Source organism: Echiichthys vipera (genome assembly GCF_963691815.1).
Source record: "Echiichthys vipera genome assembly, chromosome: 10".
Classification (NCBI taxonomy): domain Eukaryota; kingdom Metazoa; phylum Chordata; class Actinopteri; order Perciformes; family Trachinidae; genus Echiichthys; species Echiichthys vipera.
This window is the reverse complement of record NC_139835.1, coordinates 851,182-905,700: the sequence shown is the minus strand read 5'-3', so window position 1 is coordinate 905,700 and position 54,519 is coordinate 851,182. Positions and strand designations below refer to the sequence as shown.

General features: G+C 42.9%; 1 protein-coding gene across 1 annotated transcript; it reads right to left on the bottom strand.

Annotated features, from left to right (window-relative positions):
* Window positions 1–1,430: 1,430 nt before the first annotated feature.
* tmprss3a (transmembrane serine protease 3a) lies at window positions 1,431–51,931 on the bottom strand (the record flags this gene model as incomplete). Its single annotated transcript, XM_083921960.1, has 14 exons — window positions 1,431–1,544; window positions 3,363–3,515; window positions 5,811–5,953; window positions 6,088–6,183; window positions 9,365–9,534; window positions 27,155–27,320; window positions 30,720–30,766; window positions 37,230–37,349; window positions 38,228–38,351; window positions 38,661–38,777; window positions 45,426–45,539; window positions 48,023–48,257; window positions 50,986–50,995; window positions 51,249–51,931. The coding sequence occupies 14 exons, from the start codon at window positions 51,929–51,931 to the stop codon at window positions 1,509–1,511; spliced, it is 2,214 nt and encodes a 737-aa protein (XP_083778086.1). The 3' UTR covers window positions 1,431–1,508.
* Between the last annotated feature and the right edge of the window lie 2,588 nt (window positions 51,932–54,519).

Here is a 54,519-nt window from a genome sequence, read left to right as displayed (position 1 = left end):
GAAGTGTTAAACACTCTAAGCAAGTTTGTATGCTCCGTTAATAAATGTTGACTGATTTATGATTGTTTTCTTGGCCCCTGTTCCCTGTCCGCAGTTGAATTCTCATTTTAGATGCCAACAATTTAAAGTTGTATCTGTAAGGGTTTGTCTTCACTTTTTGCATGCTTGTGTTTTGAGTAGATGTGCGCACTCTTGCGACCGACTCCACGGCTCTCACACGGGCCCCTGCAGGCCGAGCAGAGCCCGAGTGGAGAGATTGGGAGGGGGGAAAAGAGAGATGCTTATTTTTATATACAAACATATGGAACTATTGTTTTTTGTTTCATTTTTGTGTTCTCCTGTTTTGTAAGGAATATTTATGTACAGATTCATAATTAAAAGCTGGCAACCCTGTTTTCCAGGGTTCTTTGAAGTTTTCTAAAAAAACAGAAAAAGGAATTGAATGCTGATGAAAATTGCTATTTAAATTGGTTTTAAACTTACACTACTAACAAGGCCTTACATGTGTTCTTTTTAAAGAATTCTTGCCAAGAAGCACAAAAAGAAAGTCTGACCCTTGGTGAAATTGGTCAATAGGACACTAAAGTGCAGAACACTGGTGTGGTTCTGTAAAGCATCATTAATAATTCAACCTTGGGTACTGCAACATCCCAGTTATCTGAAGTTCTTTCACAGTAACTCGACTGCAGTGCTCAGGTTTCTTTGAATACAGCTCCAGTTTTACCCTCATTGTGTATACCATACATTGTCTTTTAATCATTTTACAGTAGTAGTGTACTTTCTTGAATGCACAATCCAGAACACTATGCTAATCACACAATCACAAGGGTCTGAGTAACCACATTGAGATATGAACTCTATCAACAAGAAGCAGCGGACTCTTTGCACGCATTAAAACTTTAATTTATGTACATGTACATGCTACTGTGCTGAAAACAAAGAGCAGTTGAAAAGTTGAGCTCCTTGTTCGTTGCCTGCTTGTAGGACTGGGACTAAGTGCCGCAGCCTCTGTTGGTCCTTCTGCCAGTTACACACATGCAGCGAAAGATTTGAAATCTCTTTATCAATATGTTGATATTACTTCACAAATCGGGTGCCTCTCATTTGAATATCTGTAATATTGTACTGTACAACGATTGTCAATAGTTGCAGAAAGGTTCATATCCGTCCTGTAAAGTTGAGACTTGAAATGGTGAATTTCATGTAGCCTGAGGGTGTAGTGACTCTGGGTGGGCCCTCACTGAGCTCTTGGTTCCTCACTTGCGTCTGTCTTGCTTTTTATGAAGCGTTTCACTTTTCTCTTGTCTGTTTTGCCTTAGAGCTTTCTATTTTGGAATAAACGATGCCTAACTCTCTGCTGTGTGCCTATCTTTGCTCCATCAGCTTTGCCCCCAAACAGAATTTGTGTGGATCAAAGGCTCTGCCATTATGCTGTCATAGTTTAGCTCTATAATTTTCTCTTTTTTGTCAAATGTGGAAACATCCAAACCGAATCCTGTGAGGAAAAACTAGGTGCTCCAGTTGTCCGTCTCGCTCTCTTCTCTCTGAAAGACAATGTAGAAATGGACAGTTTAAACACAGAGGCATAGAAACATGATCCAGGTCTAACAGCTGATTACATCTGGATCTTTTTAAACCACCTGTTGGGGCATCCATACAAACTTCTATGGCCAAGCATAGTTCTAACACTTTATTTCAAAAGTTTCTAAAACTGCCAATATGGAGAAATTTGTAAAATGTAATAAAATGAATATTTCCATGAAACGTAAAACCATTTTATATTGGTCTTGGATATGCACAACACACAAACACTATGTGATAGCCTGGAAAAGTAAAATATCCTGATGAACTTGGGACTTTCCAGGGGACTCAGGAGTGACATGGGTACATTTTAATGAGGAAATAAGTGCAAATTACATACAGAAAGTCATTCAACATGTTTGCTCACAAACTCCTCTTACAGTGACTCGAATCCAGGCCCAGTTTATGGTGTGTAGCATTTCAAAGCTTTTACTGTATAAAGACAGCTGACATTGGGCCAAGCCAGCTGCTGTACTCTGATTCCATTAAGGAGGAGAACCAGCTGTTGGTCAAACATCACACAACAGCTGTTACTATGCAGTGGACAATTAGTCATGGTTTAACGGAAGAAACTGCTTTTGTTCAAAGACTGTTTACAAGACACAGAATGAGTGCATTTGGCATGACGTGTAGAGCACTTTGAGTAGTCTGAGACTAGAAACGCTTAATACTACCACTTCATATTTCCTGCAGGGTTCTATTAAGTAAGATGGGATTCGGAGAAGAGTTTAACAATACAAAGCCAAATGTCTGCTCAGTGGAGAGCTGTAGCAGAGTGAGGTGACGGGGTCAGGCTCAGGATATTAAATGATGACTGACCCCATCCTCACTGCTTTGTACTCACAACAGATTGTTCATACCACGAAGAAGAACTATATACACGTTTTAAAAAACGTTCGGTCTCAAATGGATGGTGGAATCCACAACATCAAAATCCATCTGAATTTACAGTTAATTTGCGTTCAAACTCTAGTAAGGTGTCACAAAGAGTTCAAACTCTATATATTGATAAGGTTCAATAAAGAATTAAAACTCTAATACAATAAAGTGCAACAAAGAGTCAAACTACTTATTGAAATCTCTTTTTGTCTGAAAGATGCAAAGCAGTGGCTACTTTTCAACTGTGTTCTCATTTCCCTATCCTTACTAATAAGAATAATGAGAAATGGAATCAAATCAAGAGCTTTCTCACTGCTGTATCTGCCTCTTTATGGTAGCTATCTGATGCATCAGGGAAGCACTAATGCAGAAGATGAGACTTGTGGGGCTCAGACACAGCTGGAGTGTGCAGCAAGTTTGGTGCTGCTGATTACAGAGCGTTATCGTTCATCATTGTGGATGCTCACGTCCTCATCCTTATAGTTCTTGTGTGGACAGCCCTTTATAGAGGTGGTAAAGCCTTATTTCTGTGTCTAAATGTATTTGAGTGATTGGAGAGAAAAAAATTAAATCGCCAACACTACAGACCGGTCTGAGATACTGAAGCCCCAGGCCCAGGACCCTGAAACTGAAGCAGCTAAATGGAATTCAGCCATCGTTAACGTTAGTAATGACACCTGGGTTCTGTCGAGTTTACACTGGAACTACTTTAGTGTGTCATGCCTTTGGCTTTGTCTCAATATACCTGTGTGTAGTATCCCAAACTCAACTGTGTGTGCTGCAGAGACATGCTGACCATATGGTGAATCTGGTTCAGTACTAGTCTTAAGTTCTCCAAAGGCCAACCCTTTCGAGGTCTCGTCCTTCAAAAGTGGTAGGTCCACACTTTGTCATGCACTGACCTCCATCTGTTGGTGGATCCAGCTGAGTGACTGTGTGATGCGAGTGTAAACGCCTGGCTTGTTCCTCAAAGCGCAGCCAATTCCCCAGCTAGTCGCACCAACCAGCTTCCATACAGACGAGTCCTCACAGGCCAGAGGACCTCCGCTGTCCCCCTGAGGAAACACATACACATATTCTAACTTGTGGGAACATTTCACAGGTCCCATATGTAACCCAGGAGAATAAGGTAATAAACTGATGAACTTAAGATCAAACCTAAATGTAAGCAAACAAAATAATGATTGTGTTTAATGTAACAGAATGTCATACAAGCAGTTTACTGTTCAATGTATCGTTTATTTTGTGTGTCCTGCTCCTTTAAAAAGTGCAGCGGGAACAGTCAGTCAGGTGAGCGTGCTGGAGGGAGGGAGAATAATTACAGCAAGAGCAGAAGCTCCAGACGGCAGGCGGGAAAGACGAGAAGGAGAGGAACTAAACAGGAGGAAAAGTAGTGTTTTTGAGGTTTTACACCTTGGTCTTTCATTTTTGGGAGAATATTCTACTCAACTGCTGTTCACGTTGCTGTATTTTGTTTATTTCATTTTTGAACGAGGATTTGGTGAGTGGAAAAAGCTATTTTTTTCAGTGTGTGTGTTAGCAGGTATCCCTTTTGTCTTATGAGTTCAGTGTGCAGATGATATTACTCGGAGTCGCAGCTAAGCTAAAGCAGTCTGAATAACTGTCATGCTATGTATTTTGTGTTTTTTTTGTGCAATGTGTAGTTAAGAGCTGAAAAAACCCAGTGCATACACGGTCAAGTCTGCCTCACGGCGGAGTGGAAGCGAGCGCAGAGCCGCCATTTTAGGGTGCAGTCTGGATTTCAGTACTAGTACTTTATTTTCATTTAATTTCATGATTTATGTGAAGCTAAAATTCTACATGTGCATTGCCTTGTTGTATGGCAGGCCAGGTTTTTTAGTCGGGATAGCTGGTGTGTGAATACACCTAGAGCCTGGAGAGAAGATGGCGAGCCACCCATAGGAGAGAGGGAGTCCAGTGGATGATCACCTAATCTGCAAAACTCACCTGCACGTGTGGACAAAGATATGGATTCTAACACTGGGATCGCGGTAGGACAAGACTCACAGGTTTTGCAGCTGTACTAAGTGGATTTAATTTGAACTTATAAAGGACTTAACCGAAAGACTGGTCATATACCAAACAGAGGAGATCTGAGTTATTGGTTATACTAATCTGTGAAATTTGATTGAGTTGTATTTTGATAGGTTTTCTTGAACTGTTTTCTTTTATTTATTCAAAGGGAGATAAACCCTGAATAAAAAGGGTTAAGCAAACCAGAGAGAAAGTAGAAACATAGAACCAATCTCATAAATAGGACTAACTCAGATAAAATGAGAACTTAGACTGAGTAAACTCAAATTAGAACCAGTTAAACCAGGAACTAAAAAACCTCGGTATAAAAGTATATCTCACATAGGTTGGATTAAATCCAAGTAAGATAAATGGGGATACATAACCTTATTTTCCTGAGGATTTGGTTTCATTCTGAATGGTTGAGGGGAAATTGAATAATTCCTGTCTTGTATGTGTGTAAAAGTGGTTGGTACCAATTGTGTTTCTGACATTTGCTATATATAAAAAGCCTGCAGTAAAAATTCCCTCACTGGTCTGTGGTCTGTTATTCTTAACACTAGGAGCAACCACTCACATGATCCTAGACTCTGGTCCTATACTTAAAGTGCTACACATAGTTTCCTATTGATTTCCTAGAAAGGAACAGATGATTGGAAAAGACTATATGATCCGTTTCTAACTGTCAGTAATCAGCTGAACATAAAATGTCAAAATAGTTTTTCTGTAAAATTATAGATTATGTACAAGCATATGATTCAACACATTGAGAGTAACAGTTCTTGTTCACAAAGCTCAGCTTTTACTGAGGAACTGGGAGAAGTGTTCAGCTCAGAGAAAGGGCGGGGTTGACCCGTTGCTAGATAGAAACACTATCTGGCTGTTAAGTTGTGACGTAACACCCTTTCACAATGTGAAAGCCTCGTATTTCTACAACGCAGCGGTACCGTGTTCCCCTTGTTTGAACAGATCTGAGTTTTTAAAAAACAACCTAATTGTCATTTTACCTCTTTCTTATCAATGAAAAAGATGAGAAGAGATTTTGAAAGGGTGTTACGTCACACTGACTGAACAGCCGGATAGGAGGTATGTTTCGATACAAATAAAGAGTTTACAATCAAATGATTGAACATGAAACAAAGAGTCATATAGACTGCTGACTAGTCAAGTATATGTGCAGCCTGTTACATGTTTGACAGCTCGGTAACAGTTAGCAGCTATCCATGGAAGAAGCTTTGTAATGGTCACAACAATGTGTGCATAAGAGGAAGGACACTGTTAAAGCTCTGAAATCACAGTGAACCCTGGCACTGTACCTGGCAGGAGTCAGTTCCTCCATCCAGGTATCCTGCACAGATCATCCAGGAGGAGATGAGGCCCTGGTAAACCTCTGGCTGGTTGCACGTCTTAGTGGAGAGCAGAGGCACCGTGGCCGAGCGCAGAACCACACTGGTCTCTCCTGGAAGAAGCATGACTCATTTACAACACGAGTCAGACCGGACCACAAATGTTATTACATTACACTCAATTAAGAATGTAGCTGTGGATGAAATAATAGAGCAGAAATCATCCATTTTCCATGTTCAGAAGCACCTTCATCCTCAGTTGCTCCCCATCCAGAGATCCAGCACATGGTGCCCTCCTCAAACTCCTCCCCATAGTTTGGCAGGCAGATGGGCTCCACAAAGCCTACAGAGGAGAATATGAATTAACTACATCTCCCAGACACACAAGTGTCAAACACAAATAACTCCATTTAAAGGTTGAATATGTAAAATCTTTATTAAAAGCTATATTTAAAAAATAAAAAAAATACACCCACGGGCGTTTTAAGGGGGGACAGAATGAAAGTATTGCTTTACCATAAAAAAATATATATTTAGTTGGAATTAATATTTTTTAAATGTTTTGACAGGTTTGGCAATGACTTTCTGTCCCGTTCTGTTTCCATGGTACCAGCCAATAGCGTAGGGTGTTGCTGGTTGCCAGGGTTGTCTGTTGTTGGGTGCAGCTACTGTAGGCTGGCACTGGGTGAAATGTAGTTTGCCAATCCTGCAGCTGCTTCGGAGCCTCAGTGAAGGGGGCGTTATTTTTCCCAGCAGCTGAGTGAGCGGAGACGGGCAAAAACCAGAGTCAATATAGGCCAAGTATTCACTCCATGGACTGAGAGAAAAGAGAGAAACGCCATTAAAACACACGCCCAAATGGCTATGGTTCTCCTTGATCGCTAACATCACTTTCATCTGTACTTAGCTGGAACGGCTAACGCTAACTGTCAGTCAAACTCCTCTGCAATACTTGTTTTTATGGTGTGATTTGCTGGAGGGGATGGGTTCAAACGGGCTCAAACAGACTCTTGTCTCCTGTAGGCTATTGGGCCTGGTTTGACCAACCTGGCAACCAGCTGGAATTATTCTTTGTTGTTGCGACGATGATCTGGAGACACTAGATGACGCTGTTCTGCTCATTCTCTATATTCAACCTTTAAACTACAAGGTGAAGAAGTGAAAAAAGGTGAAGACTAAAGGGTGAGAGCTGTGACTAACCATGCATTCACACCAAAAGCGATGGAGGCGATGAAAGCGCCAAGCTGCCGTTCAAAATCAATGTAAATGACGCGATGACACGCAATGTCGCTTGGGGCGACGCGTTCTGAGAGATAAGAGCGACAAGATGCAGCGATGAAGCGTCTTTCGCCTCATGGCGTGTCGCTTGAAGTTGAAAAATTTGAACTTTTCAAGTGACATCGCATGAAGCTGTGCGGCGACAGCCAATCAGCGTTGAGATTGCATGTAAGCATCATCGAAGCTCTCCATTAAATATCCAGGGGCTCAACGGGCTCACCAAAGCCGCTATTGTTGCAGTCTTTGGGGGAAACCAGACTGTTTCTATTGATATAATATATTTGATATAACCATGAACTGTGGATGGCAGCGAAGTGCCTTTAGGCATCTAGTCTGCCGGAAATCCAGAAGAAGAAGAAATCCGTCAGTGCAGGTTAGCTTCAGTTAGCTAGCCGCCTCAGCTGCTACCTGCGATAGACGCGATGATCAAAAATGTGAAAAATATGAATAAGCGACGCAATACTCACGTTCCGGGCGATTTCATCGCCTCCATCGCTTTTGGTGTGAATGCGCGGTCAGACTACATGATGACAGCTGAGAGGGAGGGAGGCAGGGTGACCCGATCCCAACAAACCAAATGAGGGACTATGTGTGACATGTCCATCATATTCTGCCTAATTCTGCAAAGCTTGTGACTTTGTGGTGACTCAAACTTTTTTTCAGGTGTAGTATAACAAAGGCAGTGACAGGTTAACCTGCCCTTGACCCATGTGTGCACAGTTTTATTGAAATCTAACACTGAGATGATGGCCTTCCCTGCCTTTTTCATAGCCATTGGACAAAAGACAGATTTTATAAAAGTGTCTGTTTGTCAGTGGTTTGAAAACTAGAGCCAATCAAAATGTGGGACATCGTCACATTAGGTGGCACAGGGGACAAGAATGCTGTGCAGTACAGACTGACCCTGACTCTCTTGTTGCTGTAGTGCATCATCCGTCAACACACAATGCATCGGTCAAGACTAGGGATTCATGGAGCTTGGTGAAGCATTAGTTGTATTTTTTCAGTCCACTAGATGGAGCTCTTGGTTTAAAGAAAAGGGCTCAATGAACGGTAATTCAGTGTGTTTTCAACCCTTTGTTTAACAGAAAGCTCCATCTAGTGGGGTGCTTCATAAAGCTGAAGGCCAATCAGCCTCACTGGTGAAGACCCAGTGATTGACACATTCCTAGAAGATTATTTTGAAATGTCCGACATGTTGGATCAGTAAATGACAGGTGGTTTAGTTGGGACTCTCATTTTATTCCTGTCGCTTTTTTTGTTGTTGCAATTTTAACCTCTTTAGTTCTGTAGACAAAAGTAGTTTTATAGAATGATCCTATCTGAGAAGGTTGATCTCCTTAACAGCCGAAAAAATGGTTTCACTCATTATGTTTCATTATTCATTAAAATGATTGAGTGCATAAGAGATAATGATGATGATAATGATGATGAAGATGATCCATTTACTACAATGATCTTAGAACTGAACTTCCTGTGTTGTTTTAATAGACTGTATAAAAAATGGAGGTAGCTTCGTCAGTTCTCTCAACTTGATCCAATCAGCCTCCCCTAAGGGAGTCTCCATCTTGTCACAGTTTAACTCCGCCTCATTTCCTCTGACCAAAAAAGGGCATGTATATATGACGTCGGGGGGAGGGAGATGCGTCCATCTGGCTGACGTTTACCTCTGAGGAGAAGTGAGGGCCAGAGGCTAGCTGTCAATCAAGAGACCCCGCCCCTAATTATTCATAAACTTTAACCTCCATAAAAATAGAAAATAGCCTGTTACAAATATTCACCCCCCTCAGTGTTGTCATGGAGATATGAGCTAAACATACAGACTAGAATGTTTTTTTGTACCAGGCCTTACACGGGTTTAATGATGTATGAAAACGGCCTGTTAAACATGGGGTCAATGCTCTATGATGAAACCTGCAAACTGCCGTTTTTGGCACTTCCTTATTGGATCAACCAGGAAGTCGCTGTGGTGGGGGCATGGTTGTTTTTCATTTACTCAGTGATAACAACACAAGCCCTCGATCTGAACGCTGGGCTCACACTCATTCACACCTGGAGGCTGCCCACCATAGTTTGAACTGAACAGTTCCACAAGAACAGGCAGAGGTTATGTGTCCTGTTAAAGCTCACCTCAGATTCTGCCAGTCAGGGACTGAACCTTTCAGTCTCTACTGAGTGCTGTTGAAATTGATGCAATAAAATATGTGAACACGGAGCTGAATGTTACTTAGAATGAGTGAGGATACCGTTGAAAGTGAGTGATGCGGCCAGTTTCATCAGTGCAATGTCGTAGTCCAGTCCTTTGGGCCTGTAGCGAGCGTGGTATATGATCCGCTCCACAGCCAGAGACTGGGCCCCATGGAGTGGCTGCTCTGTTAGCCCTACATGCACCACCCAAATGGAGGGGTCTGCAAACCTGATGACAGACAGCAGAAGGTAACAAAATGTTCATGTCAGTCTGTGTGATGGACAAAAGCTAAAGTGTACTTTTCTTTCTTGGCATTTTGAGAATACCAGCCAATCACCACTTTAAACACAAGTCACATGTTCACTAAACAAGTATCTTGTTTATTGGGTTGTATATTATAAAAAGTATTTACACCTCCTAAATAGAGCTGAAGGTTCCCAGCTAAAAGATCCTCTTTAGACGTTTTCACAAATCTGATGACCCTTTTACTGAGAACATAAGGAAAGGGCTCACCAAGTTGTTTCAGATGAGATCATGTTTCATGAACAAACTTACTCAGCATTTCTACAGTGATTGGTTGGCAAGTGACCACTCTGTATCAGTGAATGTATTGGGTTTCTGCAGAGTTCACTACTGTAGTTGCTGTAGCTTTAGTACTAATGAGCTGTAGTTACTGTAGTTGTTGTAGCTTCAGTACTGATGAGCTGTAGTTACTGTAGCTTCAGTACTAATGAACTGTAGTTGCTGTAGTTAATGTATCTTCAGGACTGATGAGCTGTAGTTGCTGTAGTTACTTTAGCTTCAGTACTGATAAGCTGAAGTTGCTGTAGCTTTAGTACTGATGAGCTGTAGTTACTGTAGCTTCAGTACTGATGAGCTGTAGTTGCTGTAATTGCTGTAGCTTCAGTACTGATGAGCTGTAGTTACTGTAGCTTCAGTACTGATGAGCTGTAGTTGATGTAGCTTCAGTGCTGATGAGCTGTAGTTACTGTAGCTTCAGTACCGATGAGCTGTAGTCGCTGTAGTTACTTTAGCTTCAGTACTGATGAGCTGCAGTTGCTGTAGTTGCTGTAGCTTTAGTACTGATGAGCTGTAGTTGCTGTAGTTACTGTAGCTTCAGTACTGATGAGCTGTAGTTGCTGTAGTTGCTGTAGCTTTAGTGCTGATGAGCTGTAGTTACTGTAGTTACTGTAGCTTCAGTACCGATGGCGATGAGCTGTAGTTGCTGTAGTTACTTTAGCCTCAGTACTGATGAGCTGCAGTTGCTGTAGCTACTGTAGCTTCAGTACTGATGAGCTGTAGTTGCTGTAATTGCTGTAGCTTCAGTACTGATGAGCTGTAGTTGCTGTAGCTTCAGTACTGATGAGCTGTAGTTACTGTAGTTACTTTAGCCTCAGTACTGATGAGCTGTAGTTGCTGTAGTTACTGTAGCTTCAGTACTGATAAGCTGTAGTTGCTGTAATTGCTGTAGCTTCAGTACTGATGACCTGTAGTTGCTGTAGCTTCAGTACTGATGAGCTGTAGTTGCTGTAGCTTCAGTACTGCTGAGCTGTAGTTGCTGTAGTTACTGTAGCTTCAGTACTGATGAGCTGTAGTTGCTTTAGTTGCTGTAGCTTCTGTACTGATGAGCTGTAGTTGCTCTAGCTTCGGTACTGGTGAGCTGTAGTTACTGTAGCTTCAGTACTGATGAGCTGCAGTTGATGTAGCTTCAGTACTGATGAGCTGTAGTTGCTGTAGCTTCAGTACTGATGAGCTATAGTTGCTGTAGTTACTTTAGCTTCAGTACTGATGAGTTTTAGTTGCTGTAGTTTCAGTACTGATGAGCTGTAGTTGCAGTAGTTGCTGAAGCTTCAGTACTGATGAGCTGTAGTTGCTGTAGTTGCTGTAGCTTCAGTGCTGATGAGCTGTAGTTGCGGTAGTTGCTGTAGCTTCAGTGCGGATGAGTTGTAGTTGCTGTAGTTGCTGTAGTTTCAGTGCTGACTAGCTGTGTTTGCTGTAGCTTCAGTGCTGATGAGCTGTCGTTGCTGTAGTTACTTTAGCTTCAGTACTGATAAGCTGAAGTTGCTGTAGCTTTAGTACTAATGAGCTGTAGTTACTGTAGCTTCAGTACTGATGAGTTGTAGTTGCTGTAATTGCTGTAGCTTCAGTACTGATGAGCTGTAGTTACTGTAGCTTCAGTACTGATGAGCTGTAGTTGATGTAGCTTCAGTGCTGATGAGCTGTAGATACTGTAGTTGCTGTAGCTTCAGTACCGATGAGCTGTAGTTGCTGTAGTTACTTTAGCCTCATTACTGATGAGCTGCAGTTGCTGTAGTTGCTGTAGCTTTAGTACTGATGAGCTGTAGTTGCTGTAGTTACTGTAGCTTCAGTACTGATGAGCTGTAGTTGCTGTAGTTGCTGTAGCTTTAGTGCTGATAAGCTGTAGTTGCTGTAATTGCTGTAGCTTCAGCACAAAATAAATAAAAATAATAATTGAACACCGGCCCTCGCGGCCCAAAAGTCAGACCGGCCCACCGGGAATTGTCCCAGTCCTCCCGATTAGCCACTCCGGGCCTGCCGATGAGCTGTAGTTGCTGTAGTTACTTTAGCCTCAGTACTGATGAGCTGCAGTTGCTGTAGCTACTGTAGCTTCAGTACTGATGAGCTGCAGTGGCTGTAGTTGCTGTAGCTTTAGTACTGATGAGCTGTAGTTGCTGTAGTTACTGTAGCTTCAGTACTGATGAGCTGTAGTTGCTGTAGTTGCTGTAGCTTTAGTGCTGATGAGCTGTAGTTACTGTAGTTACTGTAGCTTCAGTACCGATGGCGATGAGCTGTAGTTGCTGTAGTTACTTTAGCCTCAGTACTGATGAGCTGCAGTTGCTGTAGCTACTGTAGCTTCAGTACTGATGAGCTGTAGTTGCTGTAATTGCTGTAGCTTCAGTACTGATGAGCTGTAGTTGCTGTAGCTTCAGTACTGATGAGCTGTAGTTACTGTAGTTACTTTAGCCTCAGTACTGATGAGCTGTAGTTGCTGTAGTTACTGTAGCTTCAGTACTGATAAGCTGTAGTTGCTGTAATTGCTGTAGCTTCAGTACTGATGACCTGTAGTTGCTGTAGCTTCAGTACTGATGAGCTGTAGTTGCTGTAGCTTCAGTACTGCTGAGCTGTAGTTGCTGTAGTTACTGTAGCTTCAGTACTGATGAGCTGTAGTTGCTGTAGTTGCTGTAGCTTCTGTACTGATGAGCTGTAGTTGCTCTAGCTTCGGTACTGGTGAGCTGTAGTTACTGTAGCTTCAGTACTGATGAGCTGCAGTTGATGTAGCTTCAGTACTGATGAGCTGTAGTTGCTGTAGCTTCAGTACTGATGAGCTATAGTTGCTGTAGTTACTTTAGCTTCAGTACTGATGAGTTTTAGTTGCTGTAGTTTCAGTACTGATGAGCTGTAGTTGCAGTAGTTGCTGAAGCTTCAGTACTGATGAGCTGTAGTTGCTGTAGTTGCTGTAGCTTCAGTGCTGATGAGCTGTAGTTGCGGTAGTTGCTGTAGCTTCAGTGCGGATAAGTTGTAGTTGCTGTAGTTGCTGTAGTTTCAGTGCTGACTAGCTGTGTTTGCTGTAGCTTCAGTGCTGATGAGCTGTCGTTGCTGTAGTTACTTTAGCTTCAGTACTGATAAGCTGAAGTTGCTGTAGCTTTAGTACTAATGAGCTGTAGTTACTGTAGCTTCAGTACTGATGAGTTGTAGTTGCTGTAATTGCTGTAGCTTCAGTACTGATGAGCTGTAGTTACTGTAGCTTCAGTACTGATGAGCTGTAGTTGATGTAGCTTCAGTGCTGATGAGCTGTAGATACTGTAGTTGCTGTAGCTTCAGTACCGATGAGCTGTAGTTGCTGTAGTTACTTTAGCCTCATTACTGATGAGCTGCAGTTGCTGTAGTTGCTGTAGCTTTAGTACTGATGAGCTGTAGTTGCTGTAGTTACTGTAGCTTCAGTACTGATGAGCTGTAGTTGCTGTAGTTGCTGTAGCTTTAGTGCTGATAAGCTGTAGTTGCTGTAATTGCTGTAGCTTCAGCACAAAATAAATAAAAATAATAATTGAACACCGGCCCTCGCGGCCCAAAAGTCAGACCGGCCCACCGGGAATTGTCCCGGTCCTCCCGATTAGCCACTCCGGGCCTGCCGATGAGCTGTAGTTGCTGTAGTTACTTTAGCCTCAGTACTGATGAGCTGCAGTTGCTGTAGCTACTGTAGCTTCAGTACTGATGAGCTGTAGTTGCTGTAATTGCTGTAGCTTCAGTACTGATGAGCTGTAGTTGCTGTAGCTTCAGTACTGATGAGCTGTAGTTACTGTAGTTACTTTCGCCTCAGTACTGATGAGCTGTAGTTGCTGTAGTTACTGTAGCTTCAGTACTGATAAGCTGTAGTTGCTGTAATTGCTGTAGCTTCAGTACTGATGACCTGTAGTTGCTGTAGCTTCAGTACTGATGAGCTGTAGTTGCTGTAGCTTCAGTACTGCTGAGCTGTAGTTGCTGTAGTTACTGTAGCTTCAGTACTGATGAGCTGTAGTTGCTGTAGTTGCTGTAGCTTCTGTACTGATGAGCTGTAGTTGCTCTAGCTTCGGTACTGGTGAGCTGTAGTTACTGTAGCTTCAGTACTGGTGAGCTGTAGTTGCTGTAGCTTCAGTACTGATGAGCTGTAGTTGCTGTAGCTTCAGTACTGATGAGCTATAGTTGCTGTAGTTACTTTAGCTTCAGTACTGATGAGTTTTAGTTGCTGTAGTTTCAGTACTGATGAGCTGTAGTTGCAGTAGTTGCTGATGCTTCAGTACTGATGAGCTGTAGTTGCTGTAGTTGCTGTAGCTTCAGTGCTGATGAGCTGTAGTTGCGGTAGTTGCTGTAGCTTCAGTGCGGATGAGTTGTAGTTGCTGTAGTTGCTGTAGTTTCAGTGCTGACTAGCTGTGTTTGCTGTAGCTTCAGTGCTGATGAGCTGTCGTTGCTGTAGTTACTTTAGCTTCAGTACTGATAAGCTGAAGTTGCTGTAGCTTTAGTACTAATGAGCTGTAGTTACTGTAGCTTCAGTACTGATGAGTTGTAGTTGCTGTAATTGCTGTAGCTTCAGTACTGATGAGCTGTAGTTACTGTAGCTTCAGTACTGATGAGCTGTAGTTGATGTAGCTTCAGTGCTGATGAGCTGTAGTTACTGTAGTTGCTGTAGCTTCAGTACCGATGAGCTGTAGTTGCTGTAGTTACTTTAGCCTCATTACTGATGAGCTGCAGTTGCTGTAGTTGCTGTAGCTTTAGTACTGATGAGCTGTAGTTGCTGTAGTTACTGTAGCTTCAGTACTGATGAGCTGTAGTTGCTGTAGTTGCTGTAGCTTTACTGCTGATGAGCTGTAGTTACTGTAGTTACTGTAGCTTCAGTACCGATGAGCTGTAGTTGCTGTAGTTACTTTAGCCTCAGTACTGATGAGCTGCAGTTGCTGTAGCTACTGTAGCTTCAGTACTGAGGAGCTGTAGTTGCTGTAGCTTCAGTACTGATGAGCTGTAGTTGCTGTAGTTACTGTAGCTTCAGTACTGATAAGCTGTAGTTGCTGTAATTGCTGTAGCTTCAGTACTGATGAGCTGTAGATGCAGTAGCTTCAGTACTGATGAGCTGTAGTTTCTGTAGCTTCAGAACTGATGAGCTGTAGTTGCTGTAGTTACTTTAGCCTCAGTACCGATGAGCTGTAGTTGCTGTAGCTGCTGTAGCTTCAGTGCTGATGAGCTGTAGTTGCTGTAGTTACTGTAGCTTCAGTACTGATGAGCTGTAGTTGCTGTAGTTGCTGTAGCTTCAGTGCTGATGAGTTTTAGTTGCTGTAGTTTCAGTACTGATGAGCTGTAGTTGCAGTAGTTGCTGAAGCTTCAGTACTGATGATCTGTAGTTGCTGTAGTTGCTGTAGCTTCAGTGCTGATGAGCTGTAGTTGCTGTAGTTACTGTAGCTTCAGTACTGATGAGCTGCAGTTGCTGTAGTTGCTGTAGCTTCAGTGCTGATGAGCTGTAGTTACTGTAGTTACTGTAGCTTCAGTGCCGATGAGCTGTAGTTGCTGTAGTTACTTTAGCTTCAGTACTGATGAGTTTTAGTTGCTGTAGTTTCAGTACTGATAAGCTGTAGTTGCAGTAGTTGCTGAAGCTTCAGTACTGATGAGCTGTAGTTGCTGTAGTTGCTGTAGCTTCAGTGCTGATGAGCTGTAGTTGCGGTAGTTGCTGTAGCTTCAGTGCTGATGAGTTGTAGTTGCTGTAGTTGCTGTAGTTTCAGTGCTGACTAGCTGTGTTTGCTGTAGCTTCAGTGCTGATGAGCTGTCGTTGCTGTAGTTACTTTAGCTTCAGTACTGATAAGCTGAAGTTGCTGTAGCTTTAGTACTAATGAGCTGTAGTTACTGTAGCTTCAGTACTGATGAGCTGTAGTTGCTGTAATTGCTGTAGCTTCAGTACTGATGAGCTGTAGTTACTGTAGCTTCAGTACTGATGAGCTGTAGTTGATGTAGCTTCAGTACCGATGAGCTGTAGTTGCTGTAGTTACTTTAGCCTCAATACTGATGAGCTGCAGTTGCTGTAGTTGCTGTAGCTTTAGTACTGATGAGCTGTAGTTGCTGTAGTTACTGTCGCTTCAGTACTGATGAGCTGTAGTTGCTGTAGCTTTGGTGCTGATTAGCTTTAGTTGCTGTAGTTGTTGTAGCTACAGTGCTGATGAGCTGTAGTTACTGTAGCTTCAGTGCCGATGAGCCGTAGTTGCTGTAGTTGCTGTAGCTTCAGTGCTGATGAGTTGTAGTTGCTGTAGTTGCTGTAGCTTCAGTACTGATGAGCTGTAGTTGCTGTAGCTTCAGTGCTGATGAGCTGTATTTGCTGTAGTTACTTTAGCTTCAGTAATGATGAGCTGTAGTTACTGTAGCTTCAGTGCTTATGAGCTGTAGTTGCTGTAGTTACTTTAGCTTCAGTACTGATGAGCTGTAGTTGCTGTACTTACTGTAGCGTCAGTAATGATGAGCTGTAGTTACTGTAGCTTCAGTGCTTATGAGCTGTAGTTGCTGTAGCTTCAGTGCTGATGAGCTGTAGTTGCGGTAGTTACTGTAGCTTCAGTGCTGATGAGTTGTAGTTTCTGTAGTTGCTGTAGTTTCAGTACTGATGAGCTGTAGTTGCTGTAGTTGCTGAAGCTACAGTGCTGACTAGCTGTGGTTGGTGTAGCTTCAGTGCTGATGAGCTGTAGTTGCTGTAGCTTCAGTACTGATGAGCTGTCGTTGCTGTAGTTACTGTATCTTCAGTACTGATGAGCTGTAGTTGCTGTAGCTTCAGTGCTGATGAGCTGTAGTTGCTGTAGCTTCAGTACTAATGAGCTGTAGTTGCTGTAGTTACTGTAGCTTCAGTACTGATGAGCTGTAGTTGCTGTAGTTGCTGTAGCTTCAGTGCTCATGAGCTGTAGTTGCTGTAGCTTCAGTACTGATAAAATGACGAGCTGTAGTTACTGTAGCTTCAGTACTGATGAGCTGTAGTTGCTGTAGCTTAAGTACTAATGAGCTGTAGTTGCTGTCGTTACTGTAGCTTCAGTACTGATGAGCTGTAGTTGCTGTAGTTGCTGTAGCTTCAGTGCTGATGAGCTGTAGTTGCTGTAGCTTCCGTACTGATGAGCTTTAGTTGCTGTAGCTTCAGTACTGGTGAGCTGTAGTTACTGTACCTTCAGTACTGATGAGCTGTAGTTGCTGTAGCTTCAGTGCTGATGAGCTGTAGAGGCTGTAGCTGTAGTACTGATGAGCTATATTTTCACTAGTTACTTTAGCTTCAATACTGATGAGCTGTAGTTGCTGTAGTTAGTTACTGTAGCTTCATTACTGATGAGTTGTATTTGCTGTGGTTACTGTAGCTTCAGTACCGAAGAGCTGTAGTTGCTGTAGCTTCAGTACTGATGAGTTGTAGTTGCTGTAGTTACTGTAGCTTCAGTACCGAAGAGATGTAGTTGCTGTAGCTTCAGTACTGATCAGCTGTAGTTGCTGTAGTTACTGTAGCTTCAGTACTGATTAGCTTTAGTTGCTGTAGTTGTTGTACCTACAGTGCTGATGAGCTGTAGTTATTGTAGCTTCAGTGCTGATGAGCCGTAGTTGCTGTAGTTGCTGTAGTTGCTGTAGCCTCAGTGCTGATGAGTTGTAGTTGCTGTAGTTACTTTAGCTTCAGTAATGATGAGCTGCAGTTACTGTAGCTTCAGTACTGATGAGCTGTAGTTGCTGTAGTTACTGTAGCGTCAGTAATGATGAGCTGTAGTTACTGTAGCTTCAGTGCTTATGAGCTGTAGTTGCTGTAGTTACTTTAGCTTCAGTACTGATGAGCTGTAGATGCTGTAGTTACTGTAGCGTCAGTAATGACGAGCTGTAGTTACTGTAGCTTCAGTACTGATGAGCTGTAGTTGCTGTAGCTTCAGTACTGATGAGCTATATTTTCACTAGTTACTTTAGCTTCAGTACTGATGAGTTGTAGTTGCTGTAGTTACTGTAGCTTCAGTACCGAAGAGCTGTAGTTGCTGTAGCTTCAGTACTGATTAGCTGTAGTGTCTGTAGTTACTGTAGCTTCAGTGCTTATGAGCTGTAGTTGTAGTTACTTTAGCTTCAGTACTGATGAGCTGTAGTTGCTGTAGTTACTGTAGCGTCAGTAATGATGAGCTGTAGTTACTGTAGCTTCAGTGATTAAGAGCTGTAGTTGCTGTAGTTACTTTAGCTTTAGTTCTGATGAGCTGTAGTTGCTTTAGCTTCAGTACTGATGAGCTGTAGTTGCTGTAGCTTCAGTACTGATGAGATGTCGTTGCTGTGGTTAATGTATCTTCAGTACTGATAAGCTGTAGTTGCTGTAATTGCTGTAGCTTCAGTGCTGATGAGTTGTAGTTGCTGTAGTTGCTGTAGTTTCAGTACTGATGAGCTGTAGTTGCTGTAGTTGCTGAAGCTTTAGTGCTGACTAGCTGTGTTTGCTGTAGCTTGAGTGCTGATGAGCTGTAGTTGCTGTAGTTACTGTATCTTCAGTACTGATGAGCTGAAGTTGCTGTAGTTTCAGTGCTGATGAGCTGTAGTTGCTGTAGCTTCAGTACTAATGAACTGTAGTTACTGTAGCTTCAGTACTGATAAGCTGTAGTTGCTTTAATTGCTGTAGCTTCAGTACTGATGAGCTGTAGTTGCTGTAGCTTCAGTACTAATGATCTGTAGTTGCTGTAGTTACTGTAGCGTCAGTACTGATGAGCTGTAGTTGCTGTAGTTGCTGTAGCTTCACTGCTGATGAGCTGTAGTTGCTGTAGCTTCAGTGCTGATGAGCTGTAGATGCTGTAGCTTCAGTACTGATGAGCTATATTTTCAGTTGTTACTTTAGCTTCAGTACTGATGAGTTGTAGTTGCTGTAGTTACTGTAGCTTCATTACTGATGAGTTGTAGTTGCTGTAGTTACTGTAGCTTCAGTACCGAAGAGCTGTAGTTGCTGTAGCTTCGGTAATGATTAGCTGTAGTTGCTGTAGTTACTGTAGCTTCAGTACTGATTAGCTTTAGTTGCTGTAGTTGTTGTAGCTACAGTGCTGATGAGCTGTAGTTACTGTAGCTTCAGTGCTGATGAGCCGTAGTTGCTGTAGTTGCTGTAGCTTCAGTGCTGATGAGTTGTAGTTGCTGTAGTTGCTGTAGCTTCAGTACTGATGAGCTGTAGTTGCTGTAGCTTCAGTACTGATGAGCTGTAGTTGCTGTAGTTACTGTAGCGTCAGTAATGATGAGCTGTAGTTACTGTAGCTTCAGTGCTTATGAGCTGTAGTTGCTGTAGTTACTTTAGCTTCAGTGCTGATGAGCTGTAGTTGCTTTAGCTTCAGTACTGATGAGCTGTAGTTGCTGTAGTTGCTGTCGCTTCAGTACTGTTGAGCTGTAGTTGCTTTAGCTTCAGTACTGATGAGCTGTCGTTGCTGTGGTTAATGTATCTTCAGTACTGATGAGCTGTAGTTGCTGTAATTGCTGTAGCTTCAGTACTAAAGAGCCGTAGTTGCTGTATTTACTATAGCTTCAGTACTGATGAGCTGTAGTTGCGGTAGTTGCTTTAGCTTCAGTGCTGATGAATTGTAGTTGCTGTAGTTGCTGTAGTTTCCATACTGATGAGCTGTAGTTGCTGAAGCTTCAGTGTTGACAAGCTGTATTTGCTGTAGCTTCAGTGCTTATAAGCTGTAGTTGCTGTAGCTTCAGTACTGATGAGCTATAGTTGCTGTAGTTACTTTAGCTTCAGTACTGATGAGCTGTAGTTACTGTAGCTTCAGTGCTGATGAGCTGTAGTTGCTGTAGTTGCTGTAGCTTCAGTGCTGATGAGTTTTAGTTGCTGTAGTTTCAGTACTGATGAGCTATAGTTGCTGTAGTTACTTTAGCTTCAGTACTGATGAGCTGTAGTTGCCGTAGATGCTGTAGCTTCAGTGCTGATGAGCTGTAGTTACTGTAGCTTCAGTGCTGATGAGCTGTAGTTGCGGTAGTTGTTGTAGCTTCAGTGCTGATGAGTTGTAGTCCCTGTAGTTGCTTTAGTTTCAGTACTGATGAGCTGTAGTTGCTGAAGCTTCAGTGCTGTATTTGCTGTAGCTTCAGTGCTGATGAGCTGTAGTTGCTGTAGCTTCAGTACTAATGAGCTGTCGTTGCTGTAGTTAATGTATCTTCAGTACTGATGAGCTGTAGTTGCTGTAGTTACTATAGCTTCAGTACTGATGAGCTGTAGTTGCGGTAGTTGCTTTAGCTTCAGTGCTGATGAGTTGTAGTTGCTGTAGTTGCCTTAGTTTCCATACTGATGAGCTGTAGTTGCTGTAGTTGCTGAAGCTTCAGTGGTGACAAGCTGTATTTGCTGTAGCTTTAGTGCTGATAAGCTGTAGTTGCTGTAGCCTCAGTACTGATGAGCTGTTGTTGCTGTTGTTACTGTATCTTCAGTGCTGATTAGCTGTAGGTGCTGTAGCTTCAGTACTGGTGAGCGGTAGTTACTGTAGTTAGTTTAGCTTCAGTACTGACGAGCTGTAGTTGTGGTAGCTAAAGTACTGATGAACTGTAGTTGCTGTAGTTACTGTAGCTTCAGTACTGATGTGCTGTTGTTGCTGTAGTTACTGTTGCTTCAGTGCTGATGAGCTGTAGGTGCTGTAGTTGTTGTAGCTTTAGTGCTGATGAGCTGTAGTTGCGGTAGTTGCTGTAGCTTCAGTGCTGATGAGTTGTAGTTCCTGTAGTTGTTTAGTTTCAGTACTGATGAGCTGTAGTTGCTGAAGCTTCATTGCTGACGTGCTGTATTTGCTGTAGCTTTAGTGCTGATGAGCTGTAGTTGCTGTAGCTTCAGTACTGATGAGCTGTCGTTGCTGTGGTTAATGTATCTTCAGTACTGATGAGCTGTAGTTGCTGTTATTGCTGTAGCTTCAGTACTGAAGAGCTGTAGTTGCTGTAGTTACTGTAGCTTCAGTACTGATGAGCTGTAGTTGCGGTAGTTGATGTAGCTTCAGTGCTGATGAATTGTAGCTCCTGTAGTTGTTTAGTTTCAGTACTGATGAGCTGTAGTAGCTGAAGCTTCATTGCTGACGTCCTGTATTTGCTGTAGCTTCTGTACTGAAGAGCTGTAGTTGCTGTAGTTACTGTACCTTCAGTACTGATGAGCTGTAGTTACTGTAGCTTCAGTACTGATGAGCTGTAGTTGCGGTAGATGATTTAGCTTCAGTGCTGATGAGCTGTAGTTGCTGTAATTGCTGTAGCTTCAGTACTGGAGAGCTGTAGTTGCTGTAGTTACTTTAGCTTCAGTACTGCTGAGCTGTAGTTACTGTAGCTTCAGTACTGATGAGCTGTAGTTGCGGTAGTTGCTTTAGCTTCAGTGCTGATGAGCTGTAGTTGCTGTATTTGCTGAAGCTTCAGTGCTGACAAGCTGTATTTGCTGTAGCTTCAGTGCTGATGAGCTGTAGTTGCTGTAGCTTCAGTACTGATGCGCTGTCGTTGCTGTAGTCACTGTATCTTCAGTGCTGATGAGCTGTAGCTGTGGTAGCTAAAGAACTGATGAACTCTAGTTGCTGTAGTTATAGTAGCTTCAGTTCTGATGAGCTGTTGTTGCTGTAGTTACTGTAGCTTCAGTGCTGATGAGCTGTAGGTGCTGTAGTTGCTGTAGCTTTAGTGCTGATGAGCTGTAGTTGCTGTAGTTGCTGAAGCTTCAGTGCTGACTAGCTGTGTTTGCTGCAGCTTCAGTGCTGATGAGCTATAGGTGCTGTATCTTCAGTACTGATGATCTGTAGTTGCTGTAGTTACTGTAGCTTCAGTACTGATGAGCTGTAGTTACTGTAGCTTCAGTACTGATGAGCTGTAGATGCTGTAGTTGCTGTAGTTGCTGTAGCTTCAGTGCTGATTAGCTGTAGTTGCTGTAGCTTCAGCACTGATGAGCTGTAGTTGCTGTAGCTTCAGTACTGATGAGCTTTAGTTGCTTTAGTTGCTGTAGCTTCAGAACTGATGAGCTGTATTTGCTGTAGTTGCTGTAGCTTGAGTACTGATGAGCTGTAGTTGCTGTAGTTGCTGTAGCTTCAGTACTGCCACTGCCACACATTTTAATGGGGTCATCCCTATGTTCCACAAGTCCTATGTTCCATAGGACATAGTTGCCCATTAAAAAATCTCTTGTTCTTTCCAGATTGAGTGATTTCGACAGAGATGACAGATGTACGTATGTTTCCCTCTTACCCAGGTTGTACGTCAACCCAGAAGAATTTTTCCAAATATTGATGGTGTTAATATTTCAACCTGTATCGATCATATCTTTACTAATATACATGAGCGGTGTTTACAGGCTGTCCCAGTGGCAGGAGGATGCAGTTTTGTTGCATTAACTAGAAAGACTAAAATGCCTAAGTCTAGGGTCAGGATTTTCTTCGGTGATCATATAAAACATTTGATGCTGACCTATTTGTTAATAATGTTAAAGACTTAAATTGGTGTGATGTATGTTAGGAAAATGATTCAACCATTGCTTTTAAGATCTTCATGGACAAGTTTGTCAGGTTAGTAGATGAGCATGCTCCACTCAGAAAAAGGTCTGATGAGTTAAGATCTTTAATGCATGACAGGGACAAAGCTATGGTGGCGGCTAACAAATGAGGAAGCTCCTTTGATAGAAGGCTCTATTGTATGTTGAGAAATCAGGTTACCAAATTAAATTATATAAAAAGAAAACATATTTTAAACACGGTGGTGTGGTGGTTAGCACTGTCGCCTCACAGCGAGAAGGTCTCTGGTTCAAATCCTGGCTGGGGCCTTTCTGTGTGGAGTTTGCATGTTCTCCCCGTGTCTGCATGGGTTTTCTCCGGGTTCTCTGGTTTCCTCCCACAATCCAAAAGACATGCACATGTAAGGTTAATTGATGACTCTAAAATTGCCCGTAGGTGTGAATGGTTGTCCGTCTCTGTTTGTTTCTATGTGCCCTGCGATAGACTGGCGTCCTGTCTAGGGTGTACCCCGCCTCACGCCCGATGTCAGCTGGGATCGGCTCCAGCCCCCCGCGACCCCGACAGGGACAAGCGGTTGATGAATGAATGAATGAATGTAATGATAGTAAAAAAATATGGAAGACTTTGAATGAAATTATGTGCTAGAAGTCACTAGATGTTTTTAATCAACAAGGTAAATAGTTTAAGATCTGGCATGCAATCACATGATGTCAACGTATCAGACATCATTAGTATTATGAAGGATAAAACTTGTTGTTTTACTTTTGACAAGGTTAACCAAGCGAGGGTTGAGGACATGTTGCTCTCTCTTTCAGATGACACATCTTCTGGTAGATAACTTCGACAGAAAAATGTTTAAGTTTGCAGCTAGTCTAGTATCCAAACCAATTTGTCGCATTTTTATTATATGTCTTCTTAGTGGAACCTGTCCGGGGCCATGGAAAGACTCTAAAATCTTGCCCTTACTTAAAGAGGCTTAAGCAGATTTCACTGGCTCCAATTGCAGACCTATTAGTATTCTACCTGTGCTAAGTAAGATATTAGAAAAAAATCATTTTTAATCAGATGTTTAATTATTTTAGTAGAAATGGACTTCTTACTAAAGCACAGCATGTTTATAGACCAGGACACTCTACTAGCACAGCATTAGTACACATTTCACATCAATGGTTAAAACATATGGATAACAGGAAACTAGTTGGGACGGTGCCCTTGGATTTTACCGCTGCTTTTGATGTCATTGACCACAACATTTTGATTCATTCTCTCACTCATCTTCAACCGCTTATCTGGAATCGGGTCGCGGGGGCATCAACAACTTGAGCTGAGCTAAGTGAGAATCTTCAGGTGGAGTTGTATAACATTTCCAAATCGGTGAAAGCGAACAGATTAGTACTAATCATCGTCAAAACTAATTCTATTATATTTGGTAGTAGGAATGTTCTTGCTAATGTCACTGCACTTAATTTATCTATAGATGGGATATTAGTTGAGCAGGTCAATAAAACCAAGCTACTGGGTGTTAAGTTAGATAATGTGTTTTCTTGGTCTGACCAGATCGATCACATTGTTTCCAAGATGGACAAAGGCATTGCAATGTCAAGGAAGTGCTGTGCATATGTCCCAACTTCTGTAATGAGTCATGTCAAGTGCTACTGAGAAACATCTGAAAAAACTTTAGATTACACAGAACAGAGCAGCCAGATTAATTCTTCATTGTCCTTTCCGTGCTAATGTGAGTGTGATGCCTAAAACGATTATCATGGCTGTCAGTGGAGGATAAATTACATTTATGTGTTCTGTTATTTATGCATAATGTTAGTTGGAACAATTCACCACAATACCTTTGTGAAGAGCTTGTTTATACAGGTTTTTGTCATTGACATATTTCTCGTCAAGTGAGTACTGGTCACCTCGAGGTTCCAAGTCCACCAACAATTTTAACGATGAGAACTGTTCTTTATAGGGCGTCTTCTGCATGGAATAAGCTCCCAGTCAGCATTAGACACACGAAAAGCAGACCTTATTTTAAAAAGTTACTAAAACAAGCCTGTGAATGTTCTCATTTGTCCAGGTCACTGTTATCCCCAAAGAAATTTCAGTCAAAAGCAACTGGACTTGGTTATTTGCCTAGGAAGACGTTTCACCTCTCAGCCAAGAGGCTTCATCAGTTTATGTACGCATCTGACCAGGCTGGGACTGGTCCAACTAACTGGTGTGGAGATCCAAGTATTTAACCTTTCACAAGGCTGATAATGTCACTGGAAAACACTGGAGATAAGTGGTGTCTCAGACCTCCCCCTCTGTCTAAACGTGCTTGTGCTCGTACACATGCGCATACTCGTGCTCGTAAATGTGCCAACCTCTCCCAAACGGGCCGTGGCTGGCAAGCGTACCTGCACTCACACTGGTCAAACGAACTAGATTTAAGCCGTGAAACGTGCTTGGGCACGGTACGGCACTCACACTGTGTGAGTGCCCCCTAAGACTCAATAGAGCACGAACAAAGTCGAAACCTACTTCCCACCAACGATTGCCACTCTAATGACGGTCATTGGCACTCAGAGCACAAAGGGTTCCAGTGACATCATCGGCCTTGTGAAAAGTTAAATACCGGGATCTCCACACCAGTTAGTTGGAATAGTCCCAGCCTGGGGCCCGTTTCACAAAGCAGGTTTAGTGAAAACTCTGAGTCTGTTAACCCTGAAATGAGGGAAACTCTGTGTTTTCTGTTTCACAAAGGGAGGTAACTCAAACCAGAGACAGAGGGGTAACTCTAGCCTGTTTCACAAAGAGAGGTAACTTAACCTCTCGGTCAGTTACCATGGTAACATGCTTTCTGAAACTAACCTGGTCGGTACTAGGTTTTTCTCAGAAAACCTTGAGTTTCTCTCTGTCTCCGCCCTCTTTCAGCCACACACGGTGTTTGATTTCCTCATTCATTCAGTCAGCACGCGAGTTTTGGCGTAGTATAGTTCCGTCTGTTTTTTCAGGAAATCATTGCAAAAATCAGACATTAGAAGTTATATTAGGTGGCGACTATTTCACTACCATGGCATGTCCTTTTGATAACGATCCCTTGGATGAAGGTGCAGAATTACTGCGCAGAGAATTAAATATTCGTCGGGAGATGATTATCAGACTATTGATTATAGATGTGCTTGCATTTCCAGGCAATTCTCTTTTTGAGCGGTACCGTTTCATATCACAGCAGATATTGTGTGTTGCGCTGCGTTTTTTGCAAAAGGGAGTTTTTTTATACAATGTATAAAAATCTTTCAGTAGGCCTATATAGAAGTTATATTAAGTGGTGACTATTTCCACTACCATGGCATGTCCTTTTGATAACGATCCCGTGGATGAAGGTGACGCATTACCGCAAAGAGAATTAAATATTCGTCGGGAGATGATTATCAGACCGCGCATTGACGTCTATATAATAGATAATATACTGCAGCCATAATTACAAAATGAATGAAATGGATCTTTTGAGCAAGTTGAATGTATTTGACTTAGCGTTTCCTAAATATTATCCCAGCTTTTCTTACAATTCATAGGTTCAAAAGTGTGTGCTTTTAATGTGGTTACCGGTATATAAACTACTCCTATAGGTGGAAACAACAGCCTTCTAATCCAGAATATCACCTATAATGCAAGGGGGTCCATTTCGTGGCAGGGAAACACCGTTTCATGTCATAGTCCATCTCATCCCTTCTTACATTTCCAACATTAACAACCAGTAATGCTCTTATATCACAGCAGATATTGTGTGTTGCACTGCGTTTTTTTGCAAATGGGAGTTTTTTATACAACATATAAAACAGCCACTTACGGTAAAATTTACTTTACCATGTAAAACATGCTCAAAATGAGGCATCACCATGAGATTGTGTCGATGTTTTACCTGTTTGAACAATGTTTTTATTTTTCATCTTAAGCTGCTGCCAAGTGCGCTTCTCCCCCGCGGGGTTGCACTTAAATGAAATAAACTAATAGGCTCCCACTCAAGCAGTTCCCCCTGTGATATTACTGTGATTGCAACAGGACTACATTTAAGCTTATGCACTGACCCGAGCCGCAATGTTCTCCTGCACCGTCTCCCTCTCTTTTGCTGCAGCAGCGGTGTAAACCTGCTCAAACTCACCGTATGAGCGCATTAATATTTCCAATTCCAGTTGTAACGTAGCCCTTCGCTTCCCCGTTGCCACGGTGACTCGTCGAATCAGGGCTCCATTGATGCTGTCTTTTTTTACTTGTGGTGCACGCGCTTAACTCCAGGTCAAACTACTCTGAGTTGATCAACCTAACGCAAATCTGCTGTTCTGGAACCGAAAACTCAGAGTTTCCTATCTCAGAGTAGATCAACTCAGAGTTCAGGGTTAAACTCAGAGATTTTTGAACCTGCTTTGGGAAACAGGCCCCTGTACTTTTTGGTTATGTTTTTTGTTGTTGTTTGGTTTGTTTTTGTTTTGTGACTATAGCTACCTTGTTTTCGTTTTATTGATATAGTTGTTTTGTTTTAATGATATAGTGTGATTTTATGACTGTTATAGATGTTGTCGCTTCCTGTATGGACCCCAAGAAGACTAGCGGCCACTTTTTGGTTATGTTTTTTGTTGTTGTTTGGTTTGTTTTTGTTTTGTGACTATAGCTACCTTGTTTTTGTTTTATTGATATAGTTGTTTTGTTTTAATGATATAGTGTGATTTTATGACTGTTATAGTTGTTGTCGCTTCCTGTATGGACCCCAAGAAGGCTAGTGGCCACTTTGTGGAAGCTAATGGAGATCCAAATAAAGAATAAAGAATTTGCAACTACACACCAACTAATTTGCAATAATACATAGCTCCGTACACAGAATAACATCTCCTGTGTAGATTGTTGAATTTCCATGTGTGACTCACCCATACACACAGTGCGCTGCAGTGAGGACCCAGCGTGATGTTATGATGGAGCCTCCACACAGGTGTTCACTGCTGAAGTGGAGGCTGACCTGCCAAGGGAACTGACCCAGTCTGGAAATATTACCTCCAACAATACGAGTGCTGTACTGAGGCCTGGAGCCGCACTCTGAGGACAAACGCACAGAGGGTCATAGGTCAGCTCGTGCATCTCTAAGGCATGGATGCAAACACTAATTCACACACATGGATAAACACCTTAAGCTGGAGGGTTGATACTAGCCTTTATTAGATCTAAATCAGTAACTGTCATGTGTTCCTGATTTTCTCCTAACAGAGTAGCAGCTATGGGTCACTTAGAGAGCTGCTTTCAATAACAAAGCAAGTAAAGACACATTTACGCCTCGTTTCTACACATTTTTGTTTTATGGATTAACAAAGATGCTGCTGAAGAGGTGGGAGCAAGTGTGTTTTTCGCCATCCAGTATTATGAAATATGCGCATTAAGCATTACCAAGACCAAAACAGGACACAGTGAATGTACACCGAATTTTTTTTTTTTCAAGTACATTTTACTGCTGAATATCAAGTACAAGTCACTCAACACTATCAGGTGTACTTGCCTCTAAACGTAACATTTGTGAAGAAATTAAGTAAAATTAAGTAAATGTTACCTAACTCCACTTATATTGATCTAAATTAAGTAAAGTCTATAATATTTCTTTTAAAAGAAAGGAAGTCGCTGTTCATCAGTACATTTTAGTACTTTTGTTTAACTTTGACATGTTAATTTACTTAGTTGTATGAATTTATATTAACCTAAAGCAACCAGACACACTCCCTTTTTACACTGTAAGATGAGCATTTTCATCACAGCCAGTAATAGGCACACAATAGGCTTCAAAAATGCATGTGCTACGTGTCCTTCCAATCTCATATAGTCTTGTTAACGAGAAAATAATGTTGTTAGATTTATGAGATTCAAAGTAGCAAATCTACGTGAAAAAAGTCGCAGATTTATGAGATTAAAAGTCGTGAAAATAGTGTTTTATTTTACACCTCCAGTGTTTAGTTTTACACTCCCTGTTGAACTACATCACTTCAGGATCAACACAGACACTGCTGCATGCCGTGCAGGCTAGTATGTCTGCAGCAAACTCTGAAAAATACTGTTTGTAAGATTGGAAAGAATGAAGAGTGTTACAAGATTTGATGACATGATGATGTCATGTATATTAAGCCACCTTTGGTAGAGACAGGTGCTGGTTTGTAGTTAAGTGAAATCAAACCTTTGTGAGTAAAAAGTCAATACTTTAGTAGGATACTACTTTTTTCAACAGGCATTAACACGTAGAAAATCGTTATTTCAGTCTGCCCTGTCTACATGCAGTGTGTGCTGTGGCTCACTTCACTATCAGCATTAATCGGGCATCAAAAATAATAGTACCGTTAAAGTTTTATTGTACATATAACGTTAGAAGCACCAGAATGCAGTCTCTCTTATACATGATGCCATCGGACTTTGTAGCGTCCTCCATTCTTTCTAAACTTCCAATCAGTATTTTTCAGAGTTTGCTGTAGACAAAGGAGCCTGCACGGCATGCAGCAGCATCTGTGTTGATCCAGAAGTGATGAAGTTCAACAGGGAGTGTAAATCAAAACACTGGAGGTGTAAAACAAAACACTATTTTTCTAACTTTGAATATTGTAAATCTGCAACTTTTTTCTCGTAGATTTTTATTCTGTTGGTAGTTTAAATGTATGAATAATTAGGGGCGTGGCCTCTTCGGTGACAGCTAGCCGCTAGCCCTCACTCCACTTTGGAAGCTAGTTGTCAGGATTAGCCATGGGATTTGAATGCTAACTATCTAATGGTCATTCATGTGGTGGTGTTAGCATAAATGACAATATGGCAGTTACAACCATAAACTGTATATCATAGAACAATTTAGAACAAATTAAAAGGTGTTGGTGTCGTGTCACAATGTGTTAGCTCTGTTGTGCTAATTAAATATGCGCACTTGCACCCTGACTTGCCATATAATCTACTGTCTATGACACATACACAGGGAGGATTCGGGTCGTATTTGGGCCCTACAATCTATAAAAAGACGAAAGCGAAGTGATATAGAAATGTGACAAGGAATCGGACGTCATAACCGTGGCATATGGGATTTATAACCCGAATATTAACCAATCAGATTTCTTGATTCATGCCATCTGTTTCATAATTTTAATTATCATGACAAGTCATTCAATTCAATTCAATTCAATTCAATTTTATTTATAGTGTCAAATCATAACAAAAGTTATCTCAGGACACTTTACAGAGTAGGTAAAGACCACACTCAATGACTTATTTATGATTTACATAGACCCAACAATTCCTCTGTAGAGTACAGTGGCAACGAAAACCTTCCCTATAACAGGCAGGAACGTCAGACAGACCCAGCTCTGTGGAGGACGGCCATCTGTCTTGACCGGTTGGGGAGGAAGAAGTCATCTGATCTTTATGTGTTAAGTGGGTGGAGTGCCCCTTTAAATCTTTTAAATATTGATCAAAAGTATCAACTATGAGCAGAATTGGTATCAACCTTCACAAATCCATACCAGCTGAACCATAGTACATGCAGAGTTGCATGCACAAATGCATTGGACTTAACCGTGCATTCACACAATAAACTGTACAGCCTATGATTCACACCAGGAGCAATGGTGGTGATAAAATCGCCCGGAACGCAAGTATCACAATGCTCGCTCACATTTGTCATATTTTTGATCATTGCTTCATCGCGTCTATCGCAGGTAGCAGCCGAGGCGGCTAGCTAATTGAAGCTAACCCCCGGCTCTGCCTACTCTGCTGTTGTGCTAAATGGAAACTATGCTAGTGCTAACCAGGGGTCTTAATGCTTTTAAAAGAACAGAAATGAGCTCTCAGATAAAGTGTGGCGTTGTGTTGTAGTGAGATCAGGCCGCCAGTGATTTAACCTCTGAAGCCGAACAGGTGCTGCCCGGTCTCTGGTAGATCAGACCTGCACACGCTTCACTCTGCACTGACGGCTTTCTTCTTCTTCTTCTGGATTTGTGGCAGAATAGATGCCTAAAGGCACGTTGCTGCCATCCACAGTTCATAGTTATATCCATTATATTATATCCATGGACGCGATGGACCCGTATCAGTGCTTTGTTGCGTCGCTCTTATCGCCCGAATCACATTGCCAGGAGCGGCATTGCGTGTCAATGCGTCATTTACATTCATTTTGAATGGCAGCTTGACACTTTCATCGCCTCCATCGCTTTAGGTGTGAATGTCGGTAACACACTCCCGCAAACACATCGGTTACGTATTTAAGCACATTAAACCCCTGTTGTTTTCTTCTCAGCTCCAGTTGTTCCAAATGACATACACATGATATGTACATCTAACTAGGCAAAAGCAACACACATACCTGCATACACTCCAACAAAGACACACACAGAAGCACACATATTTGCATGCCATGCAAGAATGTAGGCACATGCAATAGCACATGTACACAAAGATCCCTGATCAGCAGTGATTTCTTACCCAGACATTTCAGAGTGGTCACCTTCCCTGAGCTGCATTGAGTCTTACTGCGGCGAAAGTAGGGGAATCACAGAGTTGTATTGTGCAGTGACTTCACAGAGCAGGAAAAAGAACGCATTGACTCCAACATTTACTGAAGAGCAGTTACAAAGTGAAGATAGCTTCAGCTTTAGCTTCATCAAGCCTATTTATGAACTGGACTTTGGTTCATAAAGGTTCTGGCACTTTATATGATTCCTTTTCCATTTTCCATTCCCGTTGATGATTCCCATCCTTAAATTCTTTTCTCTTTTGAAAATCTTTTTTTCAAGTGCATCTCCTACGTACGAGACCAACTTTGAGGCTTAATTAGGCTGTTTGAGGGCGAGAAAGCCGTGCTGAATGAAGTGCCTGATGTATGATACAAAGGGAAGTGAAAGTTCAGCAAAATGCAGCATGAACAACATATTTTACCTTATTAGCTAACTACAAATGTCTGAAAACATAATGGGATTGTGCTTAAGTGTCTACTTAGGGTTAAACAGTGTAGATATAAGGTCTGATGGAATCATATTGTGAAGAGACATGGCTACTTAATAGTAAGAAAACAGGTCAAATAAAATTCACGGAAAATGAAATCAGCCTCCTACATGGAGGTAGGCTGGCCAACTTACTCATAGATAGCAACTGCTAACGTAATTTAGTATTTGCCTAGCTTGAGGCGTGTGCCTGTGAAATTGTAACATGCGTGAGGGGGAGAGGGTATCTGTGGCCTGTGGACAGGATGATATGGGCGCAATTGATTTTTGCAAAACCAACAGGCTCTACATGCGTGCAGTGGCGCAACTGGATGATCTGTTTTGTTTTATTGGAGCATAATGTTGGCTTCAGTGAATATGAGCAAACAAATGTTGCAGACTGCATATTTAAAGTTGTAGTAAGATTTCCATCTATTTAATTGTCTTTTTAGTTAATATCTATCAAATTGTGAGTTACAACAATGATTGATTGATCAAGTGACCCACTAATGAAAGCACTTGTTGCCTTTTTTGTCGAGTATTCCAATCTGTGTGTCTCAGACTGACATTCGCTAGCTGTAAATAGTCCTCCATTTTAGTGACTCTGCTGAGAGCGGTTGCTCTGTTGGCCCAGATCACCAATGGTTATGTTGCGTTCACTTGTAATCGGAAATCGGAAATTCCAACTTCTGAGTCAGGCTTGTAGTAAGGGCAGATGTGTAATACATATAGGGGATGGACTGGATGTAGACAGGTGAATGTGTTTCAATAAAGTTTACAGAAGAGCAAAAAAAAAAAGTCAACACATAGTGACTGTGAACGGGACAAGATGGAGGCTCTGAAAGAACAGGCTCACCTGCAGTTACATCTCACTGCCAAAGAGGACGCTAGAAACAAGATACAACATACAACTTTAAATAGCCTTGTGGATCATGCAGTCTCTCTACAATATGATTCCATCAGACCATATATCTACACTGTTTAACCCAAGTCGGCACCTATGCACAGTCCCATTAGGTTTTACAGACATTTGTAGTTAACTTATAAGGTAAAACATTTTTGTTTTTGCTGCAGTTTTTTTTGCTTTGTATCGTGCATCAGGCATTTCATTCAGCACGGCTTTCTCGCCCTCAAAACAGTCTAATTAAGCCTCAATATTGATCTCCTATATAGGAGTAGTAGACCAGAGTCAATATAGGTCAAACATTCACTCCATGGACTGAGAGAAAAGAGAGAAAAGCCATTAAAATGCACGCCCAAATACGTTACGCTACGTTTCTCCCTGATCGCTAACATCAATTTCATCTTTACTTAGCTGGAACGGCTAATGCTAACTGTTAGTCAAACTCCTCTAATACTTGTTTTTATGGTGTGATTTTCTGGAGGGGATGGGTTCAAACAGGCTAAAACAGACTAGTCTCCTGTAGGCTACTGGGCCTGGTCTGACCAACCTGGCAACCCGACTGCTGGAATTATTTTATGTTGTTGCGACTACGATCTTGAGACACTAGATGGAGCTGTTCTGCTCATTCTCCATAGTCAACCTCTAAGGCTGTGTGTACACCAAAGTGTTTTTTTTTTCAGGCCAGCGTATTGTTTTAATGTTTTGCAACATAGTTACACTCTGCTACAAATGGCAGCAGTGTGACGAGGCGCTGAGCGTTTTTTGTTGTTTTCTGGTTGCAAAGAGTTTAACGTTTGGGTTAAACGCTGCACTCATCACTGTCACTTTTATCCCAGCAGTCCAATCACAGTAGAGGTGGGGTGGGACAAAACACTATATACAATATTAATTCAGACTAAACATATTTTTTATGGAAGAGCAATACTTCCATTCTGTACCCCTCAAAACAACTCGTGGGTAAACTGTCTGCCCTGCTGACTAACTGAACTGTGAGCTGAGCTCTGCTGAGCTACTGTGTCGTGTTCTGTGTCTGTCAGTGCTCTGCTCTCTTCCGTTCTGTGGGAGTTTGTCTCCCTCTGTCTGTGTTTCCCTGCATGTGTCTCTCCCTTGTCTGTGTGTAGGTCCGGGAGGCGTTTCCCCAAAGCTGCAGCCTGTTATGATGATTACACCACCACCTTAAAAGTGTGAAGCTGACAGGCATGCAGCGCCGGACCGTTGTCGACCCTGTATAGGTAGAACTATTCCCCCCGGACTGGCATCCCCTTTCTCGTTGTGGTTTTCACGCTCCCCGAAGTAAGTTAAATAATCGTGTTTTGTTTTCTGTTTTTCTCCGTAGTTTCCCGTGTTCCCGTTTCCCGTCCGTCTCCCTGATCTTCCGTCATCTTCCTGTTTCTGTATTCCCGTGTTCATTTAGTTAGTCTTTGTATTTGTATTCTCTGTAGTGTTTTGCGTTTGTCCGTTTATTAAATTAAACGTTTGTTTTGTAACTTTACTTTTTGTCTGTGTCTGCATTGGGTCCACCTTTTCTGCTATCCCCGCACCGTTCCTGACAGAATGGTCCGGCTCACCATTCTACAGGCGGGGTTCTGGTGAGTCGTTCAGTGGTCCCAAATAATCCCCGTCAGCGCATAAATCTGGAGGTTATTCTGACTTGTGAGGGCAGGGAATATTCCCTTCAGGCATTGATTGACTCAGGTGCCGACACTAATATAATTGACTGTGATTTTGTTGCTGCTAACGCTATCCCCGTGAACCAGCTGGAGACTCCTTTAAGTGTTAACAGTCTCAGTGGGAGCGAACTCGCTCAGATCTCCGCTGAGACCTTGCCCTTAAATATGTCTCTGGCTGGTAATCACTCTGAGTCTATAGCGTTTCATGTTATGCCTTCCACTAATGCCCCAGTAGTTCTTGGTCTTCCCTGGCTCATCACTCACAACCCAGTCATTGACTGGATAACGGGTCGGATTGTGAGCTGGAGTAGCCATTGTCACTCTTCCTGTCTCCGCTCAGCTCCTCCTAGTTGTCCTAGTGCTCTCAGTTCCGCTGTTCATGATCCGCCTGATTTGTCTTCCGTACCGCCCGTGTATCACGATCTAGCCGAGGTTTTCAGCAAGACTAAGGCTTTATCTATGCCTCCTCACCGTCCTTACGACTGCCCCATTGAGCTTTTGCCCGGATCGACTTTTCCCACTAGTCGTCTTTACAATCTGTCAGGTCCCGAACGAGAGTCAATGGAGACCTACATTAACGACTCCCTCAAGTCAGGGATTATTCGCCCTTCGTCTTCCCCACTGGGAGTTGGGTTTTTCTTCGTGGCCAAGACGGATAAATCCCTGCGTCCCTGCATAGATTACCGGGGCCTTAATAACATCACCATTAAGAATAAGTACCCATTACGTTGATCAATTCTGCATTCGAGCCGTTGCATGGCGCAACCGTCTTTTCAAAACTCGACCTCCACAACGCAAAGCACCTCGTGAGGGTGAGGGAGGGGGACGAGTGGAAGACAGCCTTTAATACGCCACTCGGGCACTTTGAGTACCTGGTCATGCCTTTTGGGTTAACCAATGCTCCGGCTGTGTTTCAGGCTCTAGTTAACGGCGTGCTTCGGGACCTGCTCAACCGTTCCGTATTTGTGTAACTAGAACACATCCTGGTATTCTCTAAAGACTTGAACGAACACGTGGTGCACGTTCGTCAGGTGCTTCAGCGTCTCCAGGAGAATCGGTTATTTGTGAAAGCCGAGAAGTGCGAGTTTCATGTATCGTCGGTAGCCTTCTTGGGTTATATTGTCGAGAGCGGACAGGTTAGGGCTGACTCTGCGAAAGTCACGGCTGTGACGGAGTGGCTCACACCTACCTCTCACAAACAACTTCAGAGGTTTTTGGGGTTCCCCAATTTCTACCGACGATTTATCCGCAACTACAGTCAGGTAGTTTCTCCGATGACCAGGTTGACCTCGCCCGCTACTCCGTTTGACTGGTCCCCTGCCGCCAACAGCGCCTCTTTGACTCTGAAGAAGCGTTTTTCTTCCGCTCCTGTGCTCGTGCAGCCTGACACTGGTCTCCAGTTCATCGTTGAGGTGGACGCTTCAGATCTGGGAGTGGGGGCGGTTTTGTCCCAGCGAGCCAAGTCCGACAATAAGATTCACCCCTGTGCTTTCTTTTCCAAGAAACTGTCTCCTGCAGAAAGGAATTATGATGTCGGAAACCATGAGTTGCTGGCAGTGAAGCTAGCATTGGAGGAGTGGCGACATTGGCTGGAGGGGGCAGAGATTCCATTTGTGGTCTGGACAGACCACAAGAATCTGGCCTATATCCAGACGGCCAAAAGGCTTAACTCCCGCCAAGCCCGATGGGCTTTGTTCTTTGGTCGCTTTAATTTACATACATTCCAGGAAGTAAGAACGTCAAGCCTGATGCCCTTTCACGGCAATTTGGACCTGCCAAGGAGGAGGAATTGGGTATGGAGAACATCGTCCCCTCGTCTTGTGTCATGGCAGCATTGACCTGGGAGATCGAGGCTACGGTCAGGGCAGGCGCAGCGCTCGCATCCCGATCCTAGTGGTGGACCACCAGGACGCCTGTTTTTTCCTGCCAGCGTTCGCTCTCAGGTACTCCAGTGGGGACACTCGTCTCGTCTCTCCTGCCATCCCGGAATCACCAGAACCCTCAAACTTCTTCGTCGCCACTTCTTGTGGAAATCCATGGTGAAGGAGTTTGTCCTGGCCTGCACCGTCTGCGCCCGAGGGAAGGCATCTCATCGACCTCCAGCTGGTCTTCTTCATCCTCTCCCGGTCCCCGGTCGACCATGGTCCCACATCACGTTTGATTTCGTTACCGGACTCCCCATGTCTCAAGGTAAAGACACCATAGTTACGATAGTGGACCGTTTCTCTCCCAAAGTTGCCGTCGGCCATGGAGACGGCACAAATCCTTGCGGACCACGTAGGATACCTGCGGACATCGTCTCCGACCGTGGTAGGAGGAAGGCCTTCTGCCAGGCCTTAGGGGCTAAGGTCAGTTTATCCTCGGGTTCCACCCCCAGTCGAATGGCCAAACGGAGAGGGCGAATCAGGATTTGGAGACTGCTCTTCGTTGCATCTGTGCCCGCAACCCTTCTTCGTGGTCTTCGCAGCTCTCCTGGGTTGTGTACTCCCACAACTCCCTGACCAGCACAGCTACAGGCATGTCCCCCTTCGAGGCTTCGTTGGGCTACTTACCCCCTTTGTTCCCGGCCCAGGATGCCGAGATAGCGGTGCCATCCGTTCAGCACCATCTCCGAAGAGTGCGTCGGATTTGGAGGGAGACCCGTGGGGCGTTGCTCCGAGCGGCGGAGCAGAACCGCAAGATGGCAGATCGTCATCGCACCCCTGCACCCAGATACAGACTTGGACAAAAGGTGTGGTTGAATTCTCGGGACATCCCCCTGAGTGTCTCGTCCAAGAAACTCGCTCCTCGTTTTATTATTATAATTATTATTATTATTATTTATTATTATTACTGACATGTTCTGTGTCTGTCAGTGCTCTCCTCTCTTCCGTTCTGTGTGAGTTTGTCTCCCTCTGTCTGTGTTTCCCTGCATGTGTCTCTCCCTTGTCTGTGTGTAGGTCCGGGAGGCGTTTCCCCAAAGCTGCAGCTTCTATTCTTCTCTGTAGCACTTTGAGATTGTTGAATGTGCAATACAAATAAAATGTATTATTATTATTATTATTATTATTATCATTATTATTATATCTGTATTAAAACTACTGTCTGTTGACAATGTCTTTGTAAATGTTTGTAAATGTCTATCCCATAATGGGAACAGATCATAATTACACACTACTATAAAATAGAATGGAATAATGAGTTTGCTGCACAGACTGTGTTTTTGGGCAGGATAAATAAAGGTTGTTATTTGCAGATGGAGCTGGTTTAGCTTTAGGTTTTATTTCTACCCCTTGAGCTCAAAATGGATAGAGAAGCAAGAGAAGAGAAGAGAAGAGAGAAGCAACACACACTTCCAGTTCTAATATAATTGCTGTAGATGATTTATTGAATTGTCACTGACTATTAGTGAAGATTTTGCATACTTTTCCATTAATTCAAATGGGGATGTGCTTTCTACCTGAAGGTTGTGGCATTCTGGAGCTTAATGATCTGTGACTGGCTCAGGTCGATCGACACCAGGTTATGCTGAAGGTCCTGCTCAATGGAGGTCAGAGAGACGAAGAATGACTCCACATACCTGACAGACAGACAGAATGCACAGCTGATGATCAGGCTGTTGATAACAGTGTTTTCCAAATATGGGGATGAGACTGATCACTGTGATACATGTTAATATATGAAAAATATCTTCTACGTTTTGCTTCTGATATGCTCAGACCTGAACTCATGTGACTATGATGTGTCTATAAAGCTCTTTAATCCCTAGCTCTTTACTATGATCATTTGATGTAACAAAGCAACATTTAAACTTCAGTCCTGTTCAACTAAATGAGCTGTTTGTGTTGAGACAGGAAACAGCACTGTTAAGAAACTCTAATTTCTTTAGATGGGACCACTCCATTAGATCATGTGGGTGCTAGTGTAAGGATCATCAGGAAAAACTGTTAAACCAGGTCATCTCCTGGGCACTGCCGAGGTGCTGTTGAGCAAGGCACCGAACCCCCAACTGCTCTGGGCGCCAGTCACTGGCAGTCCCCTCGCTCTAACATCTCTCCATTGGTTGCATGTATATAGGTCCTGTCTGAGCATGTGTGTGTATTTCGGGCCTGTGTGTGTGTAAAATGAAAAAAAAATAATAGAGTGAAAATTGAATTTCCCCATTCACGGGACTAATAAAGGAATTCATCTTCTTGAAATGAATCGTAAGTGTACAAACCAGAAAACCAAACATGCCCATTGAATAATGCTATGCTAAGGGGTGAGTGAGACAGCATTTGGTCTACCTTTGCTCCTTTAGAGGTATCCTGTCATGAACTGTGTTCAACAAAGTCAGTAGGAAATCATCTGGGGACAATTACTTTCTCTACAAAGGTCTTGGGAATCCCTCTATTAATTGTAAAGGTATCTCCCACAGGACAAATACTGTATGTTGGACCTTAGAGTCGCGGTCTTAACCTGGAGTATCCCAGCTGCTTGCAGGCAGAGACCCCCAGCCAGTTATTCCAGCCTTCTGAGCACACTGTCCTCCATACTCCCCCTCTCTGGACCTGCACCACTGAGCTTCTCCCACTCAGACGCACTGACACACACACACACACACACACACACACACACACACACACACACACACACACACACACACACACACACACACACACACACACACACACACACACACACACACACACACACACACACACACACACACACACACACACACACACACACACACACACACACACACACACACACACACACACACACACACACACAGAGTTATAGAGGTGAGCAGAAGGGTTGTTTATTTGTATTCTGATGTTGTCCATTTGGCTGAATGACACACTGATTTGTTATTATGTATCCGTGTGTTCATGTGTGTGTGTCTCACCACAACCGAGCTCGTCCTCTCCATTGTCACAGTGCTCCTCTCCGTCACACTGAGCCGAGGGCCTGATGCATTTAGACGAGGAGCCACAACGAAACTTCCCCACACACCTCAGACCCACTGTAGACACACACACACACGCACGCGCACGCACGCACACACGCACACACACACACACACACACACACACACACACACACACACACACACACACACACACACACACACACACACACACACACACACACACACACACACACACACACACACACACACACACACACACACACACACACACACACACACACACACACACACACCAAGAGGTGAATGATAAATCACTGAAGGTTCTGTAGGCTACGCTAACAACAAACAATCCAAAGAGATTCTATTCTACTGCATCAGGAGCCCTTACAGTCAGGCTGGTCATTCTCAGTTTCTAACCTTACGGGCATGTGTTCAGCAGGTGAAGCAGACCCATTTGGTTTCAGCTGAGTGTTTGTTCAGATGATCAACTGATCCTCCAGCCGTGTGAGCCATGCTCTGCTATCGACAGTGACCCAACTCCATTTGACACCAGTTACTTCCCATCACTGTTTGGGTGAGCACTGCCCCTGCACCTCCAAGACTACAGACAGCCAGTGCACTCAGCAGCGGAATGTTTTCCCCTGTGTCTACTCTATCAATGAAATAGACATATAAATGTCTGGAATAAATAACCACATGGATAAATTTAGTTAAATATTGAAATGAAGCCATACTGTGTTTTTAATTTTCAACAGTTTGATTGAACTTAATTATTTAATTTAATTTAATTATAGCTATACTTATTATTATTGTTATTATTATTATTATTATAATATTATCAATATGCTCTTTTTCCAATTCATGTCATTTTCTATGACAGTGGAGTGTGCTCGCCCCTCATCTTTCAGCCAATCACGTGCTTCCAGCTGACCAGTAGGCCTACCAACTGCAATCTAGCTAACCAAAGATAAGTCCCCTTTAAAATGAGATAAATACTGTAAATGAACCAGCTGGTTTGTTGGGTAGCCAGGTAGCATACGTAGCTTTGATAAAGGATTATGTTTTTGTTTTGTTTTTTGGTACCGTACACAGAATATTTCTTGTTATGTTAATTGTTAATACGGGGTAATTGTTAAGGTTTGTGTTTGATCAGGACCCAAGTGCACGACTCGACTCTGGTTCAAAGTGCAACAAACAATCTTTAATGTTCAAAAGGGTGCAAGCATAGGTGAGAGGTGGAGGGGTAGTGCGAGGTCCCTGCTTCATTCCCGCCCTAAAGACACGCCGATCAACCAATCATAGTGAACTACAGGCAGTGACGAGGATTTCTCATCCTATTATTTTTTATTCAGAGTAGCAGGAAGTCATGATTGAAAATGAAAACAGAACAGAGGAGTTACATCCATCGTGTCCTAACAGCACGCACGAGTGTCACTGTCTGACGACACTTATTCACAGAATGTGTTGAACAAGCTGTAAAATATCCGCCTAAAAACAGGTAAATGTCCCGTGCACCAGCAGACTACTAATGTGTTTAACCAGGTGGCAGCGCCGTTACTTCACAGAGGCTGCTGTCTGCCCAAACCTGCCACACACACAGTAACACAAAGTGTTCACCTCAGATGGTAACAAAATGAACCTTTTCAGCTACCTAAAGAGACAGCATCTTAAACAGTCTGCTGAGAGTGAAACGGCGAGACCAGCCACACCCCAGGAGCAGAAGAAACGGGGAGATTTGTGTTAAATGTCCATTGTAGTTGGCACAAGTTGGCTCAGCCTGTGACTTTAATTTACACCCACAGTGTGATTTTGAATCCAGCCCTTATTGGGTTGATGGTTTTGGTTTCCATTGACTGTTGTTACATCATTTTGTTCTCAACAAATGATATAATATGAATCAGTAAAGGTTTTCTACTTGAATAATTTGTTAATTAACATCTAATGTGTGATTGAGTGTTCCCTTCATTTTCTTGAGCAGTACTTAACGGGTTGGGGGCACTATTCTAGGTTAGCCATCGTTAGCAATACCAGTTGATATCAACGCATTATGCTGTATTTTGTACAAAAACTGTAGCACCATTTCCACAGACAGAAGACGGTACTGTGTGTACGACTGATTTAATGAGAAGATTGAAGATTGTTTTCCTACAGCTTTCACTTCTGTTGTTCCCCCATGGTCCCCCCCATGTTGGATTGCGAGGGTTTGCGAGAGATCTCCGACGACAAACTCAGAAACTTCTGAGTTAAACTGGAACGTGTGTGTGTGTGTGTTTGTGTCAGGATGTAACGTTACTCACACAAGCAACAGGTCAACTAGCAAGCAAGCTGAGCAAGAACTCTCCGGCTGCTTAGTCTGACCCTTTTAAAATATGATTTATGGGTTCAAACACTCATCAACCAACCCATTCCATCCATCAGTAGAGACAATTATTCAAACTCACACCTCCGGGCAATTTAGAGTCATCAATGAACCTTTTTGGAAAGTGGGAGGAATGCAGCGAAAAACCCACGCAGACCAAGGAGAACATGCAAACTTCACACAGTAGGGCTCTTGCTGTGAGGCGACAGTGCTATCCACCACACCATCGTGTTGCAGACCAATCACATTGTGTTGTTTAATTATATTATAAGACAACAACACAGAGGTCTGCTGTGTGCAGACGGAAAACTTTTTCACTCCTTCAACCTCAATTCAATTCAATTCAATTCATCTCATCTCATCTCATCTCCAACCACTTATCCGGGGTCGGGTCGCGGAGCTGGCAGCTTTAGCAGGGGACCCCAAACGTCCCTTTCCTGGGCCACATTAACCAGCTCTAACTGGGGGATACCGAGACGTTCCCAGGCCAGTGTAGAGATATAATCTCTCCACCTAGTCCTGGGTCTTCCCCGAGCTCTTCTCCCAGCTGGACGTGCCTGGAACACCTCCCTAGGGAGGTGCCCAGGGGGTATCCTTACTAGATGCCCGAACCACCCTTAACTGGCTCCTTTCAATGCAAAGAAAAGACCACACTCTATAACCTATTTATGATTTACACAGACCGAACAAATCCCCCATTGAGTACGGTGGCAACGAAAACCTTTCCTTTTACAGACAGGAATGTGGAATAGATCCAGCTCTATGGAGGACGGACATCTGTCTGCACTGCTTGGGGAGGAAGAAAAGGAGAGAGAAAGAGAGAAAAGACAGACTGATGGACAGAGAGAGATAAAGACAGACACAAAGACAGACAGAGAGAAAGAGACACTTCCAGAGATGCAAGAACCTCGACAAAAGCAGCACAGATAGCTTCACTTCTTCCGTTCTGACCTTTCACAATAAAAGCTCACACACACACACACACACACACACACACACACACGCTGCACGTAGTTTACTGTTTACCAGAGGGAACTCAAATTCATTCAGAGCATTTCACTAAAAGGATAAAATATCTGACAGCTGAATTCAATTCAATTTTATTTATAGTGCCAAATCATAACAAAAGTTATCTCAGGACACTTTACAAACTAGGTAAAGACCACACTCTATGACTTATTTATGATAAACATAGACCCAACAATTCCCCCGTAGAGTACGGTGGCGACGAAAACCTTCCCTTCTACAGGCAGGAACGTCAGACAGACCCAGCTCTGTGGAGGACGGCCATCTGTCTTGACCGGTTGGGGATGAAGAAAAGGAGAGAGAAAGAGAGAAAAGACGGACAGATGGACAGAGAGAGACAAAGACAGACACAAAGACAGAGACAGACACACTTCCACTAACTATAATAATATCAATAGTAATGTGAATATGACTTATATGTTATGGCAGTTAATACAGCAGAATAGCAGAAACAAGCCAAGCTAAGGTTATAGATTATAATAGTAGCAGCAGGCACCACCACGATCAGCAGAGACCTGCGAGACGACAGAGCACAAACAACTCCGGGGAAGAAATTGAATTAGTAACAGGCATTGATGAGACATGAACAATACAGACAGAGAGGAGAGAAGCTCAGAGTATCTGGAAAAGTATTATCCCCCGGCAGACTAGGCCTATAGCATAATTAACATGCATAATTAATTAGAACAAAATCAGCTTAAAAATAACAACATTGCTAAGGGCTCGTAAGCCCTAGCTGTAAGCTTTATCAAAAAGGAAAGTTTTAAGTTTACTCTTAAATATGGGGACAGTGTCTGTATTTCGAATAACACTTGGGAGTTGGTTCCACAGGAGAGGAGCTTGGTAGCTGAAGGCTCTGCCTCCCATTCTACTTTTGGAGACTCTAGGAACGACGAGTAGCCCTGCATTCTCAGAGCGCAGCGATCTAGTCGGGTAATACGGTACTATGAGCTCTTTAAGATACGACGGAGCCTGACCAATAAGAGCTTTGTAGGTAAGGAGGAGAATTTTAAATTCTATTCTAGATTTTACAGGTAGCCAGTGCAAAGAAGCTAATACAGGAGAAATATGTTCTCTTCGATTTGTTTTAGTAGCTGCAGCATTTTGGACCAACTGGAGACTCTTAACAGACTTATTGGAGCAGCCTGATAAAAAAGGAGTTGCAGTAGTCCAGCCTAGACTATGCAACTCCTTATTATCAGGCTGCTCCAATAAGTCTGTTCCCCACGCTTACAGATCTCTGCTGTTAATAAGTGAATACAAACCAAAGTAAAAACAAACCTGAAGCTAAAGAAACTTACAGTTTTCTCGATTGCTAAGACACATTTCTTGAGAGCTTCTCTCCTTTTCTCTAAACTGTGAACACAAGCCCCAATTTTCGAGCTACATTCACAAAATCTCAGACTCTTCTTGCAAAACCAAACTTTCACCTCAAAACAGTTCAATCTGTGCCCAAAACTGAACTTTGTTGTCAAATCGTGCCCCAGGTCAATCAAAATTAAAAACACTACTGAGCCGTCACTAAACACTACATAGAAAAATAGAAAACACAATGCTCAGGACATGAAGCTGAATGCATGTTGCAAAACAAAAAACCTGTGCATTTAGCACTTGCATACGATTTCTGTTTTTTGTCTTTGTGTACATTTGCCACTTGTGTACATGTGCCACCTGTCCTCCCACCCCCATGTGGCAGTCTTTCAATTCTACAAAAAGAGATCATGCAGTTACAAAGAATTTACATGGAATACTAGGCCTACAGACAGTTAGACTAACCCTACGTTACAACACTACAGTACATTGGCACAGTGATGTACTGAAACATATATTTACTTACAGTATACTGTGGTACAGTATATACTGTAATATGTCATACAGTAATTTGCTCTCAACATTTACATACTGTACTATAATGTCAAAAAAGATAATTACCAGTGAATCTACCAATGTTTGGTTGTACCCTTTGTCCGGCCTCCCTCATGCTCATACCACGGACAAGAACATGGTCAATCACAGTAGCTCTGATTTCATCAGATATTACTGTTCTTTGTCTTCGCTGACCACCTTGACCACCTCGACCCCCTTGACCTCCTCTCACACAAACTCTTCCTCTCAGATTTCAATCCATTGTAGTGCCTCACAAATCAGTGCTCTCTGAACTGGCTTTATATATTCCCTCACATCATTAGCCACAAGTGTGATCAATTTTGAGTTGTAGTGTTCAAGTGGTGACAACCGTGCTTTAACTGTGTTTGACTTTTGCCACCTGTGCTCACCATTATGCAGCACAGGTGCATCACAATGAAAATGTGTTGGGAAGTTTTGTCTAAACAGGTGAAAATTGCTCATGGTTTTGCCAAAAGAGTGATTGATTCAATCAGTGGGTTCAGGCAACAGAGAAATTGGTTCAGACAACAGGGTTTAGTGTTTTAGCAATTGAAAAAAACTGTAAACGAAAAGACCTGCGAGTCTGAGTGAGGGAAAGAGAGAGAGTGTGTGCGTGACTGATCTTGTCATGCTTGAACCGGTTCACACTGAAAAAAAAAAGTATACCTATAAAAGAACCTATATCCAGGTTCCAATTTGGGACGAACTTTTCAGGTGCTGAAGCAAGTTATTTTTGATCGAAATGCCCTGGTCGCTTCAAACTCTGATGGGCGAACCGGAACGGAACGCGTTCTCTGTCAGTCAAATACCAAGTCTAGTGTTTCAAGGTGCAAAATATGGCATAATGCATTGTCATCAACAGGTATTGCCATCAGTGGATAACCTGGCTATGGTCCCCCCACCCAATTAAATGTTAAATTTTCTGGTCAACTCTGGTGTGACGTCATTCCCAGTTCTGACCTGCCGGGTCTCTCTGTTGAATGTTTGCAAAGCAAGTTTCAAAACCTATAGGACCAAGATTTGTAACACTGAAGACATTTCACTGCAGCAGACATTGTAAGAGTGGAGCAATTATTTCACATCTTAGTTTCCAATGTTTGAATCCTGTTCCTTAGTGTTAAAACCATAGTTAACACATTCAAAATGTACTTTCAACCTGAGTTTGAAGGTTTTGATATGTGATGTAATCTAACTACATAGATTTAAAGATGGTGGCAGCACAGGTCTGACAAAGGGAAAAACATTTACTGAGGGCAAATAATCTGACACAACACAACGCCTTTCTTCATGTTAACTTGTTACTGTAACTATGTATTGCTCCTCTAAAATGGCAGTTTCTGTTCACATGATGGTATAAATCAAATCAGCAACATCATGCATTCTGACTGCACTGTGTGTTAGGGACCAAGTAAGGGCCCCATCAAAAATTTGTAGCCAAATGGAAGTTGACACAGCACCTAGCCCCTTACCTCCAAGGCCAATGCCGAGAGAGAGAGTGACCACCAAGATGAAGCATGAAGCGACTAGGAGCTCGATGCGGTGGGCCAGCAGTCTGCTCTTCCAGCTTTTCTCCAAGTCATCCTCTATTAAGACAGAAGCACATTTGGTGTTCTAGTGAGTATTAGTGTCAGGATGCTGTGTGTTGCCAGTGCAACTTTGTGACTCACTTGTGTGTTTTAACAACAATTGAGCTCGGTAGTACAGAGGGAAAAGATACATGAGGGGTACACACACAATACTGGTTAGTAGGGATGAGCAAGTACATTATTATCTGTATCTGTTTACCAAATTAATTATATAGTATTATAGTATCTGTGCGATCCATCCTCGGAGTGGGAGGGATTTAACCCAGAAGTGGGTCGAGTTGTTTTGAATTGGCCAGGGCTTTAACCAGTATGTTATTTTAAGCATGCAATTGATATGGTTGATCAGAAATAGTTCTGTTTATTACTGATTAGAAAACTATTTCCAGGACAGCATCAGCATTTAGCTTCCGATCAATGGTTTTGATCACAACAGCAAACAAACTATTTTTTAATTTACTATTTAAGTTTACAACAATGAATACAACACATGAATGTAATGAAAAAGAGTTTTCATACTCAACATAATTTTCCTTTTTTTAACTTTTAATTTTTCTTTAGATTTAAGATTTAAAAAACTTTTTGGATCTTTTTTATGTGAGAGTCTGTGTGTTTGAGTGTAGCTTAATTAATTTGTCATATCTACACCACTACTACCTTTATTTTTTATGGAATACAGCAAGACAGTGACAGACACTCAGTTAAAAAGTAAACAAATCTCCACAGGCATAGACGCAACATGAGTCCCATTCTACCAAGCAGCACGTCTGAACGAACCCATGCTTACAGAACTCTGCTGTTAATAAGTCAATACAAACCAAAGTAAAAACGAACCTGAAGCTAAAGAAACTTAAAGGAAAAGACCTGCGAGTCTGAGTGAAGGAAAGAGAGAGAGTGTGTGCGTGTGTGTGTGCGCGTGTGTTTGTGTGTGTGTGTGTGTGTGTGTTTGTGTGTGTGGGTGAGTGTGTGTGTGTTTGTCTGTGTGTGTATGTGTGTGTGTGTGTGTGTGTGTGTGTGTGTGTGTGTGTGTGTGTGTGTGTGTGTGTGTGTGTGTGTGTGTGTGTGTGTGTGTGTGTGTGTGTGTGTGTAGTGGAGGGGAACACAGCAGCAAACATATCACAGATGCAGACACAATCCGCTAATAAGGATTTTCATTCAATCCGAGCACTGATATTGACACGTATTACTCGTGTCATACTCGGCAAAAGTGCTTTATCCGTACCAGATACTCGTTTCAGCCGAGTATCCGACTCATCTCTACTGGTTAGTAGATACATTCATTGTTGGTTTGGGTCTTTATATTTTCTTAGAAGAAAAAACGACATCAGCCTAATCCTATAATAATCCAAAACACGCTTTACTGAGAAGAGGACACTATCATCCCTGGAGTTGTTGGTGCTTTGTCGTCTCTCAGGTCTCCTCCTACTATTATTACTATTACTCATATAAACTATCATTAGTGTTATAAATTATAACATTTGTAGCCATAAAAACATCATCAGTAATATATCTCATTGTATCACAGCTGTTATTATCACTACTTATCATTGATCATATTTACCACCATAATTATTACTAGTGTCATATTCTATCACCTTAGCTGTACTTCTATTATTCTACTATAGCAACTGCCATGACATATAGGTCTGTCTGCCTTTGTCTTTCTCTATCCATCTGTCTGTCTTTTCTCTCTTTCTCTCTCGTTTTCTTCCTCCATAACCGTTGAGGACAGATGTCCGTCCTCCATAGAGCTGGGTCTGTTCCACGTTCCTGTCTGTTAAAGGGAAGGTTTTTGTTGCCACTGTGTGCACAAGATTGCCTCATGGAGAAATTGTTGGGTCTCTGTAAACCATAAATAAGTCATAGAGATAACTTTTGTTATGAATATAATTAAGTTACTTGGTGTATGTAGTCGTAGATCATTTTGTTCTAACCTAACCAACTCCAGAGCTGGAAAAAAAACCTGTACCTACAATATGTAGAGTGTAAACGCAACCTAAAACCTCTCTGTGTGTATGATGTTTTACATCATATCACTTTTCATACTATGCCCTGCTCACTCACTGCATGTATCTGTTTGCCCTTCGAGAGACTTTCTAAAACCCATGTGTGTTTAAAAAAAATTAAACTGTAGACTTTACTTTAAGTCCATTGTTTTTGTTTTGTCTCTATACACAGCTAAACTGTAACTTTTCATTAATGATAAATAGTCATTCATCTCCAATGGAAGCATCACAAAAGCTGAATAAACAGGATTGTCTGGGAAGGTACAGAAACAAATGTTCTAATGGGAGAATGAAGATGACTGAGAAGATGAATTCAAACTTAATCTGGGACAGATGTAGCACTATTACGCTTGTACCAGTGTGTCAGTCACATCATCTCACATTTCAAGCAGATCCCACCGTAACTCTACCCATCTGCAGTAATCTCCATCATGTTTCATGGTGTAGCATTAACTCAAGAACATAACAGGGTCTCACCGTGCATAAATGGCTGCACCTTGGTGATTGGCATGTTCGGGCTGGGTGCAGCTGAAGGTCGGGCCTCTTCAGGTTTGGCGGACTCTTTCTCGGATTGGGAGTCAGCGGCAAAGCTACCCAGGGGGCTGACGTTCAGTGTGTTGGGAGTCTCAACAGTGGGGAGGTCTTCCTCCGTCACCGAAACCACCTCTATCCTCGAGGGGTCCAGTTGGTCAGATGCCTCCGCTTGAAGTTCCTAAATGGGGAAATAGAGAGGGAAATTATCTATATGACTGTTTTATTTTATAAATAGCATCTACTGAGCTGTTGGTGATAGCAGAGAATCAAATGTGAAGACTTAATCCAATATTTCTGAGATGTATTCAGGATCAAACATTTTAACAGGATACCCATTTTAATCCAGGTCTGTGTCACGGCAATATGGGCATTGTGTTCAGATGAACGTCATTTGGCCTGTCCCTGTGTGTGGCAGAGGTCCCCACAGAATGGAAAGTTGAATGAGACTGGGACCAAACACTGTTCATCTGAACACAATGCACAATCAGTAGAATCTTGGTTTAAGCTGGTGATAAGGAAGATGTTTCTCACACAGAATTGTCTGCAGTGCAAACTACTAGGTTGATGCAGAAGGTAAGTTTGCAGATTCCCATGGACAATGCTTCAGTAGTGCCTTAGCAAATTTTCAAATGAGGCTACACACATCTTGACAGCAAGGCAATCCCAGAGGATTTAACCAACATGCATTTTTGGTACATATTTTCTACACTGGACTTCCAAACTTTCACCTATTAAAGAGCAGATGAAGCAATACCAAGACCGTTCTCTGGACAAAAAAATACTTTTCTGTTTGACCACCAGCTGATTGCACAGCCTGGTCACCAGAGAAAAATGTTGCCATTATATATTTCTGCAAACCACAGAAACATTTACATGAAATGTTTTTGGCACCCTATACCGCTGTGGTTCCGGTGGATAGGGCCACACACACACACACACACACACACACACACACACACACACACACACACACACACACACACACACACACACACACACACACACACACACACACACACACACACACACACACACACACACACACACACACACACACACACACACACACACACACACACACACACACACACACACACACACACCAGACTTTTACTCAAGGGACAGCAGTTGGCGTCCTGTTGGTGGGAAACTTAATTACATAACAGATGAACTTATTTTAACCCCAAACACAATATTTTCCTCACCATAACCTAATCATGTAGTTTTGTGTTTTAAACCTTAACATTTGGTTTTGTTTAACCTAACCATGTAGTTTTGTTTTGTCTAATCCTAACCATGTAGTTTTGTTGCTTAAACCTAACCATGTAGTTTTGATGTCTAAACCTAAATATGTAGTTTTCTTTTGTCTAAAACTAACCATGTAGTTTTGTTGCCTAGACGGAACCATGTAGTTTGGATGTCTAAACCTAACCATGTAGTTTTGTTGTTTAAACCAAACCATGTCGTTTTGTTTTGTCTTAACCTAACCATGCCGTTTTGTTGCCAAAACCTAACCATGTAGTTTTGTTTACTAAACCTAACTAAGTAGTTTTGATGTCTAAACCTAACCAAGTAGTTTTAGTGCCTAAACCTAATAATTTTGTTTTCATGCTTAAACCTAACCAAGTAGTTTTGTCCCCCAAACCTAACCATGTAGTTTTGATGCTTGAACCTAACGATGCAGTTTTGTTGTTTAAACCTAACCAAGTAGTTTTGTTGTCTAAACGTAACCATGTATTTTGATGCTTAAACCTAACCATGCAGTTTTGTTGCCAAAACCCAACCATGTAGTTTTGTTTACTTAACCTAACCTAGTAGTTTTGATGTCTAGTACTAGGTGGCAGCCTGTAACAGTGGGTTTTTAAGTTTTTCAAAACTTTTTTTTTTTTTTTTTTTTTGTGTTTGTGTTCTGGTTTTCAACTTTTGGTGACTCTTCTCCGGAGACTGGGAGAGGACGAACACCTTTCTTTTTTTCTTTTTTGAACTTTTACAGCACTTTTTGTGATGTTTTTGTTTTTGTGATGGTTTTGCTAACCCTAGCAACGGAGGGTCAGGAGCGCATCACTTAGCTCATTGTTTACACACGCGACCGGCTGATTGCGCTGTGTGAACCTGTACTGCTGCCCGGAGCCAGACCTGAGGTCCTGAAGGAGCTGCGGAGGAGACGCCGTGGCTGCAGAGGCGGAGTGAAACGGAGGGTGAAGAGGAGGAGACACAGACCTGCTGTACCGGCGATCGTCATGGGAAACGTTAGGTCTCTGGCCGTGTGTTGTGTTTCACGGAGACATGGCTTCACTCACACATCCCGGACCACAGCGTGGCGATTGCCGGTTTCAGCACTGTTCGGGCGGACAGGGACGTGACAAGCAGCGGAAAGAAAAAAGGAGGAGAAGGGGATTGCACCAGTGGCGAACCGTGAGCACTACAGCTGGGCCTTCACCTCACCGCCGAGAAGAAAAAAAATCATCGCGGAAAAAAGCAACAGTACAACGAATTAAAAGGGTTTTACAAGTACAAATTTAATTAACGATGACAAGGATGTAAACAAATAGACCATAACGTCAATAACATTCTCCGCAACAAGAAACATTCTCAACATTAACTTCGGAAAATCTGGAAATATAAAAGGTCACCCAGAATGTCACCCCGTGACGCTGCGGACACAGAGGCTCATTTCATCACCTTGGACAGCGCTATGAAATCACGGCGCATGACAAATCATTCACACATAAATTCATTAGCATTATCAATCTACAATACAATTTCAAAAGTTACACAAAGCTTGTAATACAAAGACTATTTTTTAAAGTTGCAATGAAGTGCAAATGCCTCTCCATGCGCAATTACGCATAGCGCAATGAATACCAATGTCAAATAAATTGAAGTCACAATTTTTACTACTATACCTCCTTAATTCTCCACAGGGAAAGGGACAGACAAGTGAACATGAAGAGAATAAAAACCCTCTGAAAAATCCAACCACACACTTATGATACGTTTGATACATTGATTGATTGATTGATTGATTGGTTGATTGATCACATACTGAATTCAAGGCAATTTGCGCTGGGACAACCTCCGCAATAAATACAAATTCCCAAATGTCCACTTGGCCAGTAATCTTAATCCCATGAAATAATAATCAAGGTGTATTATAACAGAGGCCTACCTTAAATAAACACGAAGTCCATTCGTCGCCGAGAAAGACCGCTCCACGGAGGAGGTGGACACGGGGATGGTCAGCACCAGGCAGGTGAGGTGATACAGCTGCGGCATGCTCTCAGTCAGCTCTTTAAGAGTCAGAAAGTACAGCAGGTCTGCTGGGCTCCTTGCCTCAAAGTTTGCCATGTTGTACATGACCGTCAGTTCAGTCTTGAGCCTGGGGAGGTCAAAATGCAGCCCGTAGCTTTCCGTGAGGCTCTGGAACTCAGAGCTGGGGAAGTTTTCTCTGTGTGAGGTAAACTTCTTGGGGTCCAGAAGGGCAAGGAACATGAGTTTTTCATGATCCTTGAACCTGTTCCGCAGCTGAGTGAGGATGTTGTCCAGGATTTCACTGTGCAGCCGCTGGTACGCTGCGCGCACATCTCCGACTCTCCGTGCCCTGCGTCCGCTGGGAACCTCGACTTCGCGCACAGTGTCCTCATAGATGGAGTCAAATTCAGAATCTTTACTCTCATCATGTCCTCGAAATGCCAGCTCTTGCTTTCCAAGAAATGTGACGACATTGATGAGACGTTTCAGGATTTCTCTGTTCTGCCTGACCTTGTTGTTGTGGGCCGTTGTATGATTCCAGCGCTGCTCATCTAGCTGAAGATCAATTCTTGTGTCCCCAAAAGTTTTCAAATTGACCATCGCTTGCAGGTGTGCCGCAGAATCTTGATGTCGATGGGCTGACTTTGTCAGATTTGTAAGGCTGACAAATCCGCCGCTGACCCAGGTGGATGACTTGTCAGTTGTAAAAAGTAAACAACTCCAGCAGTACAGCCTGTTTGTTTCCTTACAGCCAGTCATCCATGGATACCGCTGATAATTTTCGGTCTTGAAATGCCTTTCCACTTTCTTAACCTTTTCTTTTAATTCCAGCTCTGGAGTAAGTCTTCCGTTTTTTATTATTTCAAGTTTTTCTGTGAAGGCCCGCCTTGAAAAGGGCGATGCTATCAAGCTAGCCACAACGTCACTCTCGTCTTCCGCCATTTAAATCAACCGCTCTCACCACTCTGCATAGATTCGCTGCTTGGACTTCATGAAGGCCTTCGATCTTTTGTTTAATTCCCGCCCTCTTGAAATCAAACCGTGATTGGTCGATTTGCCCGTCACTCACCACACCAAAACATATAGCTTGGCCTTCCCCGGGATTCGTGAAGTCCTAACCAATGAATGAGCCAGCTAACCTGGCCTTAATAGAGACAGACGATTATGATTGGATAACAGGTTTTCAGGACATGAACTTGACAGAAAGCTTATTTTTAGAACAAAGATGAGAGAAAATGTATTAATATATTGTATTAAATTAAATGCGATAGAAATAAAAAAATATATATATTTTTTTTTATTGAATACTTCATTATTATTATTATTGAATTTATTATTATTTCTTATTTATTTAGGCCTTCTCTGAAGGCGTAGAAGGCCCTGAAGGTTCCCCACTGGATTGCACTGTACGTGAGTGAGAGGTGGTGTTATCCCAGGCACGTGAAGAAACGTCTCTGTACCCCGGACATTGAACTGTTGACTGTGGGGATGAGGCCTTATTATTTGCCCCGGGAATTCACGTCTGCCATCATTATCGGTGTGTACGTTCCTCCTTCAGCTGATGCAGCGCTGGCCTGTGACGTCATCCACTCCGCTGTTGCCCAGATACAGACGCTGCAATCTAATGCATTTATTGTCATCACTGGGGATTTTAATCACGTCTCACTGGATAAAAGCCTCCCAACATTTCACCAGTATGTTGACTGCCCCACCAGAGACTGTAACACACTGGATCTGTTTTTTGCAAATGCTAAGGATGCATACAGTCCCACAGCCCTCCCCCTCTTGGAAGATCTGACCACAACCTGGTTCTGCTGACCCCTAAGTATATTCCCTTTGTTCAGCGGCAGCCTGTCCACACTAGGAGCGTGAGGAGGTGGACTCAGGAGGCTGCTGACGCACTACAGGACTGCTTTGAGTTGACAGACTGGGATGCACTTGTTGAGCCACATGGAGAGGATCTGGACAGCATGACCGACTGCATCACAGAATACATCAGGTTCTGTGAACACACCACCATGCCAACCCGGACTGTGAGCCGCTTCCCTAATAATAAGCCGTGGATCACCAATGACCTGAAAGCCCTTCTTAACAAGAAGAAGAGGGCATTCAGGTCTGGAGACAGGGAAGAACTGAGGAGAGTGCAGCATGAACTCAGGGATATGCTGAGGACCTGTAAAGACGCCTACAGGAGGAAGCTGGAGGCCAAACTCCAGCAGAACAATGTGAGGGATGTGTGGACTGGTATGAAGCAGATCACTGGGTGTAAGGTAAGGCAGCCTAGAGAGGGCAAACAGCTGAACAGATTCTTCAATAGGTTCAGCTCACAGCCTTCTGTTGTCTCCATGACACCTCAAGACCCCCACACACCCTCACTGCCCCAAATGCTTCCTCCCCTCCCCTTAAATCCCCTGCTGTGAGCTCTCCTGTGCAGCACCTCTCCTCCTCCTCCACCTCTTCCTCCTCCACCTCTTCCACCTCCATCTCCTCCTTCTCTGCCTCCTCCTCCTCCACCTTCACCTCCTCCTCCACCTCCTTGTCCTCCACTGAAGACACCAGCAGCCTCCCTCGCATGACTGTGACTGCAGGCCAGGTAAGGAAACAGCTGGAGAGACTCCACCAGCATAAAGCTGCAGGCCCTGACGGTATCAGCCCCAGGATCCTGAAGACATGTGCCAGCCAGCTGTCTCCTGTCCTACAACACCTCTACAACCTGAGCCTTGGTCAGGAGAGAATGCCAGTGCTTTGGAAGACTTCCTGCCTGGTTCCTGTTCCAAAGAAGTCGACACCATCAGACCTCAATGACTATCGACCAGTGGCCCTTACATCTTACGTCATGAAGGTGCTGGAGAGACTGGTTTTGGTCAACCTGAGGCCGCAGGTGAGAGCCCTGCTAGACCCTCTGCAATTTGCTTACCAGCCCCACTTGGGAGATGCTGACGGTGTCATCTACCTGCTGAAACGAGCCCATTCGCACCTGGATGGTGGAGGAGGTACTGTGAGAATCAAATTCTTTGATTTCTCTAGTGCTTTTAACACCATTCAGCCACTGGGGGAGAAGCTTCAGGTTATGGGAGTGGATGACACAATGATCCAGGGATTACTAACTACCTGACAGGCAGGCCAGTTTGTCCGTATGGGCAGTGTTCTGTCTGATGTGGTAGTTAGTGATACAGGAGCTCCACAGG